This window comes from Heloderma suspectum, chromosome 3 (genome assembly GCF_057233095.1).
Source record: "Heloderma suspectum isolate Gila_16-S chromosome 3, 16-S_ref, whole genome shotgun sequence".
NCBI classification, from domain to species: domain Eukaryota; kingdom Metazoa; phylum Chordata; class Lepidosauria; order Squamata; family Helodermatidae; genus Heloderma; species Heloderma suspectum.
In genome coordinates this window covers 318,777,543-318,849,631 of record NC_139460.1, presented here as the reverse complement: position 1 = coordinate 318,849,631, position 72,089 = coordinate 318,777,543, and positions in this window count along the sequence as shown.

Genomic DNA, 72,089 nt, shown 5'->3' with positions numbered 1-72,089 from the left:
GCATTCTAGGAAGTCTAAGAAGCTGGGGGAGGGGGGAGCAGTGGAACACCATGTGAAGATCTTTCTTTTTTATAGTTAAAGCAAGAATCCCTCAGCCCCCTCATAACGTTATTAAAGTGTGACACAGATGCACCAGCCAGTTAAACTATGGAATCTGCTACCCCAAGATGCCACCACCGCAGACGTGCACTTCTGAATGCAAATGCACGTTTGGGAAACTGCAAACTTTTCCTAAGAATGGCGCTCTTGCTCAAGTTCATGTTTGGTGTTGCAAACGGGACATGTTCACATGATCTGTGAACAGGAATGAAATTCTTGTACAGCCATAGTTGGCCACTACATGAACAGAATGCTGGACAAGATGGACCCTTGGTCTGATCCATCATGGCTCTTCTTAAGTCCACCATTTCATCAACCTACCCCTCTCCTATCTTTGGGGCAACTTCTTTTGTCCATTCTGCAAATGGACAAAAAGTGAAATCAACTGAATTATTGGTATGCCCTTAATTGCTACATCATTGACAAAATCACATGGTCCACCACAGCCAATAGTATTAAATGGCAGTACTGGCAAATGAGGATAAGGACTGTGATGGCAAAGAAGACAAAGGAAATCAGCCGGCCCTGGGAAGAACAGCATCAAAACAACATGGATGCATTTGCGATGAGTGCCCAAAACAGCCAAAATGGGATGTACAAAAATAAACACAAGACGAGGTAAGCCATCTTAGCTTAACCCTAGTTGTCCCAGGGAGGGGTGGTGGTTGGGAAGAATTCTGACCAACAGGGTCTCTTGAATCACAGCTAAGGCAATATGTGTTGGTCAAGAACAGGAGTAAGATGTCGGACCAAAGAGAACTGCTGAGGAACACGGGCAGGAGGGTGTGGTTGCACTCATGTCCTACTTGTGGGCTTCCCAGAGGAAGCTGGTTGGCCACCGTGTGAACAGAATGCTGAGCCAGAGAGGACTTTGGTCTGTTTCTAGCATGGCTCTTCTTATGTTCTTCATTGCAACTGACACTTTAATGGGAAAACATGCATGGAAAGACTCATCATTCAGAAGGGGGGTCAGGGGGACACATGGTGAACAACAAGGCCAACAGACTAATAACCGTTCATGTCCCTTAGGTGATAGCAGACGCTTGCTAATACTGAGGGAAACCTCAGAGTAGATGAAAGGCAGCAAAGTTAAGCTGCCATGCTAATGCCAGTGTAAAGAAGAAGGGGCCACCAAAGAGACACTAATGGAAACTCAAATCCCCAGAACGAAAGTGGCATGTTTTGGAGTCAAAAGGGGGAGGAGAGAGGAGGGCTTGTGTGTGGTCTTTGGGACGGCAGTGCCAGGCTTGGGATATCCCAGCTGCCGACTTCTCAGACGGGCTCCTGTGAAGCAGGCTGAGGGGAGGGATGCCGCCAGCAAGCTCTGAATACGGAAAGCGGATCCTGGGGATGGGGACAGGAGGGGTGGAGGGGAGGAACCCAGTGAGCTGTGAGCCTGGGCCTTGACCCTTTCTGCTTTACAAATGCTGTTCTTTCCAGAAGTGCTGACTGCAAGCGTTGGCTTGGTAATGAATGCAGCCCCTGCTTTGCAAGGGCTCTTGCTGGCACTGACAGACCATTTCCCATCAAGCAGCAGAGAGAAAATGGGATTTCAGCTCCCCCCTGCACCCTCTTTTTTCATGGTAAATGTTTCTGATTTCACAGGCTGATGTGCTCACCTCTTGAGTTAATAGACAATAAGCAAAGCAGTGTGAGCTCCTTGTTAAGGAGACGGCAAAGGAGCTCTGGCTAAACACGCCACAGGGGGAGAGGCATGGAAAAGCACCGCACTGTGCAGCAGGAGACCCCCCCCAAGTGTCACCGCAGCATTTAGTGGGGATCAGTTAGAGAGTGTCTGCGAAGGCGGAAAGAGGGAATAAAAACCTGGCTGTCTCCCTTTCGCCGTGGAAACAGTCTGAGAAGACAGCCAAATTAGACCAGAAAAGGGCTCTTTCCGTGAGGTTCCCTTGAGAGACCTTGGATATTTTGTAATGAAATGATTTTTTTTTTTTTTTTTAACAAAGAAGAGAAACGACACTTTGGAATAATAGTTGGTGGCTGCCTTTCCTCTGCAAGCCGAGAGCAATTAGTTTTTCTGTGCCCACCCCATCTTGCACACACTTTAGTACCCTGTAAATGTGTTGGATTGCAACTCCCATCATCCCAGTGGAGGAGTTATTTAGAGTTCTGACTAGGGATGTAAAGACTGTGTAAAATCCGCTCTGTCTGTGATTTGTGGATTGTCAGGCACCTTTCGTTCTGTCATCCACCCACAGACAGATGCAAATTTTTTTTTGTCATCATGTGGAAAAATATGGAACTAATTACATAAATATTTACATCACTATTTACGTAAGTATTTACATAATTTTTCTCAGTACATAACATTTAGTGTATCACCCCCCATTCCTTTCAATGTTTCCTCAGCAGAAATTTACGTATTTTTCTACGCATTTATATGCGTAAATTTCGGGAAAGTAAAAAACATCATCCGAACGTCTTCGCATGGCCTGAGGGGGGCGCGCCACAGTGGATTCCGCAGGTCAGATTCTTAGAAATCCGAGCTCTTTTTAATCCATCTCGAATTTCTCCAGCACCCATAGTTCTGACTGGTTCTGACTGGAACCCAGAGCAGATTCACCACCCCGCTGACGTCGGAGACACCAGCCTCCACTGCATCATTCCCAGCTAGCATAGCCAGTCCAACACATCTGCAGGGCACCAGGTTGGGGAAGGTGGCTTTAGGCCTTCTTTGCACTGTTGCCTTACTTTAATACTTAACACAATGTAAGAACGCCCAGAGAGCCCAGAGAGCTTCAGCTATTGGGCGGTATAGAAATGAAATAAGTTTCTATACGCCAAGAGGGGCAAGGGTCCAGTACAGAAGTGGTTGCACAAACCTGTCCAAGCACCTTGTCAATCTCCTTGAGCTGTACCAACTGAAACTCATCCAGGAGAACAGGACAAGGCTGTGCTCTGGATACCTCACCAAATTCACCTGCTGTAAGACTCAAGGCTAAGTCCTGGCGGATGCACTGGATTTATCCTGGAGGTCCCTAGCGAATGCACTACAGTGGGCCTCAGAGGGATCTACAGTGTCCTTACGGCCAGCATGTAATGGCCCACAGATGACTCTGAAGAGCTCCACTGGGGAGCAGCTAGAAGATCCAATAGAGGCAGCAAGATTATGGGTTTTTGCCGCCTTCACTGCCCCTGAATATATTTTACCATAGGTACACACCAGCATTCAATTGCATCCACTAGGAGTTCTTCTCCATCTGTACTCAAGACGTTAGGGGTGTACAAAACCCCACTTACCTGGCTCTGCTGGGGTCCGCAGGTGGGGGGAGGTGATCCATTCCTCCCCCCCCCGGAATCCTGCCCGGCCGGCTCTGCTCCATGGCCAGTCTATGGAGCTGCTGGCCGGGCCGATCCGCAGCAGGGCCTCCACCCACGGCTGGGCTGCTGCGGACACAAATGTTTGGGGACCGCTGCCCTACGCCATTTGCGTCCCTATGCTAGCCAGTGATAGGCTACGTAAATATTTACATAGCCTATCACGGCTAAAATGGGGACACAAATGGCATAAGGCAGCGGTCCCCAACCTTTTTGGGCCCAGGGACCGGTCCCGTGGAAAACAATTTTTCCACGGACCAGGGGGGGATGGGACCGGGCCGCAGCAGGGGTGTGGGAACCCCCCTTACCTTGGGTCCATGGGGGGAGGTGATCCGCCCCCCCCGGAATCCTGGCTGGCTCCTCTCCGAGTCTGAGGAGCTTCCGGCTGGCTCCGGCCGCTGGCGGACTTCCGGCCGCTGGGGCAGAAATTGCGTCCGCACAGATGTCATTTGCGTCCCTGTTCTTCAAGTACATAGCCGATTACTTGAAGAACAGGGGCCAGAAGTCCCAGTGGCCGGAAGTCCGCCAGCAGCCAGAGCCGGCTGGCAGCTCTGCGGACTCGGAGTGGAGCTGGCCAGGGCCGGTGAGGATTCCGGGGGGGGGGGGAATTGCCTCCCCCCCTGCAGACCCAAGGTAAGGGGGGTTCCCACACCCCTGCCGTGGCCTGGTCCCTAACAGGCCACGGCCTGGTCCCAGTCCGCGGCTCAGGGATTGGGGACCCCTGGCGTAGGGGACGCCATTTGCGTCCCTGCTTTAGCCGTGATAGGCTACATAAATATATAAGTAGCCTATCTCAGGCAAGCGTAGGGACGCAAATGGCAGTCGCTATGACGGCCGCCATTTGCGGCCGCAGCAGCCCAGCAGTGGCCGGAGCTGCTGCTTCATCCGCCGCTGGAGCTGCCGCCGCCGGAGCCACCACCAGGTAGGTCCATCCCAGAGGGATTCCTCAGGGTGGCGGGGGTGAGGGAGGTCATTCCGCCCATGACTCTGGGGGGCTGGATTCTTTAGAATCCGACCTCACTGGAGTCCATGGCAGAATTCTCTGACATCCCTACAAGCCGTCTCCTATTTTGTTTCATCGCTCTCAGCTTGGGTGTATGCCACAGAGCAGTACAAGCTCCACACAGGAGAGGGCACTCAGGAGCAATTGTGTCAATGACCAAGATCATTTCTGCATTCCACAGATCAACCAGGGTTTTGACAGGAGAGCCCGCCGTATCAGCCGGAAACCTCCCCAGAGTTTTCTGGAAACCATCTGGATCCATTAGCCTCTGGGGGCAAACCATTTTAATAGGTCCCCCACCCTTGCAGAAGGGAAAACCTCAGCAGGCAATGATCTGACCATGACAAGGGGACCAATGCTAAGTCCCCCACCCTCAGACCACCATCTCCATGTCCAGTTGAGAAAACCAAGTCCAGAGAATGCCCTGCTACATGCTTCAGGCTGGTGACATGGTGGGACAGTCCCATGGTCATCATGGAGGCTATGAAATCCTAAGCCACCCCAGACAAGGTGCCCTCAGCATGAATGTTGACATCCCGCAGAACCAACAGTCTGGGGGATCTCAACAATACACCCAAGACCACCTCTGTCCGCTCAGATAGGAAGTCTGTTGAGCAGCAGGGCAGACCAACAGAATCCCCAATCTGTCCTGCTGGCCCAGAACAAGGTGCAAACACTCTAGACCAGTAGACACATGGACAAGGATCCTGCAGGGGGAGATGGAACTCCTACAGGCCGCAGCAACCCCACCCCACAGCCCTCAGGTCTTCCCTGATGCTGAACCAAGTACCCCAGTTGGCAGAGCTGGGAGAGACTAACTCCTCCCTGCTCACCCACCCAGGTCTCGATTACGCAGGCCAGATTGGCTGCATCATGCACTATTAAATCATGGATAAAGGAGGTCTTATTCTGAACCGATTTGGCATTTAAAAGCAGCATCCAGAGACCTGGGCGCAGCCTAATAGGGCAACCGCCACACCTGAGGATGGGGGGAGGGCAGGAACATGGCACAGCCATTAACTGTCTGGGCCGTGTTCCCCTCAGCTGGCTAGCCCTCCTCCCAACACCATATCTCCCTTGACCCATAACCACACTAATTGGGCCTCCCTCAGGTACCCCAACTCTACCATATATCGTCTCTCCCTGACACAAAACAAGTTCCTATGTGAAATAACAACCAACCCCCCACACATACACACACAGAAACTGCAAAACCAATTAGCCCAATGTTAGGGGGGTGGCCCTTGCGTCTCCCCTGAAGCATCTCCCCTCGAAGGGGTGACCCTGCCTTCGGCAATGCTGCCTTCAGTGGCCCTGCCCCTGGGGTGCTGCTGCCCCGTATCAGAGCTGGGCAGAGAAGAGGCTTCCCAGGGAACTTGGGCCCAGCCAGCTCAAATCAGCTGTAATTAGCCCAGGGGAGTTTTTTCCCCTCTTCAGCTCCAGCCACGGGAGTGTCTTCTCTCCGGCAGCAACACAGTCCCAGGCAGGGCCAATAAGATGGTAAATTGGCCCTCCTGCGATGTCCCGGCTGCCTTCCCCTACCTGGTCCAGGCTTTGGATGGGATTGCATGACTGAATGCTCCTTCATACAAACACTCCCCTCCCCAACAAATCCACAATGGAACCGAATGAGTTCCCCTGTCAGACAGATTCCCCAAACTTGCCGACCGGTTTTCTAACTTTCCAAAATTTTGCATAAATGTTGTCATAGAAAAATATGCAACATTTTAAAAAGAGCCAAAAATGCCAAAAAAATTAAAAAATTTTAAAAAGAGCCAAAAAATTTCCCCCATAGGCTAAAGTGTGAAAATGCACATTTGGGGGAATTTGCACATTCTCGCACGTGTGCATTTGTGCAACTGAGCATTTGCACAAATGCAAATTTGTGCAAATTCGTAAACAAAAAAAATCCGATTCTGTCAATGGGTGGACAACTGAACAAAAGGCACCTGACAATCTGCAAAACACAGATGGAAAAAATGTTACACAATCCACACATCCCTACACATAGAAAACTAGCATGTCAAGGAAAAGGCTGGAGTAGAACCCTTTCTCCTAACATCTAGTTTTTGACTTTGCTTTCAGTGTGGGGGGACGTTCAGTCATTCAACTGCCCACCTGCATGTTGAAGTGCCTGCGGCCAAGTACAATTTTATCACATGATCACCTCTCAGCATGACTTGCATCAGCTGCCTCTTCCTTTAGCAAAGAAGCAGTCAAGCACTGGCCTTGTGTGTTATAGATTGTGCCTCGCTAGGAAGAGGCAGGCCATAGGGACCAACCTCACTGAGACCCCATTGGTCTTCCACAGCCGTCTGACTGTGAAACACGAGGGGGCTTGGCCCGGATCACACAAACAAAGGTGACTTGGGCAGAGAATGCCTTTCTATACAAAACCCTTATTAATTATCCATGTAAAGATCTGCCTTTTAAAAGAAAAAAAATAAACTTCCTTGCTAACTGTCCTCTGGAGTGTTAGAAAATGAGCTCCTTTAAACCTTCGGTTTAATGCGATCCCAGTGAAACAGCATGCTTTGAATGATCCTTTATGCTTCCTTTAAAAGAACTAATGGTTTATTATTTCTACTCTTTATAAATGTTTCTCGAACTAGAGGGTGGGTGCATTTTCTGGGAAACTCTCAGGGCTGGTAACATTTTAATCAAAAGAAAACAAGAACATTTTAAGGAGCATAAAAACACAAGGAGCAGTGCTGGATCAAGGATTGGGGGGGGGGCCCTTCGGCAAGATGCCCTCGGTGCCTCCTTGCCACTGTCCTCACCGCCCATTCGCTTTCCCGCCGGGCCCAATCTGCAGAACTTCATGGAGGGAGAACACAAGGGGATTGGAGGGAGATTCAGGACAGCTAAAAGGAAGTCCTCCTTCAAACAGCGCATAGTTAAACTATGGAATTTGATGGCATGAGATGTAGTGACGGCCGCCAATTTGGATGGCTTTAAAAGGGGATTAGACAAATTCATGGAGGAGAAGGCTACCAATGGTTGCTAGTCCTCATGGCTCCAGGCTATCTCCAGGATCAAAGGCAGCATGCCTAAGTACACCAGTGGATGGGGAACGTGGGTGGGAGGATGCTATACTTGCACTCATGTCTTGCTTGTGGGGTTCCCAAGATGCAGCTGGTTGGCCACTGTGTGAACAGAATGCTGGACTCGATGGACCTTTGGGCTGATCCAGCAGGGCTCTTCTCAGGTTCTTATGGAGGACAGTGCTCCTTGTCTTTCATCTGGTCACTGTCTGCGTGCTTCGAGAGGGAGGTGAACAGGCTGTAACCGCCAGGAGGCGGAGGAGCAGCAGGACGAAGAGGCTCTGTGAGAATAGCGGTGGACCCCTGTTAGGGAATGGCCTTGGCAGGTGCCCCACCATGCTGACCCCTGATGCTGGACCTGATCATAGAAGCCTTGCTGGATCACACCAAAAGCCCATCTAATCCAGTGGAGACTGGTGGATCTGATTGTGGTGGGGCTGTAAATCCATCCTGGGTTTCAGTCAGAACCAGCCAGAACTCTAAAGCAGCTATCCAAAGTGTGAATCCTACCCCTGAAAATGGGTTCAGCACCTTGAATAGCTCCTTTAGTGTTCTGGCTGGTTCTGGCTGAAACCCAAAATGGATTTACAACCCCACTGAAATCTGAGCCACCAGACTCCACTGTTCTAATCCAACATCTTCTTCTCGAATGTGGCCAGCCAAATACTTCCAGAAAGGCGATCAGCAGGATAGGAAGGCAACAGCTCTTACCTGCTCTTGCCTCCCAGCAAGTGGTATTAAGAGGTATACTGCCTCTGAGCCTGGAAGCTCCATTTAGCTACCAGGGCTAATAGCCATTTCCTTCATGGAATTTGTTCAATCCTTTAAAAAAAAAAAAAGCCACCTAGCCTCCCAGGGGCCATTACACCACCTCTTGCAGAAACAAATCCCATAAGTTAATTGTGCACTTTGTGAAGGATAAGTCCCTTTTGCCGGTCCTGAATCTAGTTCTAGCCCATTTCATAGGTTGAACCCCAAGTTCTAGTATTACAAAAGAGAGAAAACAACAGTCTCTACACAACATTCAAGATGGTAGAAACAAGGCCAGGTTTGAGGGGGCCCTCTGAAAAGGGTCTGGGGGTGGGGGAAGCTTCTATTTTCAGGGCCCCTGGCTGCAGGATTACCTGGCAGGAGTGGCAGGCATCTCTGAGCCACTGTTTTAAATTTCCCAGAATGCCTTCAATGTCACATCACTTTGGAGCATTGTGGGAAATTTAAAATGGTCTCTCAATGACCCAGCTGCCCAATGTGGGGGACCCAGGGCAAGCATCAGTGCCGAAGGACCCTGCCAGGGTGCAGGGGCACAGGTAGCTCCCAAGGGGTGCTGGATGCTGACCCAGACCTGTGTACAAACACATCTGTTTATGTGTGAAGGTGGTACTTAAAAAAAAAAAATCCCAATGTACATGATTACCCTTACACTGAATCTCTTTTGAAATTTAAAAGCAGAGATCTTCAATATTTTGGGATTATTTGCCTATGCCACGGGAAGGAATTTGAGCTTCAGCTAGGGTCTCTACAATTTTCACTCAGAAGGTGTTGCTTCTAAATAGGCTACTTGCTCTTAGTGATCTCTGCGGGAAGCAAGGTGGAATCCATAGATGAGGAGTCCTTGTTTCCACTGAAAAATAGGATGACTGCCCCCCTTTCTCCTCTCCTAGAAATGGTACAGCAGCAGCAACAAGTTGGTCAAGCCTTTAGACGTCACCTTAGCCTTGCTGGCTTCTTAAACGTCTCAAGATGTCAGCCTTGTTGTAAGAACTTCCCTCCTTTAGAGAGGATGAAACCTCTGCCCTGCCATCTTCTGATCTAGAGTGCCACCACTGACTATGGTCAGAGGATGGTACTGCAGGTTTCCATCCAGCGGGGATCAGATGGTAACAAGGAGCCAACAGAGTGCCATCTGACTGTCCAAAGTTGCTGACTGTGTCTTCGTTCCTCCACATGCTGCTCAAGTGCAGGCTAAGCTGTACATAGACTAGGGATGGATGAATTAGTCTATTTCCAGCCCATGTCAGTTTCACATGTGCTCATTCATAAATGTGTTTCATCCCATTTCTGCATAAATCTGCAGTTAAACACACACAAACACAAATTCACATTATTTTGAGTGTATCCCCCCCATGAAATCCATATTTGCGCGCGCGTATGTGTGTGTGTGTGTGTGTGTGTGTGTGTGTATATATATATATATATATATATATATATCCTAAAATAAGCACCTTCTTCTCTAGGTAGGTGGCAAGTCTACTTATGAGTATTAGAAATATGTAAACTCACATACAGATTTAATGACATTTACAAAATGGATTCCTGTTTGCTGGAGTGGAAGTGTTAGGACAGCCAGAATGATCAATGGGAGTTGTAGTCCGGCCCATCTGCAGGACCGGGCACCAGGTTGGGGAAAGCTGTGCTAGAACATGTGGGGGGTTGAACTTAGGGATGCACGAAAGTCACTTACCTGGTCTCGCAGCTTGCTTCGCGGTGGGGGGGAGGCGCTTCGCTGCTCCCCCCGAAGTTCAGGCCAGGGGGGGAGGCTTCCCTCCTCGCCCGGCCGAAATTCAGGTAGGGCGGGAGGCTTCCCGCATCGCCCGGCCGAAATTCAGGCCGGGGAGAAGCTCCCCGTCTCCCCGGCTGCGAACTTCAAAAGAAAAAAAGAAAAAAAAAACGCCCCTGTGATAGGCTACATAATGATTAACGTAGCCTATCACGGCTAGATCTGCAAAGTCAGCCATGATAGGCTACGTTAATCGTCACGTAGCCTATCACGGGTGACTTTGGGGGAAAAAAAAAAGCGCGTACGCAAATAGCGGCCCCCATAGGGAGCCGCCATTCGCGTTCCTTATTTGGTCCCTGTAGTCTACGTAAAGATTTACGTAGACTACGGCGAAAATAAGGGCAACGCAAATAGCAACAGCGACTAAATTGCGACTTATTTAGTCGCAACAGCGACTAAATAAGGAATGCAAATGGCGGCTCCCTATGGGGGCCGCCATTAGCCATATGCGCTTCTTTTTTTTTTTTTAAGTCACCCGTGATAGGCTACGTGACGATTTACGTAGCCTATCACGGCTGACTTTGCAAATCTAGCCGTGATAGGCTACGTTAATCGTTACGTAGCCTATCACAGGGGTGTTTTTGTTTTTTTTTCCTTTTCTTGTAATGGCGGCGGCGGCAGCCGGTCGAAAGACTGGCTGCCGCCCCCGCCCCTGACGAAGACCTGCCGAACCGCCGCTGGGACCCGCTGCCGGGAGGGACATTTGTGAAAGGTAAGTCCTATCCTGGGGGGGCGGGGGGTGGGGGGGTGGAGAATTTCTCCCCGAACAACCTTCGGAGGACCGAATGCATTGGCACTCGGCCCCCCGAAGTTTCGGGGAGAAATTCTTCCCCATCCCTAGGAACTCAGTGTTGATCCCAGTCAACGATTGAGTTCATGAGCTAAAGGTTTGGAATTTAAGGTCCAGAGATCTGCAAAGTTTGAAGCAGTGGTTAAGCAAGGTAGAAACAAACACACCAGGAAAGAGATGCGTGTGCACACTAGGGATGTCAGAGAATTCTGCCATGGATCTTGGTGAGGCCGAATGCCAGTGCATTCGGCCCCCCGAAATCCATGGTGGAACGAAGCCCCCCTGCCCCCCACCCCGCGAAATGGGCCCGGAACGGAGCACCTACCTGCTGCCATCCTCCCTGTATTGCGAATGGCGGCCGCAGATGCGTCTCTTCCATATAGCCGTGATAGGCTACGTAAATACTTACATAGCCTATCACGGCTAATGCAGGGATGCCATTTGTGTCCCTGCGGAAGCCGTGATAGGCTAGGTAAGTATTTACATAGCCGATCATGGCAAAACTAAGGGAACGCATATGGCAGCGGCTACGGCAGCCGCCATTTGCGTTCCCTTTTTTTTCCGCAGTGATAGGCTACGTAAATATTTACGTAGCCTATCACGGCAAAAGAGAGGGGCGCAAATGGTGCAGTGGCCGCCATTTGTGCCCCTCTGTTTTGCCATGATAGGCTATGTAAATATTTACGTAGCCCATCACAGCGGGAAAAAAAGGGAATGCAAATGGCGGCCGCCATAGCTGCCGCCATTTGCATTCGCTGTTTTTTGTTTTTGTTTTGCCATGATAGGCTACGTAAATATTTACATAGCCTATCATGGCAAAATACAGGGATGCAAATGGCGGCTACGGTGGCCGCCATTTGCGTCCCTGTGCAGGCTGCCCAGCAGCCGGATGTCTGGCTGCCGGCGGCCCCAGCCGGCAACTCCGTGGAATCGCCATGGAGTGGAGCTGGCCGGGGAATATTTCGGGGAAAGGGACGGAGCACCTCCCCCCCACTCTCCCCCCCACCGTGAATGTCACCCTTTGAAAAGGTAAGTGACTTTCGTACATCCCTAGCGCACATGCGCACGCACACACACACACAAGTGATACACTGGCATTAAAGAAGACTGATGCATATGTTTGCGGCAACCATTTTCTCTGCAGAGGAAGACAAACGTTCATTACTTCATGCATGCAAGTGCCATGGGAGGCTGTGGCTAATTTAGCCGAGTAATTAACTGTCTCCTTCCCTACACTGCATCTAAGGAAGTTTCTGGACCATAATGCATTACCTAGGTAAATTAGCTTTATAATTAACTGCTTCATCATCAGAACTGTACCTAAAGAAGACACCAAGCTCCCTGCTTGGGAAGCAAATGCATAATACTGAAGTGCAATGAAAGCCAGATATGCCCAGGGGACAGGCACTATTAAATAAGATGCAGAAACCGGCAGCAAGGAGGATCTGAAGGGGGATAGTGATGCTGTCAAGGACTGCAGTGGGAGATGCTTTTGTGCTGCTTGTTCTGAGTAGCGATTAGAGCCACATGAGCTCTCCCAAACTTAGCAGTGTAGGAGAAATTTGTTTCAGATCATTTTTGATCAGGATGTTATGCAGTTCACACCTCCCGGACCAAACACACACACCATCTGTGGTCAAAGTCCATACACTGCTGAGCTTGCCATGTGATTTGCAGACCAAAATTTAAATTTAGAGAGCCAGGGCCTGCAGGAGAAGCCACCACCACCACCACCACCGGGGAAGAGGCGTGCTTGCTGCTGCTGGGCCTGCTGCTGCTGCCGCCGCCACCACCAGGCCTTCCCTGTGGACTCCTGCCTGGCATTTTTAAGGGGATTTTAATTGTTTTGCTTGTTTGTTTTATTTTGTTGGGGGGGATTTTGTTGTGTTTTTAGGGGTGGGTAGCCTGCCTGATAGGCGGGAGCGAGGGGGCATGTGTCCACCTGATGGAGGCAGTGGGGGGAGTGTTGGGGGCCAGAACATACTGAGGCTGGGTGGCAAGCACTGGCGGAGCTCTAGGGGCAGGCCATGCCAGGTAAGGGGAACAAGGGAGAGATGTGTAGTATCTGTCCCCTGCTCCAGGCCTGTCCAGAGCCAAAGGATGGCTGGGGGAGGCATGACCCCATCTTCTGGCCTTCGTTTGCTGCTCTGCAATGCCAGGTCTGTTACCCAGAAAACCTCCCTCATCCATGACATTATCCTGGATGAGGGCCCAGACCTGGCATGTATTACGGAGACCTGGCTGGCCGAGGCTGCTGCTCCAACCCTTGCAGCCATGTGTCCAGCCGGATTTTCGTATGCACAGCAGCCGAGGGCTGGGGATCGGGGAGGGGGAGTGGCTGTTATCTACCGAGAGTCCTTGGTCTTCACCAGACCCCCTCTCCAGGAGACCAAGGTTGCTGAGTGCATGTACTGGAGGTTGGGCCCGAAGGGCAGTCTGGGGATTCTGCTCGTGTACCGTCCACCCCGCTGCACGACTGACTCCCTGGCTGAGGTGCTTGAGGTGGTCTCTGATGTGCGTGTACAGTCCCCTAACTTACTGATGTTGGGGGACTTCAACGTACATTCGGAGGCCATCCTCACAGGAGCACCTCGGGACTTCATGGAGACCATGGCCTCCTGGGAGCTGCACCATATTCTAACTGGGCCCACCCATGTAGCCGGTCATGCACTAGACCTTGTGTTTGTTTCTGGAGAAGCAGGGAATGATCTGGAAGTCGGGGGTATATCCACCCCCCCCCCCTTGTCATGGTCAGATCACTATCTGGTGACGTTGGACTTCTCGGTTCCACAACCCCTCCGCAGGGGTGGAGGACCCATTAAAATGGTCCGCCCCAGGCGTCTTATGGATCCAAATGGATTCCTGAATGCGCTTGGGGATTCTCTGGGGCATGCCAACGGCCACTCAGTCGAGACCCTGGTGGGTGGATGGAATGCCGCAATCACTGGGGCATTAGATCGGGTGGCTCCGAAACGCCCTCTCCCCCTGAACAGGGCTCGGACTGCACCATGGTTCAATCTCCAGTTAAAAGCTCTGAAACAGGAGGTGAGACAGCTAGAGCACTGGTGGCGGAAGTCTCGCTCCAAAGACGATCAGACACGGGCTAGAGCTGTATCTTCAGCCTATCACGTGGCGGTGAAGGCAGCAAAAAAGGAATATTATGCTGCCTCCATCGCGTCTACAGAGTGCTGTCCCAGGAGGCTGTTCCAAGTGGTCTGGAGCCTGGTCGGTCCTGTGGCTCCGGAACCACTGGAGCATTCTAAGGCCTCCTGTGAGGCCTTGGCAAGGCACTTTGCAGATAAAATTGTTCAGATTAGGTGTGTTACTCTGCACACTGTGGATACAGTTAGTGAGCAAGAGGCGGCCTGTGGCAAACCGGTTTTGTGGGATCGGTTCCAGCTTCTTCCTCCTGAAGAAGTGGACAAGGTGCTTTCATTTGTAAGGCCGACCACCTGCTTACTTGATCCTTGCCCATCTTGGCTCATTATGAGCTGCAGAGAGAGACTGGGTGAGGGGATCAAGGTGGTGGTGAATGCCTCCCTTCAGGAGGGAGTGATGCCATCAGCCCTCAAGGAGGCAGTGATAAGACCACTCTTAAAGAAGCCCTCCTTGGATCCTCAAGTTCTGAACAACTTTCGCCCAGTCTCAAATCTGCCATTTTTGGACAAGGTGATTGAGCGGGTGGTGGCGGTGCAGTTGAAGGCACACTTGGAAGAAACCGATTATCTAGACCCATTTCAATTGGGCTTCAGGCCTGGGCATGGGACAGAAACGGCCTTGGTCACCTTGGTGGATGATATGAGGAGGGCTCTGGATAGGGGTGAATGCTCCTTCCTTGTTCTCCTCGACCTCTCAGCGGCTTTTGATACTGTTGACCACGGTATCCTCCTGGACCGCCTGGAGGGGTTGGGCATTGGAGACACTGTATTGCGGTGGTTCCGGTCCTTCCTCTCCGGCAGGTACCAGAGGGTAGCACTGGGAGAGGAGGTTTCAGACCCGTGGTTCCATCCTCTCCCCGATGCTATTTCACATCTATGTGAAGCCGCTGGGGGCTATCATCAGGAGGTTTGGGGTGCAGTGTCATCAATATGCGGATGACACGCAGCTCTACCTCTCATTCAAATCTTCACCAAGGTTGGCCGTAGAATCCCTGTCCAAATGTCTGGAGACGGTGAGTGGCTGGATGGGGAGGAATAAGCTGAAGCTCAACCCTGACAAGACCGAGGTACTTTTGGTGGGAGACAAGAGGAGGCTGGGGGATGTTGACCTGGTGTTCAATGGGGTACGGCTACCCTTGAAAGACCAGGTCCGAAGCCTGGTGGTCATTTTGGACTCCCAGCTGTCCATGGAGGCTCAGGTGTCAGCTGTGAGCCGGACAGCACTGTATCAACTCCATCTGATACGGCAGCTGCGCCCCTTCCTTCCCGACCACCTGCTCCCATCGGTAGTACATGCCCTGGTCTCCTCTCGTTTAGACTACTGTAATGCGCTCTACGTGGGGTTACCCTTGAAGACGGTTCGGAAGCTGCAGCTGGTACAGAACGCGGCGGCTCGCCTGATTAAAGGCAGCCGCCGGCGAGATCACATCACTCCAGTGCTGAAGGAGTTGCACTGGTTACCAGTTGTTTTCCGGGCCAAATTCAAGGTGTTGGTTTTGACCTTTAAAACCCTATATGGTTCCGGCCCAGCCTATCTTAAGGAGCGCCTCCAGCAACACCAGACAGGCCGCTTAACAAGATCAGCCTCGGATGGCCTTCTCTCTGTCCCATCAGCCAGGACAGCTAGACTGGTGGGGACGAGGGAGAGGGCCTTTTCTGTTGTGGCCCCCACTCTGTGGAACTCCCTCCCTAGGGAACTCCGTCATGCCCCCTCTTTAATGAGCTTCCGTCGTGCATTAAAAACATGGTTGTTCAGGCAGGCATTTGGGGTGAGTTAGGGTATTTTAAAAAAAAATTATGGTAGAATTTTATTGTTTTAAATTGTTTTATGGTATGTTGTACATCGCCCAGAGTGGCTGGGTGACCAGCCAGATGGGCGATTAATAAATTTAATAATAAATAATAAATAAATAAATGTGTTTGACAGGATGGGCACATTAAAAAAAGATGTGCATTTCAAAAATGCATACATTTCAAAATGAGTACATTTCAAAGAATGTGTACATTTAAAAAGTGTGCACGTTTCACAATGTGTACATTTGGAAAAATATGCATGGAAATGCATGTGGATTTCCAGTTCAGTGCAAAAACTAATCAGACCATTTAAGCCTGCAATTTTGGGCAAAATGTGCTATTTATGGCTGCCAGCTTGTGCAAAATCACAATTTCCATGAATAGCTTACCAGCGATTTTGCGCAAAATGGCGGCTCACAAAAAAGTGGGGAACTACAACCTTGCCTGTCTCAGTGTGTGCCAAGTTAGACAAGCTCAGACATACATGAGCTGGTGTCCAGGGGACCGAGCTCACAAAAACTTGCCGGCCTGAACCTCCAAACCAGATTCTTCCAACATCCCTACATGTGGGTTCCCTACATGTGGGAATTGATAAGAACACACTTTTTTAAAAGACCAAATTTTAATGTGATTTAATGTGTATGAGTGTGGAAACAAGCTTTTTGTGCAGTGTTTTACCAATGCACAAGAGAACATCGATGCATCAGAAAGGCACCACACACAAGAAGCATCTCCATGCAATCATACATACAGTCACATCAAGTCTGTTTTATTTTATTTTGCGGTGTTTTCCCAATACATGATAAAGTAGGAGAAAAGATACGTGTGAATGGAGGTACTGGAAAACTGAGACAAACAGTGTGTGCTACCATTCCCAAATTTGTTTTGGAAATTAAACTGGAATTCAGGAAGAGTGGAAATGCACAGTGAAGGGGAGCAGTTAGGGGTGGAAAGAGGTCCCTTACCTGTCGTCGAAGGACGTTCACGGTGGGGGGGAGGCGCTTCGCTGCTCCCCCCGCGAAGTTCAGGCCGGGGGGGGGAGGCTTCCCGCCTCGTCCCGGCCGAAATTCAGGCCGGGGGGGAGGCTTCCCGCCTCGCCCGGCCGCGAACGCGAAAGTTTTTTTTTTAAAAAAAGAACGCCCCCTGATAGGCTACGTGACGATTCACGTAGCCTATCACAGCTAGATCTGCAAAGTCAGCCGTGATAGGCTACGTGAATCGTCACGTAGCCTATCAGGGGGCGTTTTTTTTTTTCTTTGATTGCAACGTCGGCGGCGGCAGCCGGTCGAAAGACCGGCTGCCGCTCCCGCCCCGCTCGAACACCCGCCGAACCGCCGGCCGGACCCGCCACTGGGAGGGACATTCGGTGAAGGTAAGTCCCGTCCCGGGGGGGTGCGGGGGGCGGGGGGGGTTCGGAGGATTTCTCCCCGAAACTTGTTCGGGGGGCCGAACACGTTGGTGCTCGGCCCCCCGAAGTTTCGGGGAGAAATTCTCCGCCATCCCTAGGAGCAGTAAGTGATCAGAATGGGGAACATTCTCTCATGTGAAACTCTGAATCACTTGAAGTGCTGCCACGTATCTACAGCTGCATGTTTTCCATAGTTCCACAAAATCAAGGATGGTTGAGAATTTCTGTTTGGTCCATTTTTTTAATAAGAAATTTGCGCAAATGTCAGGAGATTTGTGGAAATCCCCTGTGTGATTGCTGCTCGATTTGCTCAAGTTCCATTTGTGGAAAGTGAACAGCAATCGCAAGTGAGAACAGGAATCAGGCACGAGATGAGTGGCAAGAACCCGAGCAATCTTGAATTTATATGCTTATGTATTTATTTCATTTCATTTCTATACCGCCCAATAGCCGAAGCTCTCTGGGCGGTTCACAAAAATTAAAACCAAAAAGCACACAGTAAAACAATATAAAATATAAAAACTTTAAAACCACAATATGATAATACAACCAGAATAAAACCTAGCAGCAATGCAGAGATTTAAAATACAGATTTAAAACAGCCAAGCTAAAAGTCCAGAAAGGCAAAATGCTAAAATGTAGAGATGGCGGAGAATTTCTCCCCGAATCTTCGGGGGGCTGAGCGCCAACGCATTTGGCCCCCCAAAATCGGAGGTGAAATTCTCCGCCACCCCCCCGCCCCCCCGGGATGGGACTTACCTTTGGCAAATGTCCCTCTCAGTGGCGGGTCCCGGCGGCGGTTCGTCGGCCTTTTGTCGGGGGCGGGGGCGGCAGCCAGTCTTCCGACCGGCTGCTGCCACTGCCATTACAAAGTGTAAAAAAAAAACAATCGTGACGTAGCCTATCACGTAATATCGTAATCCTATCACCTAATATAATCGTTATGTAGCCTATCACAGGTTTTTTTTTTTTTTTACACTTTGTTTCGCGGCCGGGGAGATGGGGTGCTTCTCCCCGGCCTGAATTTCGGCCGGGCGAGGCGGGAAGCCTCCCCCCCCCGGCCTGAATTTCGGCCGGGCGAGGCAGGACGGCTCCCCCCCTCGCCTGAACTTTGGGGGGAGAAGTGAAGCGCCTCCCCCCCACTGCGAAGCACCCCTGCGAAAAGGTAAGTGACTTTCGTACATCCCTACTAAAATGCCTGGGAAAATAAAAAGGTCCTCACCTGATGCCCGAAGGAATGCAACATAGGCGCCAGGAGAACCTCAGTAGGGAGCTCATTCCACAGCCAGGGTGCCACAGCAGAAAAGCCCCCCTCCTAGTAGCCACCCACCTCACTTTCTTTGGCAGGGGCTCACAGAGAAGGGCCTGCTTGTTCACCCATGCCTCTTCTTCTCTGTCCTTTTTTTTCTCTCTCTCCTCATAACATTCCTGTCGGTTGGGCTAGGCTGAGAGTCAGTGAATGGTCCAAGCTCACCCTGTGAGCTTCATGTCTCATTAGGGATGTGAACCTGGGACTCCGCTGCCCTCACCCACATCCATTGCTCTGACCACTACACCACACTGGATCTCTATTACCACCTCCTTGCACTGCATGTGTCAGCTAGGGATGTCGGAGGAATCTGTCCAGGGTGTGGAGCTCACTGAGCTTTCATCAGCTCAGCCCCCTGGACTTGGGCTCATTTTCCTGTGAGCTGGCCCAACTCGATCTGTACTGAGTCAGCCCAGTTCATGAATTTTCCAGGTTTTTTTTTATTTGGAGAAATAGAATTGTGCAAATTGCAGCTGCAATTTGCACAATTCTGGTGGCAATTTGCATAATTCACAGAAATTGTGGCCACATTTTGTGTAAGCCAGGCAAATTACGGCTGAAATTTGGGCAAATTATGCATTTTCTGGCTGCAATTTGAGCAGATTTCTATTTACACATTTTTTAAAACATGGGAAAAGTTCCCAGGAAGAACACACCACTGAGCTCACAAATGCAAGGCGAGTAAGGGGCGCTGTGGAAATCCGGCAAGACCCCAAAGGGTCAGATTTCTGCATCGACAGACATCCCTAATGTAAACACAGCCTCAGTTGCCTCTTCCTATATGAAACAGAACGTTTTGCATCACATCCTCAGTTATGTATTGTCATGAACGAGAGTGAGTGAGTCCCAGCTCAGCAAGGCATTCTTCGTAAAGATGATCCACCGCTGAACTCATTCTGGCCATCTGTTTAAAGAAAGCTGATGATCTCCTTCTCCTTGCTCTGTATGCCTCTATTAGTCCCTGTTCACCGTGGGCCTGACGCTGGGCTTACCTCTCCTCCAGTTCATTGGGATCCCCTTGTCTGAATGGGAATTTTCTCGTTTGACCACCTGCCCCACCACCACCGCTTCTTTCCCCCCTAGGAAAGCTGTGTGTATTCATCTTGCTCCCTCAGGCACTGTTCATCCCCATTTATAATTGACTACAACTTTAAGTTTATTAAATGAGTTTCCAACCATGGTGAGTCTAATCAGCATACCACAGTGCTGCAACTGCACGCCACATCATCCTGCTGCGCAGACTACAAGGTGAGCGGATCGCTTTTAACTTTAGCACATGTCGTGGAACAGTGGCTGAGAGACTGAGCTGCATACCAGAGTCACTGGAGCACCGCTCTCGCCTCTACCTTTGGCTCGGGATGTACGGACTGTACATCCCGATGAAATCCGCTCCGTCATTGTTTCACGGATTGTCAGGCACCTTTTGTTCCGTCATCCGCTCACAGATAGATGCGAATTGTTTTTTGTTCCATCATCTGCTCACAGATGGATGTGAATTGTTTTTTTCTTCTGTCATGTGGAAAAATACACAAATAATTACGTAAGAGGTTTCGTAATAATTTACATAATACATAATTTACCTTAGCACGTAACATTTAGCGTAGTGTCCCCCATTCCATTCAACTTCTCCTCAGCAGAAACTTCTGTCTTTTCCCATGAATAAATATGGATAAATTTCAGGAAAGTAAAACAAACATCCGAAGGTCCACAGACTCCACGCAGCCTGAGGGGGTCGCTGCACAGAGGATTCTACAGGTCGGATTCTAAGAAATCCGAGCTCATTTTAGTCCACTTCAAATTTCTACAGCATCCCTACCTTTGGCTCACTTGATACTAGGCTGAGGCAAGCTAGTATCATTCAGTCTCAGTCCCAGCCCATCTGCAATATGATCATAATATAACATCGGCCTACCTTGCTGGGTTGTTGTATGGATTGCAGGAGGGGTGTTGAACTTCTGGGTTATGGTACATGGAACAGTCTAAGCACAGGATACCTACTATCCACAATCCAGCCACAGACTTGGCCTTGCCTAACTTGGCCCAAGACAGACAAACAGACAGACATAAGGATGGAGAAATCTGTCAATTTCAATTGCTTTCAGCTTTCAGGGATGCATGAGAAATTTGTTTCAGTTTATTTTCAATCAGGATTTGCCCAGTTTGCACCTTTTGGAGTGAACACAGATTCTGACACAATCTGCAGTCAAAGTCCACACATTTCCGAGCTTGCAATGTTGTGATTCGCAGACCAAACAAAATGAGATCAACAGCATGCATACATTTGGAAAATGCACATAAAACAATGTGTACTTTTGAAAAATACACACAGATGTGCTTTAATCAATGGGAGACAAATGCATACATTTCAAAAATACACACAAATGATGTGTACATTTGGAAAAATATGCACAAAAATACACATTGATTTTCATGCAAAAAGAAAAACAAAACAAAACTTTCAATATGATACAAACTCGAGTTAGAAGGAGCTTTGAGATGGAATTTGGAGAAATTCAGCGAGATCAAGTTTTGCTGATTCACACATCCCTATTCAATTTCTCATTTATCCTAGGGATGTCGGAGAATTTCTCCACGAATCTCCAGGAGGCCGAATGCCAACGCATTTGGCCCCCTGAAATTGGTGGAGAAACGGTCCGCCACACCCCCCCCGCCACCGCCCCTGGGATGGGACTTACCTTCGGCTAATGTCCCTGGCGGTGGCGGCTCCCGGCTGCCACCGCCACCATTTCCAAGTAAAAACAACAACAACAACAACAAACATGATAGGCTACGTAAAGATTTACGTAGCCTATCACGGCTAGATTTTCAAAAAACACTGTGATAGGCTACATAAATCTTTACGTAGCCTATCACGGCTGACTTTGGAAAAAAAAAAAAAGCGTGTACGCAAATGGCGGCGCCCATGGGTGCCGCCATTTGCATTCCTTATTTTGGCCTGGGTAGTCTACATAAATATTTACATAGACTACGGCAAAAATAAGGGCAACACTATTTGCGTTGCCCTTACTTTCGCCGTAGTCTACGTAAATATTTACGTAGACTACCCAGGCCAAAATAAGGAACGCAAATGGCGGCGCCCATGGGCGCCGCCATTTGCATATGCACTTTTTTTTTTTTCAAAGTCAGCCGTGATAGGCTACGTAAAGATTTACATAGCCTATCACGGCTGACTGCAGGCCAGGGATGCAAACGGCAGCAGCTACAGCCACCGCCATTTGCGTCCTGGCAGGAGAAGAACTTTCACGGCCGGAGAGGTGGGGCGCTCCCCCCGACCAGAATTTCAGCGGGGAGGGATGGGGCGCCTTCCCCCCACCCAGAATTTCGAGGGGAGGGACGGAGCGCCTCCCCCCCACCGCGAAGCAAGCTGCGGGACCAGGTAAGTGACTTTCATCCATCCCTAATTTATCCCCATGTTATGTTCATTCTGTCCCATTTCCGTATTAGTTCGCAACTTAAAAATCAACAACCCAGCACAAACATCTGTATGCATTTGTGTACACATTTTGCCTAAAACACTTTTGGTTTTTTTTACATTTTTGTTTCATCAATACAATGCAGCTTTGTGCTTTTTTCTTTATGCATTTTTTGTAGTTGTTCAGAGAATTGCTTCACAAAATTCTGAGAAATGCAAATACCAAAGGTTAACTGTTCTGGTTCGTAGAGTGATTTGCGAAGTGCAAATTTCTTATTGAAATGCAAACTGAATTAAATTATCTTTCATCTTTAGACAGACATACCTTGAGGGATCCCTTATAGATGAGACTGGTACATTTCGAATAGAGCTGTGCACAAATGGCCTCTCAAAATTAGCCACCCTATTTGTGGGCAGAGAAATGGGGGGGGGGGATTTCACCAAATTTCTCCAGGGAGTGGAGAAATTCACCAACATTTTCTCACAGGTAGGGTTTACCATTTGCTGGGAGCCTGTAGCACAGCTTTTTTTGTTTTTCTGAAAGAATTTTGATTTTGTTGATTTCTGAGCCCCATTTTTCATCCTCCGCAATGCCCCATACCTAGGGATGTACGAAAGGGACTTACCTTGTCCCGCAGCTTTTTTCGTGGTGGGGGGGAGGCGCTTCACTTCTCCCCCCGAAGTTCATGCGAGCGGGGGGGGTCTTCCCACCTCGCCCGGCTGAAATTCAGGCCGGGGGGGAGGCTTCCCGCCTAAAAATGGTGTCACATGTGAATGGTGAGGTTTCTAAAATTACGTGTGGTGTGGAGAAGGGGGAATAGAGTTTTTCTTCCTCTCCCATCATACTAGAACTCAGTGTTAGTCAATGAAATTCAGGACAGACAAATGGAAGTACTTCTTCATGCGACATGGAATTCATAATACCAGAACCCAGGATCATCCAAGGAAGATGAATGGTAGATTTCAGGACACACAAAAAGGATGTAATTCACTGCTACAAGGTGAGGTGGCAGCTACCATCTCAGATGTCTTTAAAAGGGGCTGCTTGGAACTTCCTCCCAGAAGTCCTGTGTGGTCCTTCTATGCTCTTACTTCCTTCAGAACCCTCCTCAGAATGCCTTTTCCACAAAGACTTTAGCACAGCAGTGAGCAAAATATGGCCTTTCAGAAGTTTTGCCCTACATCTCCCATCAGCCCTAGCCAACACACCCAATGGTGAGGGCTGATGGGAGTTATAGGCCAAAACATCTGAAGGGCGACAAGTTGCCCATCTCTGCTTTAGCACAACCCCCTAGATCCCTGTAATCCAACCTGTGCTAACCCTAAGCACATGGAACTGAAATAATGCTATATTCTTCCCCTGTTTATCCATGATTCCACTTTCCCCACCACTTCCTCTATTCTTTCCCCTGTGTTGAATTCTACATTATAAGCTCCTTGGGCAGAGGCCTTTCCTAAAACCATCAAGGCCAAAAAAAGGTGGGTATACATTTTAAAATGGGTAATAAATTTTAACTACTTCTAATACAAATAATAACTAGGGATGTGCGAACTCACCCCTGTCCAGGTTCTCTGGATGACTGCCCAGCCCCTGTCCCCGCTTGCCGGTCCCCAGACAGTGCTTGAGCCCCTCCCACACTCAACGAGCAGCCTGCAGTCACCCCAGCAGCCTCATCAAGCTTGGTGGTCACCATTTTTAAAAAATAGGCAATTGCAAAAATGTGCATGCTTTTGTATGCATGAAAATGTGCATATTTGCGAATGCGCATATTCTGTGTGAAATGTGCATTGTTGTGATGGCACACATTAGTGTGTGTGCGAAAATGTACATTTTGGGGAAAATGTGCATTTTCACGCCCACACGCCCACACTCAGCAAGCAGTCTGCACTCACCCCAGCAGCCTCATCAAGCTTGGTGGTCACCATTTAAAAAAAAAAAGGCAATTGCAAAAATGTGCATATTTTTGAATGCATGAAAATGCACATATTTGTGAATGCGCATATTCTCATGTGTGAAATGTGCATTTTTATGAAGGCACACATTAGTGTGTGTGCAAAAATGTACATTTTGGGGAAAATGTGCATTTTCATGCACATGCAAATATGTGCATTCACAAAATGCAAATATGTGCATTCACAAAATGCACATTTTCACATGTGTGGAAATATGCGCATTTTTGCAATCGCTGTTTTGTTTCTCAAAAAATGGTGAACGTGAAGCTTGATGAAGCTGCTGGGGTGAGTGCGGGCCATTCACCAAGGGTGGGCAGAGGGCAAGCAGGGGCAGGGGTTGGGCGAGTGTGACTTGGGGGTGTAGGCAGGAGCAGGCCTGCTGGATTCCCAGGCTGAATCGGGTGCCTGCACCATCCGTATAAATAATAAATGTGAAAACAGTGATGGTGAGTTTACTACCTCAGCTGTTTCCAAAAGTCAGTGCTGGACAGATCTTGTTGTTGTTGTTGTTCAGTCGTTCAGTCGTGTCCGACTCTTCGTGACCCCATGGACCATAGCACGCCAGGCCTTCCTGTCCTGCGCTGTCTCCCGGAGCGTGCTCAAGTTCATATTCATTGCATCCGTGATGCTATCTAGCCATCTCATCCTCTGCCGTCCCCTTCTCCTTTTGCCTTCAGTCTTTCCCAGCATCAGGGTCTTTTCCAGGGAGTTTTCTCTTCGCATTAGGTGGCCAAAATATTGGAGCTTCAGCTTCATTATCTGTCCTTCCAATGAGCAGTCAGGGTTGATTTCCTTTAGGATGGACTGATTTGACCTCCTTGCAGTCCAGGGGACTCGTAAGAGTCTTCTCCAGCACCACAGTTCGAAAGCATCAATTCTTCGGCGCTCAGCCTTCCTTATAGTCCAGCTCTCACAGCCATACATTACTACTGGGAAAACCATAGCTTTGATTAGACGGACCTTTGTCGGCCATTTCTTCCCCTTCTATATGCCAGGAAGTGATGGGGCCAGATGACATGATCTTAGTTTTTTTAATGTTGAGTTTCAAACCAGCTTTTGCACTCTCCTCTTTCACCCTCAACAAGAGGCTCTTGAGATCCTCTTCGCTTTCTGCCATTAGGGTGGTATCGTCTGCATATCGGAGGTTGTTGATAATTCTCCCGGCAATCTTAATTCCGACCTCTGATTCATCCAACCCGGCATTTCTCATGATGTACTCTGCATATAAGTTAAATAAGCAGGGTGACAATATGCAGCCTTGTCGTACTCCTTTCCCAATTTTGAACCACTCGGTTGTTCCATTTCTGGTTCTTACTGTTGCTTCTTGACCCTCGTACAGGTTTCTCAGGAGACAGGTAAGGTGGTCTGGTACTCCCATCACTTTAAGAATTTGCCACAGTTTGTTGTGATCCACACAATCAAAGGCTTTAGCGTAGTCAATGAAGCAGAAATAGACGTTTTTCTGGAATTCTCTTGCTTTCTCCATGATGCAGCGAATGTTGGCGATTTGATCTCTAGTTCCTCTGCCTCTTCGAAACCCAGCTTGTACTTCCGGTAGTTCTCGGTTCGCATACTGCTGAAGCCTAGCTTGTAGGATTTTGAGCATCACCTTGCTGGCATGTGAAATGAGCGCAATTGTGCGGTAGTTTGAACACTCTTTGGCGTTGCCCTTCTTTGGGATTGGAATGTAAACTGACCTTTTCCAGTCTTGTGGCCACTGTTGAGTGTTCCATATTTGTTGGCATATTGAATGCAGCACTTTAACAGCATCATCTTTTAGGATTTTAAATAGCTCGGCTGGAATACTGTCATCTCCGCTAGCTTTGTTGTTACTAATGCTTCCTAAGGCCCACTTGACTTCACTCTCTAGGATGTCTGGCTCAAGTTCAGTGACCGCACTATCATGGCTATCAGGGACATTCAGATCTTTCCTGTATAGTTCTTCTGTGTATTCTTTCCACCTCTTCTTAATCTCATCTGCTTCTGTTAGGTCCCTGCCTTCTTTGTCCTTTATCATGCCCGTCTTTGCACAAAACGTTCCCTTGAGATCTCCAATTTTCTTGAAGAGATCTCTAGTCTTTCCCATTCTGTTGTTTTCCTCGATTTCTTTGCATTGTTCATTTAAGAAGGCCTTCTTGTCTCTCCTTGCTATTCTCTGGAACTCTGCATTCAGTTGGGTATATCTTCCCCTTTCTCCTTTGCTTTTCACTTCCCTTCTTTCGTGAGCTACTTGTAAAGCCTCATCAGACAGCCACTTGGCTTTCTTGCATTTCTTTTTCTTTGGGACGGATTTCGTTGCTGCCTCCTGAACAATGTTACGGACCTCCGTCCATAGTTCCTCAGGCACTCTGTCTATCAGGTCTAATCCCTGAAATCTATTCCTCACCTCCACTGTATATTCATCAGGGATATGATTTATGATATCCGGGATATCATATGGATATCATCCGGGATATTTATGATATCCGGGATATCATATGATATCAGGGATATGATGATGGACAGATCTACTGCAGAGTAAATTAATTCAGCAAGCAAAGAAGAGCTTTCCACAGTATTTAAGTGGGAAGAGGATGGGCCTAATCCGTAGGGGTGAACTCATACATCTTCAAGCATATGCCAATTTTCATCTGTGAAATGTTAGAGAGTATGCATATTTGACTTCAATGTCATGGATCCATTAATTTTCAAAGCCAGCTGACTAAGCAATGTTTGCAGGAGTCCAGGAGAGCTCCACAGGCTGGGGAAATGGAAGCCACGTTCAATCTGTTTTTCTTTTTCTTCCTTGAAAGAAACCAGTTGCATTGGTCTCGCTGTGTGAAAATGTGAGATGATACCTTTTAGTGGACCAGCCAGTTTTGACTCACACTGAAATCTTCTTTGGGTAGAACAAAGTTTAAACATAAACCCGTGAAAGATGCTCTACATTCTACATGGTGTTAATCTGGCTGATGTTCTTTAAAACAAAGGAGCAGAAAGGTTTATACAAGGGCTATGATAATTGCCTGGCTATGCTCACAGGAATCCGATTTAACAAACCTCCAGAGACAAAGAAGTGGGAGGGAATGAACTTCAGCATGTAAGGCATTTCTCTTTCTTGCCCACCCCCTCCCTAATTGTCTTCGTTTCTTTCCTCTCTCTCTCTCTCTCTCTCTCTCTCTCTCACCCCCCCCCAAAAAAAAATTCTGGTCTTACAGAAGCACGGGGAACCAGGTTTCTAATACCAGAATATTTGGGCCTGATTCACAGAAATAAAAAGCCCTGGGGTAGCCATGGCTGGTGCTGGAGATCAACACGGTCAGGGAGATACTGGGATCCAGAGAAGGGCTGGCATCATGGACAGGCATCGCTGGGCACCTGACGAGGGCCCACACCCCAGCAGGGGCCCACTGACAAAAGCCTCCTGGAGGTGCTCCTCCTCTTCACCATGGCAACCTGCTTCTTCCCCTGTCTCTCTCTCTGGCCCAGACAGCAGTGGGGGTGAGAAGGAGAAGCAGCAGATGCCACAGCCTACTTTCTCCCTGACTCCCTGCCTGTCAACCAAGCAAGTAGGTAGCGATGTTGAGGAAGAGGATGTGGAGCAACAGCTGACAATGGCGGTGAGCAGATAAGGCTCAATGAGGCAGGGGACCCCTTATGGGTGCCTTGTCCAAAGGCCCTCAAAAACCTGGAGCGGGCCCTGACCCAGAAGCATGTAAGGGATCTGCTGAGCCAGATATGTCTGCCGTGCTCACTTCATGTGGGGGTCACAGAACATCCGGAGCAGCGCAAGTCCATCTTTTGTCACATTTGATACTTGGTCTGCCATGCATGCACCTTCCATGCAGTTGCATGTGAAAGAGATGCAGCTGCTTGTTTGAGCTCATTGGACACAGTTGTAGCAGGTTGTTCCAAGAACACAGGTTCCCACTGCCGTCCCCTCCCTAGTGGTTGAGCACTCCATTCAACACATTATGTTGAATGGAGAGGTTGAGATCCATTCAACACATTATGCAGACTGAGGTGACAGAATTCTGGACCATACCACTTCAGATTGCACTTTTGGTGGTGGGGTGTCAGTACGTAAAAGATGAACAAAATCCTCCCTGGATGTAACGTTACCACATCAGTGAGGGAGATACACTATCCCTCCCTGATGTGCTGTTTTTCTGCAGTCAAAGAGGTTGTTTTGTGCATGAACACATTGTTCAATGAAGTGGCACAGCCCTGAACACCTGGGTTGGCCATATGTCCTCTTTTACAGAGGACAGTCCTCTATTTGAAGGACTGCCAGAGGACTGTCCTCTATTTAAAGGCATACCCTACTTGAAGAGGTGTCCAGTCCAAGTCTGGAATAAAGACAAAGAACCAGTGGAAGGAAAACCTAGAGGGACTTGAAGGGGCCCCTCAATAGCACCTGGACAGCGGACTGAACAGGTAGGCACACAGGTCACCTGGTCACAGTCTCCCACACTACGGTGAGATGTACTGTATTTCTATTTAAATTATAAATATGATTTCTAAATTTGTGTGTGTGTGTGTGTACACATACATGCATGCACAGATTAACATATGCACATTTTATGCAAATAGGTGTCCAGTTTTGTCCTCTTTTTCGGTGACGCATGTCCTGCTGTTGCACTCATGTCCTGGTTGTGGGTTCCCGTGGGCAGCTGGTTGTGTGAACAGAAAGCTGGACTAGATGGATCCTTGGTCTGATCCAGCAGGGCTTTTATCATGTTCTTATGTTCTTCTTTGGCAATTACCATGAATGGCAGCTTTCACATAGGACATCTTGCCTTCTTTTTGCTCTCTATGGTCTGCCCAGGACCGCTCTTGCACACAAAACATCCCGTGGATGTCCTCCTTCACCTCCACCAAGGGAAGGCCTGCTGCCTTCCTGCACAGAAGCAATTCCACACCACCTTCTGTGCAATCATCAGGGTACCATTCAGGGGCCCTTTTAGTTTAGGAAAAAGACCACTTAATATGGGAGCACCTGAAAAGGGTCATAAAATGATGAGTGATGGAGAGAGATAAATGTTACCCTCCTCCCCACATGATGCGACACCTCTGGGTCAGCCACTGAAATTCGGTTTGGAGGTTGGTTTGGGATAGACAAAAGACATAATGCTTCACACAATGTGTAATTAACATATGGAGGGTGCTGTCGCGCTCATGTCCTGCTTGTGAGTTCCTGGTCGACAGCTGGTTGGCCACTGTGTGAATAGAATACTGGACTAGACGGACCCTTGGTCTGATCCAGCAGGGTTCTTATGTTCCTAATTCACTGCCTCAAAGTGTGACAATAGCCAGTAGCCTAGATGGCTTTTGAAAAGGATACAGGGACATATCAAGGCCATGATGGGTCTTGGGGCTAGACATTAGTATTGGGCCGTCTCCTCTGCCTCCAATACTGAACTCACTCTTGACATTTGTACATACAGAGACAGTCAACAATGTACAATCATCATGCAAAACCATTTTTATTACATATTTTAGTAGAAATTATCTGGAAGCCAAAGGCTAGTATCTCTTCTATGGTAGAGAAGTCAAATACAAATACAAGCTTCTGCTTTTACAGCATATAGTAGGGTTGCTGGAGAAATCTGCTGTGGACACAAATGAGGCTGGATTCTAAAGAATCCGACCTCCGGAGTCTGCAGTGGACTGGCCGCACTCACCTCCAGGTCACCTCCATCCTCAGTTCCCATGAGGTGGCTCTCCAGCTTCCTATAAAATACAGTACTATAATGTAGCGATGTCAGAGAATTTTGCCATGAATCTCGGGGAGGCCGAATGCCAGCGCATTTGGCCCCCCGAAATCGGTGGTGAAATGGTCTGCCCCCCCCGTCCCCCCGGGACGGGACTTACCTTGGGCGAATCTTCCTGGCAGCGGCGGCTTCGGTGGCGGTTCGGCGGCGGCTGCAGCAGCCGGTCTTCCGACCGGCTGCCGCCACCGCCACCATTTCCGGTAAAAAAAAGAAAGAAAAAAAAGTGATAGGCTACGTAAAGATTTACGTACCCTATCACAGCTAGATTTTTAAAAAATACCGTGATAGGCTACATAAATGTTTACGTAGCCTATCACAGCTGAGTAAAAAAACCAAAAAAAACCCGCGCGTACGCAAATGGCGGTGCCATTTGCGTTACCCTTATTTTCGCCATATTCTACGTAAATGTTTACGTAGACTAGATGTTCCAAAATAAGGAACGCAAATGGCGGCGCCGCATGGTTTTTTGGGTTTTTTTTTTTACTCAGCCGTGATAGGCTACGTAAACATTTACGTAGCCTATCACGGCTGACTGCAGGGACGCAAACGGCGGCGGCTATGGCCGCCACCATTTGCAGACCCGGCCGGCCAGGATTCGGGGGGGGGAAGGACGGAGCACCTCCCCCCCGGCCATAATTTTTTTGGGGGGAGGAACGGAGCACCTCCCCCCCAGCCAGAATTTCAGCGGGGAGGGACGGAGCGCCTCCCTCCCCCGGCCAGAATTTCAGGGAGCAGGACGGAGCGCCTCCCCCCCACCTCGAATCACATTTCATCAAAAGGTGAGTGACTTTCGTACATCCCTACTCTAATGGCTGCTGCCATTAGCTTATCGCACAAAAGTTACAGCTGTAAATGGTGTATTGTATGTGATTTGTGGCCATAAAACGCTTAACTTTTACCTAAATACAGCCCTAAAAAGCTGCAATTTAGATAAAAGTGTTTCACGGATGCAAATGGCATAAAATATGCTATTTATGGCTGTGATTTTCCCACGATAGACTAATGGCAGCTGCCGTTAGTGTATTGCGTTTTATATAGGGATGTCAGAGAATTTCGCCACGAACCTTGGGGAGGCTGAATGCCAGCGCATTTGGCCCCCCAAAATCGGTGGCAAAACGGTCTGCCCCCCCCGCCCCCCCGGGACGGGACTTACCTTGTGCGAATGTCCCTGGCAGCGGCGGCAGCTCCGGCGGCAGCTCCGGCGGCGGTTCGGGGGCAGCGGCTGCGGTGGCCGGTCTTCCAACCGGCTGCGACTGCCGCCATTTCCAGTAAAAAAAAAGCCAAAAAAAGTGAATGTTTACGTAGCCTATCACGGCTAGATTTTTAAAAAATACCGTGATAGGCTACGTAAATGTTTACGTAGCCTATCATGGCTGATTGCAGGGACGCAAAAGGCGGCGGCTACGGCCGCCGCCATTTGCGTTCCCGGCCAGCCAGGATTCGCGGCGGGAGGGATGGGGCGCCTCCCCCCAGCCAGAATTTGGGGGGGAGGGACGGAGCACCTCCCTCCCACCGCGAATCAAATTTTGGGCAAGGTAAGTGACTTTCATACATCCCTAGTTTTATAGGAAGCCAGAGAGCTGCTCCACCAACTCTGGTGAATGTGGCAGAGCTCTGGAGGACTCCACTCGGCCTCAAGTGGCCCAAATTGTCCCACAAAGGACCCCTCCCAGACCGGACAGTGGGGAGTTCATACATCCCTAGCATATAGCACACAGGCACAGAAAACACACACTTAAGCACTCTCTCTCTCTCTCTCTCTCTCTCACACACACACACACACACACACACTCAGTAAGAGATGTAGACTGGCTCACTGCCTCATTCGAACGTAGCAGCCACACAGAACTGACACGCATGATATTTGAGTGCCTGAGGAGTGCCAACAAATGCCTCCCATTTCTCACTTGAAGACCTCGGGTCAGTCACTTCCTCTCAGTCTAACCTGCCTCACAAGATTGTTGTGCTGATAAAAATGGGGAGATCTTTAGCTCCTGGAGGAAGAGCGGAACAGAAATGTAATATGGTAAAGTCAATAATTTTATACTAAAGTAGCATAATTGTTTGCATTATGTTCATAATATGTCTCCCTAGCATGTAAAATGACCCATCTGTGCACTGCATTACTGTGTGCACTCATTTGCATGCAGCTGCAGTAGGGAGAAGATACATCGAGCACCCCACTTGAAAATTGATCTTATAGAGATCCTGAGAAAGGAGCCTGATGACTGACACCAACTCTTCTAACTCGTATTAAACATTAAAAATTTGAAGAACATCTCCTTGCTTCTCATATGTCCCACCAATATGCCTCCATCTTCTGCATGAGCATCACCCCAAATAAACTGTATTAACCACAAAACAACAGTCTTATGGCACCTTAAAGACTAACAAATTGATTTTGGCTTAAGCTTTGTTGGACTATAGCCCACTTCATTCAACGTATGGAGTATTATTTATTTATCCGAAGCCAACATGGATTTGTCAAGAACAAATCCTGCCAGACGAATCTGATCTCATTTTTTGATCAAGTAACCTCCCTTGTGGACTGTGGGAATGCTGTAGACATCATATACCTCGACTTCAGCAACGCTTTCGACAAAGCGCCCCATGATATCCTGATGAGCAAACTAGCTCAACGTGGGCTAGATGAAACAACGATCCGGTGGATCCACCGTTGGCTACAGAATCGGACTCAAAGAGTGCTTATCAATGAGACCTTCTCAAACTGGGGAGAGGTAATGAGTGGGGTACCGCAGGGCTCAGTCCTGGGCCCAGTGCTCTTCAACATTTTTATGAATGACTTGGAGGAGGAGGTGCAGGGAATGCTGATCAAATTTGCAGATGACACAAAATTGGGCGGGATAGCTAATACTTTGGAAGACAGAAACAAAATTCAAAGTGATCTTGATAGACTGGAGTGCTGGGCAGAAAACAACAGAATGACATTTAATAGGGATAAATGCCAAGTTCTGCACCTAGGAAAAAGAAACCAAAGGCACACAAGATGGGGGATACGCGGCTCAACAACACGACAAGCGAGAAGGATCTTGGAATTGTGGTCGATCACAAGCTGAATATGAGCCAACAATGTGATGTGGCTGCAAAAAAGGCAAATGCTCTTTTGGGCTGCATTCATAGAAGCATCGCTTCCAAATCCCAGGAAGTACTAGTTCCCCTCTACTCAGCACTGGTTAGGCCTCATCTGGAGTACTGTGTGCAGTTCTAGGCACCACATTTTAAGAAGGATGCAGACAAACTGGAGAGGGTTCACGGGAGGGCAACAAAGATGATCAGGGGCCTGGAAACAAAGCCCTATGAGGAGAGACTGAAAGAACTGGGCATGTTTAGCCTTGAAAAGAAAAGACTGAGGGGAGACAGGATAGCACTGTTCAAGTACTTGAAAGGTTGTCACAGAGAGGAAGGCCAGGATCTCTTCTTGATCATCCCAGAGTGCAGGGCACAGAATAAAGGGCTCAAGTTACAGGAAGCCAGATTCCGGCTGAACATCAGGAAAAACTTCCTGACTGTTAGAGCAATACGACAATGGAACCAATGACCTAGGGAGGTGGTGGGCTCTCCCACACTGGAGGCATTCAAGATGAGACTGGACAGCCACCTGTCAGGGATGATTTGACTTGGATTCCTGCATTGAGCAGGGAGTTGGACTCAATGGCCTTGTAGGCCCCTTCCAACCCTACTATTCTATTCTATGATTCTATGATTTATTTATTTAATTTCTTAATCATCCATCTGGCTGGTCACCCAGCCACTCTGGGCAATGTACAATAATACAACAATTTAAAACAACAACATTCCACATTAAAACATCGCATTTCTAAAAATACCCTAATCCGCCCCAAATGCCTGCCTGAACAACCATGTTTTTAATGCGTGGCGGAAGCTCATTAAAGAGGGGGCATGGTGGAGTTCTCTAGGGAGGGAATTCCACAGAGTGGGGGCCACAACAGAAAAGGCCCTCTCCCTCATACTCACCAGTCTAGCTGTCCTGGCTGATGGGACAGAGAGAAGGCCATCCGAGGCTGATCTTGTTAAGTGGCCTATCTGGTGTTGCTGGAGGCACTCCTTAAGACAGGCTGGGCCAGAACCATATAGGGTTTCAAAGGTCAAAACCAACTCTTTGAATTTGGCCTGGAGAACAACTGGTAACCAGTGCAACTCCTTCAGCATCGGAGTGATGTGATCACGCCAGCGGCTGCCTTAAATCAGGTGAGCTGCTGTGTTCTGCACCAGCTGCAGCTTCCGTACCATCTTCAAGGGTAACCCCACGTAAAGCGCATTACAGTAGTCTAGACAAAAGGAGACCAGGGCATGTACTACCAATGGGAGCAGATGGTCAGGAAGGAAGGGGCACAGCCTTAGTATCAGATGGAGTTGGTACAATTCTGTCCAGCTCACAGCTGACACCTGAGCCTCCATGGACAGCTGGGAGTCTAAAATGACCCCCAGGCTGTGGACTTGGTCTTTCAAGGGTAGCCGTACCCCATTCAACACCAGGTCAACATCCCCCAACCTCCTTTTGTCTCCCACCAAAAGTACCTTGGTCTTGTCAGGGTTCAGCTTCAGCTTATTCCTCCCCATCCAGCCACTCACCATCTCAGGACTGGGGATGTCCAAGAATTCTGCCACAGACTCCATTGAGGCTGGATTCTTTTGAATCCAGCCTCCAGAGTCCGTAGTGGAATGGGTTCACCTACCTCTGCCTCCCACCGGACCCAAGAGGAGCTGGATCCTCCTCGCTGGCTGGTTCTGTACAGCAAGCAATGCGGCCGCCATTGCCATGCCATATCGCTGAGCACTGACTGCAGGAAGGGATCCAGACGCAAATGGCGTCTGCTACAGCATTTGTGTCCCTGTTCATCACATGAAAAAACAGGGATGCAAATGGCATAGCAGACACCATTTGCATCCAGATCCCTTCCTGTAGTGAGTGCTCAGCGATACGGCATGGCAATGGCGGCCGTATAACTTGCTGTATGAGCCGGCCGGTGGCTCTGCGGAGTCACTGCATAGTGGAGCTGGCCAGCGAAGATTCCAGGGGGAGGAACGGATCACCTCCCCCCCTGTGGACCCCCCCCCCCGGACTGGCAGGTAGCGGATTCATACATCCCTACTCAGGACATTTGGACAGGGATTCTACAGCCAACCTTGGTGAAGATTTCAATGAGAGGTAGAGTTGTGTCTCATCCGCATATTGATGACACTGCACCCCATATTGATATCCGTATTGATATCCGCATATTGATGACACTGCTGGATGATAGCCCCCAGCAGCTTCACATAGATGTTAAATAGCATCGGGGAGAGGATGGAACCCTGTGGCACCCCACAAGTGAGCAGCCACTGGTCCGAAACCTCCTCTCCCAGTGCTACTTTCTGATACCTACCAGAGAGGAAGGACCAGAACCACCATAACACAGTGTCTCCAATGCTCAACCCCTCCAGGCAGTCCAAGAGGATACCATGGTCAACAGTATAAAAAGCCTCTGAGAGGTCGAGGAGAACAAGGAAGGAGCATTCGCCCCTATCCAAAGCTCTCCTCATATCATCCACCAAAGTGACCAAGGCCATTTCTGTCCCATGCCCAGGCCTGAAGCCCTACTGAAATGGATCTAGATAATCGGCTTCTTCTAAGCGGGCCTTCAACTGCATCGCCACCACCCGCTCAATGATCTTGCCCCAAAATGGCAGATTTGAGACTGGGCAAAAGTTGTTCAAAACTTGGGGATCCAAGGAGGGCTTTTTTAAGAGCGGTAGGGGTGTACGAAACCCCACTTACCTGGCTCCGCCGGGTTCCGCAGGTGGAGGAAGGCAATTCTTTCCTCCCCCCGGAATCCTCGACGGGAGGAGGCAATCTGTTCCTCCCCCCCGAAATCCTGCCCGGCTGGTTCCGCTCCGCAGCCAGGCTGCAGAGCCACCAGCTGGGCCAACCCGCAGTGGGGCCTCCAGCCACTGCCGGGCTGCTGAGGATGCAAATGGCGTCCTGCGTAGGGGCGCCATTTGCATCCCTACGCAAGCCCATGATAGGCTACGTAAATATTTACGTAGCCTATCACGGCTAACGCGGGAACGCAAATGGCATAGGGGACGCCATTTGCGTCCCTGCTTTAGCCGTGATAGGCTACGTAAATATATACGTAGCCTATCATGGGCCAGCGTAGGGACGCAAATGGCAGCCACTATGACGGCTGCCATTTGCGGCTGCAGCAGCCTGGCAGTGGCCGGAGCCAGTGCCGCCAGAGCCGTAGCCAGAGCCGTAGCCAGGTAGGCTCCGTTTCTCGGGGCTTTCACGGGGTGGTGGGGCAGGGGGCTCCGTTCTGCCATGGATTCCAGGGGGCTGAATTCACTGGAATTCGGACCCCCTGGGATCAGTGGCAGAATTCTATAACATCCCTAAAGAGCGGTCTTATCACTGCCTCCTTGAGGGCTGATGGCATTACTCCCTCCTGAAGGGAGGCATTCACCACCGCCCTGATCCCCTCACCCAGTCTCTCTCTGCAGCCCATAATGAGCCAAGATGGGCAAGGATCAAGTAAGCAGGTGGCTGGCTTTACAGATGAAAGCACCTTGTCCTTTTCATCAGAAGGAAGAAGCTGGAACCGATCCCACAAAACCGGTTTACCACAGGCCTCCTCTCGCTCACTAACTGTATCCACGGCGCATGGAATAGCACTCCTGATCCGATCAATTTTATCTGGAAAGTGCCTTGCCAAGGCCTCACAGGAGGCCTTAGAATGCTCCACTGGTTCCGGAGCAACTGGACCGACCAGGATCTGGACCACTTGGAACAGCCTCCTGGGACAGCACTCTGTGGACAAGATAGAGGCAGCATAATATTCTTTTTTTGCTGCCTTCACTGCCATGTGATTAGGGATGTACGAATCCCTTACCTGGCTCTGCACAGGGGAATCCGTAGGGGGGGGGAGGCGCTCCATCCCTCCCCCCGGAATCCTGCCCGGCCGGCTCCGGCCACCCGCAGCTGGACATCCAGCCTCTGGGCAGCCCTGCAGGGATGCAAATGGCGGCTGCTGTAGCCGCTGCCATTTGCGTCCCTGTATTGAGCCGTGATAGGCTACGTAAGCATTTACATAGCCTATTACAGCAGGGGGGAAAAAAACCCAGCGTACTCAAATGGCAGTAGCCGCTGCCATTTGCATATGCTGGGGTTCCCCCCCCCCCCGCCATGATAGGTATGTTAATGCTTACGTAGCCTATCATGGCAGGGGGGAAAAAACCCCAGTGTACGCAAATGGCAGTAGCCGCTGACATTTGCATATGCTGGGGTTCCCCCCCCCCCCGCCATGATAGGCTACGTAAATACTGATGTAGCCTATCACGGCCTCCGCAGGGACACAAATGGCATCCCTGCATTAGCCGTGATAGGCTACATCAGTATTTACGTAGCCTATCATGGCTAGGAAGCGGAGGAAGCGAATGGCATCCAGGACGGCTGCCATTCGCAAAGCAGCACAGACGGGAGCAGGTAAGTGCTCCGTTTCATGCGCCTTTCATGGGGTGGGGGCGGCGGGGACTTCGTGCCGCGTGCCTTTCGTGGGGTGGGGGGTGGTTGCTTCATTCCGTGATGGATTTCGGGGGGCTGCATGCACTAGTATTCGGCCTCACCGAGATCCGTCATGGAATTCTCTGACATCCCTACATGTGATAGGCTGAAGATACAGCTCTAGTCCGTGTCTTTTTGGAGCGCGACTTCCACCACCGGCACTCTAGCCATCTCACCTCCTGTTTCAGAGCTCGTAACTGGAGATTGAACCATGGCACAGTTTCAACCCTGTTCAGGGGGAGAGGGCATTTCGGAGCCACCTGATCTAATGTCCCAGTGATTGCAGCATTCCACTCACCCACCAGGGTCTCAACTGAATGGACATTTGCGTGCTCCAGAGAATCCCCAAGCATGTTCAGGAATCCATTCGGATCCATTAGATGCCTGGGGCAGACCATTTTAATGGTTCCTCCACCCCTGTGGAGGGGTTGTGTAACTGAGAAGTCCAACGTCACCAGATAGTGATCTGACCATGATAAGGGGGTGGTGGATATACCCCCGACTTCCAGATCACTCCCCGCTTCTCCAGAAACAAACACAAGGTCTAGCGCATGACCGGCTACATGGGTGGGCCCAGTTGGAATAGGGTTCAGCTCCCACGAAGCCATGGTCTCCATGAAGTCCTGAGGTGCCCCCATGAGGACGGCCTCTGAATGGACATTGAAGTCCCCCAACACCGATAAATTAGGGGACTGTACACATACATCAGAGATCGCCTCGAGCATCTTGGCCAGGGAGTCAGTTGTGCAGCGGGGTGGGCAGTACACGAGCAGGATCCCCAGACTGCCCTTCGGGCCCAACCTCCAGTACATGCACTCAGCAACCTTGGTCTCCCAGAGAGGGGATCTGGTGAAAACCAAGGACTCCTGGTAGATAACAGCCACTCCCCCTCCCCAATCGCCAGCCCTCGGTGGCTGTGCATATGAAAATCTGGATGGGTACATGGCTGCCAGAGTTGGAGCCGTGGCCTCAGCCAGCCAGGTCTCCGAAATACATGCCAGGTCTGCAACCCCATCCAGGATCATGTCATGGATGAGGGATGTTTTCTGGATAACAGACCTGGCATTGCAGAGCAGCAAATGAAGGCCAGAAGGTGGAGTCACGCCTCCCCCAGCCATCCTTTGGCTCTGGACAGGCCCGGAACAGGGGACAGATATTACACATCTCTCTCTTGTTCCCCTTATCTGGCATGGCCCGCCCTAGCGCTCCGCCAGCGCCTGCCACCCAGCCTTTGTATAGTCTGGCCCCCAACACTCCCCCCTCTGCCTCCGTCAGGTGGACACATGCCCCCTCACTCCTGCCTATCCGGCAGGCTACCCACCCCTAAAAACACAACAGAACCCCCCCTAAAACCCACCCCCCACCAACAATTAAACAAGGGTTAACAAGTGGCAGGAGTCCACAGGGAGAGCAGTGGTGGTGGTAGCAGGAAGCACTCCCTCTTCCCTGGGTGGTGGCTTCTCCTCCAGATACTGGCTCTCCCAGGCCACCTCAGCCAGCCAGCCAGCCAGCTTAGACAGGTGGAGGTAGTCAGCACAGCTGGCTCAGTACCTGGGGCCTGGTCCTGCAGGGAATGGCGGTCTGCCAGCAGAAGTCCACAGGGAGAGCAATGGTGGTGGCACCTGCAGCAGCAGCAGCAGCAGGCACTCCCTCTTCCCTGGGTGGTGGCTTCTCCTGCAGATACTGGTATTGTGGTGGGTTTCAAGTTTATATACAGTACATATGATGTGTGTGGGGGGGGGAGAATTGTAAATGGCCAGGTGCCACTAGACTCTTTGTTGTCTTTGCTGCATTCAACTAACATGGCTACCCTCTGGTATTTATTAACCCTATACATGACTACTCAGACATAAGTACTACTGTGTTCAATAGGTTTTACATCTAGGCACATGTATATAGGATTGCAGCCTTACACCACAATCCTATGCTTGTCTACTTAGAACAAAAGCCACATTGTGTTCCATAAGGCTTACTCTCCGGTATGTGTGGCACAGGATTGCAACCTAAATACTTTTCTCCCTCTCCCCCACCCCTCTTCACTTCCTTGAGGTTACTGTAAGGCACAGAAAGAACACAAGCAATAAAGACACGTGGGCTGAAATGCTAAACTGACTTACTTACTGGGGAGCTGGTGTGTTGCTGTTTTCCTGTTGCAATGGCGGGTGGGGTGTCCAGAAAGGAGAGCTGACTGGCCAGAGGGACACCTCTGCCATTACCAATAGCTGATCCAAAAAGCTCAGAGAGACCACCATTTCACTTCCCTGGCCTGCACTCAGATGCAGCTTCCTGGGTCCAAAAGCAAAACTGGGGCAGGGGGTTCAAAATAAACCAGGAAATCCCTCCTGCAGATAGGTGGAGGCCCACTGTTGATCACAGCTGTGCCTTCGCTCATTGGCTAAACACACACTGAAAGGTGGCAGTGAGTTCATTTCTCACAAAATGATTGGACAAAATGATTGTCCATTTCTCACAAAACAACCGGAATGTAGGGTTGGCGGAGAATTTCTCCCTGAAACTTCGGGGGGCCGAGCGCCAACGTGTTCGGCCCCCCGAAGAAGTTTCGGGGAGAAATTCTCTGCACTCCCCCCGCCCCCTGCACACCCCCCCCCGGGACGGGACTTACCTTTCCCAAATGTCCCTCCTGGCGGCGGGTCCCGGCGGCGGTTCGTCGGGTCCTCGTCAGGGGCGGGGGTGGCAGCCAATCTTTCGACCGGCTGCCGCAGCCGCCATTCCGATAAAACTAAAAAAAAAACACGCCCCCATGATAGGCTACGTGACGATTAACGTAGCCTATCACGGCTAGATTTGCAAAGTCAGCCGTGATAGGCTATGTAAATCGTCACCTAGCCTATCACAGGTGACTTAAAAAAAAAAAAAAGCGCGTACGGCTAATGGCGGCCCCCATAGGGAGCCGCCATTCACGTTCCTTATTTGGTCGCTGTAGTCTACATAAAGATTACGTAGACTACGGCGAAAATAAGGGCAACGCTATTTACGTAGACTACAGCGACCAAATAAGGAACGCGAATGGCGGCTCCCTATGGGGGCCGCCATTTGCGTACGCTTTTTTTTTTTAAGTCACCCGTGATAGGCTACGTGACGATTTACGTAGCCTATCACGGGTGACTTTGCAAATCTAGCCGTGATAGGCTACGTTAATCGTCACGTAGCCTATCACGGGGGCGTGTTTTTTTTTTTTTACTTTTTATTTCGCAGCCAGGCGAGGCGAGGCGCCTCCTCCCCAGCCTGAATTTCGGCCAGGCGAGGCGGGAAGCCTCCCCCCCCAGCCTGAACTTCGGGGGGAGAGCAGCGAAGCGCCTCCCCCCCACCGCGAAAAGCTGCGAGACCAGGTAAGTGACTTTCGTGCACCCCTACCGGAATGTGCCTGAAGGTTTTGCCTCACAGGTTTTGCCTCACAGTAAATAAATTTTAGTAATTCTAAATCAGAATGCATGTATATCCTTCAGAAACTTTGCAGGTTTCTTGCCGGGGGGACACCTCTAATGACCTGTGCATTTTCATACAAATTTACTGAAAAACTATTGGGGAAGGGGTGAATGGAAGGGAAAGCAAATCACTCCCTCCCCCAAACTGGAGAACTCCCCTTCCACATGAACTGCTGCACCTATCCTTCTGAAGCTTTGCTGGTTTCTTACTTAGGGACAACTCTAGGCTGTCTGTAACTTTCAGAACAATGGTCCACAAGGAACATAGGGAGATAAGTACTGTATGTCCTCTTTTGGAGACCTCAAAATGTCAAGGCCCCCCTTGCACAAAAACCCTTGTGGCTAGCATTCTGAATTTTGGCAAACGTGACCTCCTCTGATGGGGCATTGGATCCTGAATTTTTTATCCAATTGAAATGTTATTGGCAGTTCCCTTTAAAAGAAAATCAAAATATAAACCTGCACCCATTTTTCTGACATTGGGCAGGTGTAATCCCCTTCTAGGGGGGCTACTATGCCTGAAATTTTGCAGTTCTGACCAAGAGAAAAAAGTTACAGGTTTTTTTTCCTAATTTCCCATGGTAGTCAACAGGAAGCATAAAGATGCATTTTTCCAAACCTTGACTCAGGTTTGGTGCTGAGCTGAAGTGGTCTCACTACAAATTGGCCCGAGCAGAAGTGGGATGTTTTCCAAAATGCTGAATCAGGGTCTGAATTGAAGTGGAGGGGGGGGTCAGTGCACACTTCTTATGTATGCATGTATGTAATCTATAGACACATGCAAGCAGACTGCATGCACACACCACACACACACATACATATCTATATTAGACGTGCTCTTAGATGTGTGTGCATGTGTGTGTGTATGCAAATTTGTGTTATGGGCCTGTGCCCTGGATCTTTTAAGACCCTAGCAACACCCCTGGGTGAAAGGCTTCCTCTTTTTTATTATTTAAAAGCAGATAATCTGGGATAGCTACCCCCGCCCCCCAGATCATGGCCAGGGGCTGCAGCCCACTTAGCCCTGTAGTTAACCCAGCCATGAAGGGATGAGAGAAACTCAAGGAGGATAGGTCTCTCAGTGGCCATCCATGTTCGTAGGGCGTCTGACCATATACGGTCAGAGGCAGGCTGCCCCTCTGGATGCAAACTACTTACAATACGACAATGGAACCAATTCCCTAGGGAAGTGGTGGGCTCTCCCACACTGGAGGCATTCAAGACGAGGCTGGGCAGCCATCTGTCAGGGATGCTCTGACTTGGATTCCTGCATTGAGCAGGGGGTTGGACTCAATGGCCTTGTAGGCCCCTTCCAACCCTACTATTCTGTGATTCTATGACTCTATGATTTCGTTTTTTGATCAAGTAACATCCCTTGTGGACCGTGGGAATGCTGTAGACATAATATGCGACAGGAAAAACTTCCTGACTGTTAGAGCAATGTGACAATGGACCCAATGACCTAGGGAGGTGGTGGGCTCTCCCACACTGGAGGCATTCAAGATGAGGCTGGACAGCCATCTGTCAGGGATGCTCTGACTTGGATTCCTGCACCGAGCAGGGGGTTGGACTCAGTATTCTTATAGGACCCTTCCAACCCTGCTATTATATGATTCTATGATCCTATACTGGAGGGCAGGGGCCCATCCCTACTGGGAAGTGTACTAGGCCTAAGAAGGCTGTGGATGGTGCCAGCGGAGGCTGGTGGTTCTGATGTCAGTGGGGCTGTGAATTCGCTCTGGGTTTTGGTCAGAACCACCCAGAATTCTAAAGGAGCTATCCAAGGTGCTGAGCCCAGTACTACACTGTATCCCCAAGATAGGTTCAGTGCCTTGGCTAGCTCCTTCAGAGTTCTGACTGGGTGTGACTGAAACCCAAAGCGGATTTACAGCCCTACTGGCATCACAGGCACCTGCCTCCACTGGATGCTGCTGCCATACATGTGCAACAGATCTCGGTCATTGCACATTATGGGTAGCTTAGTTGCTATAATTTACCATGTATGCCCAACAGCACCCAGGGTCTCTACTGGGCCAAAATCCTTCCCAGAATGGATGGGGCCATCTCTGCCACCTCCCACCATCTCCAGTGAGAAATGCAGAACAGAGGATTGCAGGGAAGTCCGTGCCTGGAAGCAGGAAATGTCAGGGCCCTGTTGTAATCCTGATGCTATCATTGGGGTTGCTATGGGGCCTAGAGACCTCTCCCCCACTCAGAATGGATGCTCTTAAATATGGATTAAAAGCAGGTGTCCTGTTGATGACCTCCAAATTAATGCACTTTTAAAGGTCCCATTCAGAATCACGTGCAGGGCATTCATCACTCAGCAGGATGCTCGACTAGATCACCCTTGGTCTGACTCAGCAGGGCTCTTCTTGTGTCTTAAGTTCTGTCTGCCTCTCGTAAATAGCTGTTCCTCGCCTCCAACCCACGCATGGCATTTTTGATTTATAGGAACAGAGTTAATGTCAGATAAACAGACCAGTTGGAGGCAGAAAGAGGGCAGAATTAATAGATTAATAGAGTGTGGTAAAATGCCTCATAATCACCCCCAATTTTCTTGTAAAGTTGTTAAGGGTGCGTGCCTGTCTCCTGATATCTTTGCGTGAAAAATGAATCCAAATTGGTTTGGCTGAGAGCCCCTGTCATACGGACTGAAAACCGTCGGAAGGGCCATAAACCAAAGGTAACAATAATAGATTGAGATGGAGGGAGGCATCAGCCAGGAATATTACGATCGTGCGTTAGGCCTGGTTCTATCTCACGCCTCCAATTAATTACCCAGAAGAGGGAACAAACAGCACATTAATTAAATGTTCAGATGACATTAAATTGAGAGGTGTTACAGACACCCGTGAAAAAGGGATGGATGGATATATATATATATATATATATATATATGCCTAGAGAGGTTATAAGTATTGGCAGGAAATTTTCTTTTTAAAAAATGGAATTCTGCCTACACAAATCCTAGCTGAAAGCAACCCTAACCGTTAATCTTTGTAGGAGTGGAAGCTGGGAAGCAAGAAGGTTTGGCAGCAGGGAGCAAAGCAGGGGTGTCTCATCAGAAAAAAAAAATGGGGGGAGAGCACGGGAACAAGTACGTAGGAGGGAATTATTGATAATGAGAGTTGCCCAGTTGCAGTGCAGAGACTGACTTTGTTTGTTTAAACTCACGGTCACCACTGAAGCCGGGGAGAAGGCAACAGAGGGTTCTCCTCCCCCCCCCCGCCTACACACCCTCTAACTGTTCCTATTTAGCAGAGACACTCCCAGCTTTCTTGCTCCTGGGAAATCACCATGTTTTGTCCCTGTTTCAGCTTTTGGGGGATCCCTTATTAAAATGCCATTGGGGTTGTCATGCTTCGAGTGCCGGCACCCGCCGACCCACCCATTAGGGGCTTTTAAATTTCAAACGTGGGGCTGGCCGCACCTTGTCTCTGCCTATCTCCCTTGCCTATCAATGCAGGCGCATGAATGCTGAAGCTCCTCTCAGTGTGCAACCAGCTGTGGCACAGACTGCAGCTGCTAAGGTGTATTTTGAACAGCTGACAATAGATTGCAGGACAATGATGTTTTTCTGCTCTGTCTTCCTTGGGATGGACAAATCTGTCAAGGTTGATTCCTCTCAGTTTCTAATTTTTCCTACATTATGTTTGCTCCATCTCATTTCTGCATCGGTGTGTGAATTTGTTTGTTTCTTTAAGGCTGCATGAAAATGCGTACGTATTTTTGTGTGGATTTATCATAACTTACGCATTTTTGTGGGCACTTTTCTAAATATACTTTGTTTTTTGCAAGCGATATTACGTAGACTACGGCGAAAATAAGGGCAACGCTATTTGCGTTGCCCTTATTTTCGCCGTAGTCTACGTAAAGATTTACATAGACTACAGCGACCAAATAAGGAACGCGAATGGCGGCTCCCTATGGGGGCCGCCATTTGCGTACGCGCTTTTTTTTTTTAAGTCACCCGTGATAGGCTACGTGACAATTTACGTAGCCTATCACGGCTGACTTTGCAGATCTAGCCGTGATAGGCTACGTTAATCGTCACGTAGCCTATCACGGGGGCGTTTTTTTTTTTTTTACTTTTTAGTTCGCTGCCGGGCGAGGCGAGGCGCCTCCTCCCCGGCCTGAATTTCAGCCGGGCGAGGCGGAAAGCCTCCCCCCTGGCCTGAATTTCGGCTGGGCGAGGCGGGAAGCCTCCCCCCCGGGCTGAACTTCGTGGGGGGAGCAGCGAAGCGCCTCCCCCCACCGCGAAAAGCTTCGAGGACAGGTAAGGGACTTCCGTGCACCCCTAGGCTCAATGCCAGTGTATTCGGCTCCCTAAAATCCATGGTGGAACGAAGCCCCCCCACCCCGCCGCCCCACAAAATGGGTCCAGAACAGAGCACCTACCTGCTGCCGTCCACGCTGACTTGTGAATGGTGGCCGCATCTGCGGCCGCCATTTGCTTCCTCCATATAGTCGTGATAGGATATGTAAATATTTACGTAGCCTATCACGGCTTAACTAAGGGAACGCAAATGGCGGCGGCTATGGCAGCTGCCATTTGCATTCCCTTTTTTTTGCCGTTTTAGCCTACGTAAATATTTACGTAGGCTATTAAGGTGAAAAAAAAGGGAATGCAAATGGTGTAGTGGCCGCCATTTGCGTTCCCTTTCCCCCCCGCCGCCGTAATAGCCTACGTAAATATTTATGTAGCGTTGCCCTTATTTTCGCCGTAGTCTACGTAAACATTTACGTAGACTACAGCGACTAAATAAGGAACGCGAATGGCGGCTCCCTATGGGGGCCGCCATTAGCGTACGCGCTTTTTTTTTTTAAAGTCACCCGTGATAGGCTACGTGACGATTGACGTAGCCTATCACGTCTGACTTTGCAGATCTAGCCGTGATAGGCTACGTGAATCGTCACATAGCCTATCAGGGGACGTGTTTTTTTTTTCTTTTATTGCAATGGCAACGGCGGCAGCCGGTCGAAAGACCGGCTGCTGCTCCCACCCCGCTCGAACACCCGCCGAACCGCCGGCCGGACCCGCCGCCGGGAGGAACATTCGGCGAAGGTAAGTCCCGTCCCGGGGGGGGTGCGGGGGGTGGGGAGGTGCGGAGGATTTCTCCCCAAAACTTGTTCGGGGGGCCGAACACGTTGGCGCTCGGCCCCCCGAAGTTTTGGGGAGAAACTCTCCGCCATCCCTACTGAAGTGCCCCAAAGCAAAGTGGCTCATCGCCAAGGTGCCTCGGAGCACCTCGGAGCTTCGGAGCTACCAAAGCCATTCCCAGCCAGCCTGTCTCTCAGTGTATCAACTTGTGAAAGATCAGGGAGGGGCAAGAAGGAGAACAGAGGGCAGAAGGGGAGAGGAGGGGGAGGAGGAGGAGGGAGGGGGGAAATTGTGAGCCTTGGCACATGGCAACTCTAGTTGCCAAATTAGGGCTGAACTGAACCCAGCAGTCTCCAATCTCATCTGTGACAGTGGTGGAGGAGGGAGGGAAATACTGGTTATATTGGAGAGGTCAGCCTGCTTTCGTTTCATTGTGGGAGACAGTGCACTGGTTAGAGCTGAAGGTGGTAGTTAAATGTAGATTGAGAGAGCAGGCTAGACCTGTGGTGTGTGTGTATGTGTCTGTACTGCAGCTTTGTCTTTCTTCTTCCTTCCTAATTCAACTATTCCCATTCTTTCTTTTGTAGATTATTTATTTAAAAAACCAAACATTGAAAAAGTACTTAGTTTGAGTTTCCTCCTTTCCTTGCCTGGTTCTTTGTCTCTCCCCCCCCCACTCCCCCTTCTGTAATAGATTTTACCTTTTATTCTTTTCTTGATTGTTTATTTAAAATACCAAAAAATTCTAAGAAGTACTTTAGTTTTCTTTCCCTTGCCTTGTTCTTTAGCTCCCCCGCCTTCTCAATGATCAACCATTAGTTTTCTCTTGTTGTTGTTGTTGTTGTTCAGTTGTTAAGTCGTGTCTGGCTCTTCGTGACTCCATGGACCATAGCACGCCAGGCCTTCCTGTCCTCCGCTCTCTCCTGGAGTGTGCTCAAGTTCATATTCATTACATCGGTGATGCTATCTAGCCATCTCATCCTCTGCCATCCCCTTCTCCTTTTGCCTTCAGTCTTTCCCAGCATCAGGGTCTTTTCCAGAGAGTTTTCTCTTTGCATTAGGTGGCCAAAATATTTGAGCTTCAGCTTCAGTATCTGTCCTTCCAATGAGCACTCAGGGTTGCAGTCCAGAGTTTTCCCTTACTTTCTGTCTAAATTTTAGAAACACACGCACACTACTTTCCTTTCCTTGTTATTGGCTCCCCTCCACTGCCACCACCCCACCCTTCTCAATTCCTGTATTCCTTCCCTTCCCAGTTTTGATCTCTTTTCCCTAAAAATATAAATAATTTTTTAAAAACCTTTTCTCTTCTGTTAGGATTATGGACAGTCTCCCCCCTCTCCCTTTGCTTGTAGGTAGTTCAGTCTTTGCTTTTCCTCTTGTGTGTCTGTGACTGCATGCATGCATGCTTGCGTTGTGGACAAGCAAACAGTGCGTGGCAAAGAGCTACACAGCCCACATTTCCAAAAACAGTGGGCAAAGCACTACACAACACATGTTATTTAAATGTTATACTACACTGTATGGCAAAGCAAGCCCAATATGGGGCATCTTCAGGGCTGTGGCAGGGGGTGAGGTGGGCAAGGTGCTGGTGGGACCAGCAGCACCGGAAGCCATGCTGGGTCACCCCCAGTCCAGACAGTGTTTCCTGGTGAAAGGCCAGTTGCAGTGCTTGGAGGTCACTGTTTCAGGAGGCTGGAGCAGGCAGCAGCAGTAGCACTCTTGTCAAAGGAGCAGTATCCCCTTCTGTGGTGGAAGAGGGGATGTAACATCCACTGATGGATGTTACATCTAGGTAATGTATATTCCCAGGTAATGTGTGTGCTCTGTTCAGCCAAAGAGAGCCTGAGGTCATCCACTCTGAAGCTGAATAGGAAAGTAGTACTAGGGGAGAGGGGTTATTTGCACTTCAAAGAAACCTACAGCAGAGATTAGGGATAGCGACCTTCTCCTAATCACTGCTTAAACACCTAACTTCTGTGATTATCCCTTTATGACCTTTAGTTTGAGTTTCTGAGAACAGCACAATTTATCTGTGCCTAGCACAAAAATGTCTGGGACAAACTGTCTGACATTTGGCAGGTGGAATCCCCTCCATGGGGACTGAGAGGTCTCTAGATTTCACATATTTATCATGTACACTGAAAAAGTTATGGCCATTTCTATTTTCCAATACAAGTCAATGGGAAATGGTCAAATCCAAATGATATGGATATCCAAACCATGCTTCAGATCCGAAGCAAAATGGGTTGGGTGTGAGTCAGTCTGAGGGGCTGCTTTGGAAGGTCCAAAGCAGCATACGAAGTGATGGGAGGGGGTCTGTGCACAGCCCTAATGAAAATAGGTCTGTCTCTATACATCTCTGGCATTTGGGAGAGCGTTTGCCTGCTCTTGTGAGCAGGACTTCAGGCATGCCACGTAGTCAGCAGAGGAGGGGGAAGAGGAAAGGAACATGCAGGGCAAAACAGGCAGGCAAAGCCCTTGGTTGCCTTGCCTCTGAGTTCAGAGGCGAATGTGGAGGTACAAGGCGGGAATTGGCTTTGGCAGGTGTGTCATCCTCTGGATGTCCCAGTCAGTGAAATGGGTCATAGACACACCACCTGGTGTCAGGTGCCATTGGACTCAATCTTGCAGGTTAAGCACTGGTAGGGATGGGCAGGTGCCCTCCCATCCATGTTCTCCAGATGCCTGTCCAGCCCCTTCCCCTGCTCGTGGGTGCCCAGACCCTCGCTTGAGCTCCCTGCTGCTCCCTGAGCCACCCGCACTCACCTGGGCAGCCTTGTTGAGCTCCACAATTGCCATTTCTTGGAAAATGAAATGGTGATCATGAAAACGCGCATATTTGCGTATACGCAAACAGGGGCCGTAAATCGCCCATATACACAAGATTACAGGTGTCGGCTTGCCTGTAATCTTGTGTATATGGGCCATTCACGGCCCCTGTTTGCATATATGTGAATGTGTGTATTTTTGAAAGTGCACATATTTGCATATGCGCGAATATGTGCATTTTTGCAAATGTGCACATTGCATATACACAAAATGGAGCCATGAATGGCCCATATACACAAGGTTACAGGCAAGCAAATGCCTGTAATCTTGCCTGCATGGGCCATTCATGGCCCCATTTTTCACATATGCAAATATGCATTTTTTCGTGTTCGCCATTTCTTTCTGAAAAATGGCAACTGTGGAGCTCGACACCAAGGCCTGGGTGAGTGTAGGTGGCTCAGTGAGCAAGGGCAGGGGAAGCATGGGCAGGGACTCAGGAAGCAGGAAGCAGGACTCGGGATGTGCAGATGGGGGGGTGGTCTGCCAGATCCCCAGCCGGAATTGGGCATCCGCACCATCCCTAAGCACTGATTTCCTGCTTACTTCACCACAGGGGCTGTTGCTTAGGAGAAGGTAGTAGTACAAGCTCGGACAGTCACACAAAAGCCCATAATCCTCCTGGTTTTAGATATCAGGTGACACCAGAGAGCCAATCTCAAGCCAAATCCATTGAACTCTGTCATTCTTGGCCGCTTGTCCCTGAAGGAAGTCAGCACGTTCTCCCTCTGTGCATGCCGTGGTAACCCCCATTTACCATGGGTCTGCTCTACTTGCCTGCCCTAGGCCTGCCACCCAGGGACGCACAAACTAGTGTGGCGCCAAAACTTTCTCCCACTTTTTTTCAACCATTCCCATTCAATTTGATAGAGAAGAAATAGCTTTCGAAAAGAAATTCAAAGGAGGAGAAATTTCGGAGAAATTCTCATGGCTGAATTTGGGGTCCTTGTGCTTACTTTAGTTATGAGGTGGCCAAGGAGTGTGCATGAGTGTTCTGTCTGTCATTGTACAGCAATCTCTGTCATAGCCTGTAACTTCCTTGGCTTCCCACACTTCAGTTAAAGCCATCATGAGGAAGATATCATGAGGCAATTCCTCCCAGGGAGCTTTTTCAGTTCAGGAAGTGCAGGTGGCCTGGGAGGCTGCAGAGCAATGGAAAGATGTGCAACAGAGAGGGCAAACACACACAGCCCCCTCAGCCACCTCGCAGTGATTAGGTGAGCTCAAAAGTTAGGGATGGACGAAAGTCACTTACCTGATCCCGAAGCTTGCTTCGCGGTGGGGGGAGGCACTCCGTCCCTCCCCCCAAAATTCCAAAATTGCGTTCCTTATTTTGGCACGGGTTATTTTGGCGTTGCCCTTATTTTCACCGTAGTCTATGTAAATATTTACGTAGACTACCCGTGCCAAAATAAGGAACGCAAATGGTGGCGCCCATGGGCGCTGCCATTTGCGTATGCGCTTTTTTTTTCAAAGTCAGCCGTGATAGGCTACGTAAACATTTACGTAGCCTATCACAGTGTTTTTTGAAAATCTAGCCGTCATAGGCTACCTAAATGTTTACGTAGCATATCACATTTGTTGTTTCTTTGGTTTTTTTACTTGGAAATGGTGGTAGCAGCAGCCGGTCGAAAGACCGGCCGCTGCTGCCGCCGCCGAACCACCGCCGGGAGCCACCACCGCCAGGGACATTTGCTCAAGGTAAGTCCCATCCCAGGGGAGGCGGGGGGGGCGGACCATTTCTCCACCAATTTCAGGGGGTCGAATGCGTTGGCATTTGGCCTCCCGGAGGTTCGTGGCGAAATTCTCTGACATCCCTATCAAAGGTAGGGATGTCAGAGAATTTCGCCACGAATCTCCAGGAAATCTTCCCCGAAATTGGTGGTGAAACGGTCTGCCCCCCTGCCCCCCCGCGGGATGGGACTTACCTTGGGTGAATCCTCCTGGCAGCGGCGGCGGTTCGGTGGCGGCGGCGGTGACTGTGGTGGCCGGTCTTCCGACCAGCTGCCGCCGCCGCCATTTCCAGTAAAACAACAACCACCACTACAAAACGTGATAGGCTACATAAAGATTTACGTAGCCTATCACGGCTAGATTTTTAAAAAATACCATGATAGGCTACATAAATGTTTACGTAGCCTATCATGGCTGAGTAAAACAAAAACAAAAAACCGCACATATGCAAATGGTGGCACCCATGGGCGCCGCCATTTGCATTCCTCATTTTGGCACGTCTAATCTACGTAAACATTTACGTAGACTACGGCGAAAATAAGGGGAACACAAATAGCGTAGATGCTAAAAACATTTGCGTACGCGTGTTTTGTTTTTGTTTTTTTTACTCAGCCATGATAGGCTACGTAAACATTTACGTAGCCTATCACGGCTGACTGCAGGGACTGCAGGCCCAGCCGGCCAGGATTTGGGGGTGGAGGGAAGGAGCACCTCCCCCCCTGGCCAGACTTTCGGGGGGGAGGGACGGAGCGCCTCCCCCCCACCGCGAATCAAATTTTGTAAAAGGTAAAAGATTTCCGTACATCCCTACTCAAAAGTGCCACCAAAAGAAATTCAAAATTCTGCCTCCGAAAAGTGGAAGACTCAAGACAGTCGATCCTGTTGCCACCTACAGAAGCAGTGCAATAAACCAAAAACCCTGAGGAAAAAAGGAAGAAGCTGTGCTACAACCCCTGCCAATTGTGAGCCCTGTGAGACACTGCTGGAGAATTTCTCATCCTCTAGGAGAAACTTGGTGAAATTGTCCCCCCAGTTTCTCTGCCCACAGATAGGCTAGAGAATTTTGAGAGGCTGTTTGCACACAGCTCTAGCACAAATCTCAACCAGCTCTATTCCCCTTGACAGCTTTCAAAAGCAAATCCACCAAGCAGCCTCAAAGTGGAACCGGCCCAAACATTTTCACAGAATCTAAACTTTCCATTTTTGTTTTCTCGGAGAGGAAGTTTCTAGTCCTTAAGACTGCCCAGGGAAGCCTGCGAGTGTAGGGGCAATTATCAGCAACTGGGATGGTGGGAAAAGTCAGGCTTCAGTTGCCCTGTATAAAGGCTTTTCCATGACCATCAGAAGCACAATCAATCAAGAAGAACAAATGAATAGGGATGTGCGAAAGTCGCTTACCTTTTCGCAGGGGTGAATCGCAGTGGGGGGGAGGTGCTCTGCTACTGCACACTGAGAGCCAGTGTGGTGTAGTGGCTAGAGTGTTGGACTGGGAGCCCAGCGATCTGAGTTCTAGTCCCCACTCAGCCATGGAAGCTCACTGGGTGACTTTGGGCCAGTCACCGACTCTCAGCCCAACCTACCTCACAGGGTTGTTGTGAGGATAAAATGGAGAGGAGGAGGATCATGTAAGCCGCCTTGGGTTCCTTGCAACAGGAAAAAAGGCGGGATATAAATGCAATAAAATAAAAATAAATAAATAAAATACTGCGGCCGCCATTTGCATTCCCTTTTTTTGCCGTGATAGGCTACGTAAATATGTACGTAACCTATCACGGCCTCCGCAGGGATGCAAATGGCGTCCCTGCATTAGCCGTGATAGGCTACATAAGTATTTACGTAGCCTATCACAGCAAAAATGGGGAAGCGAATGGCGGCCGCGGACACGGCCGCCATGCGCAAAGCAGCGCGAATGGCATCAGGTAAGTGCTCCATTTTGCGTGCCTTTTGCAGGGTGGTGGGGCGGGGGGCTGGCTTTCGGCCTCACTGAGATCTGTGGTGGAATTCTCTGACATCCCTACAAACGAAAACAAAACAATGTGTGCACACATGCACACACAGAGACATACGCACACACACCAAGCATACAGTTTTCAGTTTAGATAAATCCCAGAGGGTTAGCTTTGTTTATCTATTACGCAAACACAGCACAGGGTCCTGTGGGTGACATGTTAAAAAAAACACTAAACATTTTACTGTGTCGGGAATGTTCATGGACTAGACTGCACCATTTTCCTTGCTGCTGACATTTGGCTGGTGGCTAGAAGAGAACTATGACTTTGCCTGGGGAATTGCTTTAAAGGAAGAGGAGAGTCTCCTCAAGAAGCAATTTGACATCGTGATTTTCCTGTGCTCAGAGCTTGTGAGATTTGGCTGACCTGAACTGATGCTCTTTTGGAACCCATGACTTGGATGCTGCGCTGTTACAGTGCCTGCCTAACCCGTCTATCTTTTTCGCGGAGGGAGACCTGAGGGCCGGATTGCACAGGAGGCTGCAGCCACATGCATCTCCAAGTCCCAGTGGCTCACCCTCAATCACAAGGAGTCCCCCGAAAGGGGAGTAGGGGGAGCTTTGCAACAGGAGGAGGGAGCGCTTTACCCTGCTTCAGCCACCCCATGTTTTCCTGAATCTTCCCCAGCCTTTCACGTGCATGGACACACAGAGAGCTGCTTTTACCCTGGTGTGGTTTCAGGCCTCTGCTTGTGAGGCCCAGAACACCAGCAGGGCCAAAGTGGAGGCTGGTGGCTCTGACTTGGGCGGGGCTGTGAATCCATTCTGGGTTTCAGTCAGAACCGGACGGAACTCTAAATGAGCTATCCAAAGTGCTTAACCCTATGGTTCAGCACCTTGGATAGCTCCTTTGAGTTCCGGCCAGTTCTGCCTGAAACCAAGAATGGATTCACAGCCCCGCCCAAATCAGAGCCACCAGCTTCTACTAGCCAAAGCAGTGGGCAGGGGGGTATATTGGGAAGCGTGTAGCTTCCCCTTCTCCTGCCCCCTCTCCTTCCCTGCAAAGGGACCCATCTCGGAGGTGCTTTGCAACAAAGACAAGCCTGTCAGGGCTTTGTTTCGAGTGGCTGACATGTAATGTGTATGTTCCCCCTACGGCTCTGCTGCTTTCGCCCATAAGAGGGAAACGGATCCGTCGAAAAGCTTCTCTGAAGTCCCCATTGCTTTGGGAAGGGGGTGTTCAACAGTTCAGAGATTGTTTCTCTACATCTGCATCGAAGGATCTACTTGGAATCTGACACTCTGTTCTTTTACCCCACGGCCCTGGAGGTTTCCAGAGAGCTATAAAAAAATTCTAAAAGGAAAGCTTCATTTAGAGGGAAAAGATGAACAGTTGAAACACTTCAACTGAGTTTCTATATGCTGCTGATGGGTCCCATGTCCTTGTCAGACGTGTGTTCTCGCTTCTGGAAGCTTCTGGAATCACTCTGACAGAGCCACGATCTCGTCCAGCGTCCAACCTCACCCAACGTAGTTTCCCATCCATCAGAACAGCACTCATGGATGTTCCAAACTTCACACTGAGGCCACTGGAAATGGCCTCTGCACAATGATGACTCACTGCCACAGCTGTGAAGACAAAAGTATGTAATAGTTGGCACTCAACATTAAGGCCACATTGGCTTTGGCGTGATATGTGGGCAACCTCAAGCCCATGGCCCAAATTTGGCACTTCAGGGCTCTCAAACCAGCCCTCTAGTTCCCAGATGGCCACACCCCCTTGTCCTGGTCCCACCCAATTTCCCCAACCACCCATCATTTGGTGGTTTCCCAGCCTTCATGCAGATTTTCCCCATTCTAAAAGGTTGAAATGCCTCTCCTAAGGCTGACGTACTGGCAGAGAGAGCTTTAATTTACAATAGGAATTAAATAGGTTGGTGTGTTTTGTATTTTTGGCCACACCCCTTCTCCTTTTGCCCCACCCACTACAGGAATGCAGGCCCTGAGAGCTTCTCCAAAGAGGTCCCCCACTCCTTGTTTATAATGAATGGCTAAGTGGCAAGAAATCAGGTAGGGGCATTCTGAAAGCAGAATCTGCCCTGCTTGATTTCTGTGATGAGAATTAGAGTGAATAATTCACTCCAATTCACCCTGCCCAGAGGCCAAGATGTACTGGGTAGGTGGGAGTAGCAATGGCGGCAGTAGCTCCTTGAATGGAAGAGGCCCAACTGGCCATCACATTCTTTCTACCTTTGTGCTGCTTTTAAAAGCAAAAGCAGATAAGGTCAGAATCTTGACACTGTGGTTGTGGCGGATTAACCAGATCTCCTAATTTTTGTACACCTGCCTGCTCCCATTGGGTAAAGCATGTTTGTGTGCATTTTAGAGATGTACGCAGCTTTGTGGGACACATTGCAAATTCAGAAAAGTACAGTTTTCCATCTGCAAATTAGATTGGGTAAATCCATTTTTTAAAACATGCTCGATGGAGCTGCTTTTTCAGCTGTCCCTAGTGCTATGTGAACAAGGCCATAGTTGCCAATACTAAAATTCCTGACCTGGAACCCAAGGAGTTCTTGGAGATCAATTAGGTACAGACTTCTATGAGCATGGAAGGCAAATTCTTGGGTGAATAGCTCTACTGCAGACTCAGAGCCACAAGTTTGGTACAGTATACATCCATTTGGCATAATCCAAATCCTACTCCTGCACCTTAAAACCCCCACCTTGCACAATAGGCATTGTAGATGAGAGGGCCCCATATGTCTTGGAAGAAGATGAGGGAATTAGCCCAGACTCATGGAGAGGCCTGATCTGTTGTGAAAGCTTTTCTGTGTATTGTAGCCCAACATTTGCTGAGTCCCCATGGACCCTGAGACCTTCAGGAACCTAATTTATACTCTTAATGTAATTTATGTGTCTTATTAAAATATGAAGGAAATTCCCAGCCAAAAACTTAATTAACTCAAGGTTAAGGATGCTCAGAGGAAGAAACAGAACGGTTAATAAAAATAAATACAAGACATTTTCCAGAAGAAGAAAATCCCCCTCATGATTTAAGTATGGAAACAATAAGTTGAGATAATGCATATAAAAGATTCAAATTTCCTTACAGGTCATACTACTTTTTTTTAATACATAAATCGAGATATCTGAAAATGAGGCATTCCAATAGCAACCTTAATCTTGATCTTCTTTTTCTCGCTATTTCAGGTACGTTAAAAGCATTGCTGAATAATCTGTATAAGAAGTATAGCATAAAGGATAACGTTATTTATTTCAAACACAGTATGATTCATACCTGCAAAATTTGCTACTTAGGAAATTATGTACTAGTATAATACAAGAAATGCTGTGGGGAGACAAGAATCAGTTACATGCTAGGGTCATTATGAAATACAAAGGAGAATTTCTGGTGTGATTCAATAGCTAATATGTTAGCATTCTGGAGTAAGAAAAAAATCCCCATGTTCAGTGCACCTTGAAGGGTGGTTTTTATAGTTTGTGCTAAGGCAGTTAATAATAGTCACTGCATTCATAGTTACGCTGCATCAATTGAACTAAGTTTTAGGCCTTTTACAGCTGACCTTCACTCAGAGGCACCACCAGGTTTGAGGTGAGCTTTGGCGGGGGGCTGACCAGCATCTCCGTGGCACCCTGCTGCCCCTCCTTTTGTCTACCACAGCTGCTGCACTGCTTCCTTTCAGCAGCAGGTTGGCAGGAAGAGGAGGAGTCAGGGGGTCATTTGGCAGCCCCCCCAGACTCCAGGGCCCTGGACCTGCATTCTGTGATCCAGCTCTGATGGTGCCACTATCTTTACTCAAAAGGCTAGGGAGCTGGTGTCGTAGAATGGCTAGGAGTGTGGGATGAGCAGTCCTTGATTCAAATTTCAACTCAGCCTCAAAGCCATGAGATGGCCTTAGGCCTGCCATGGTGCCTGTGTCCACCATCTGCAATGTGGAGATGAAGATACTGATTACCCGGTGTGGAAAAATGGATTAACCAGGGGACTATGGAGACCTGGGCTTGAATCTATGCCTGTACCTGTTGCTCACCGGATCCCTGGGCTGAGGCGATGCCCTACAGTTCACCTGTACAGGGTACACCACCAGTGAGTATGGGATCAGAACCAAGACAACCTCAAAAATAAGTAAGTGTGCCTCACCCATTAAAATGAGTCTCAGTGTCATAGTTGATAACAGTTTGGGGGGTAAACAGAAGCTTTGGGAGTGGGGTGATTTTCAGTGAATATGTGGCACAGAGGATCGGGGGGAAGACCTCCTTCTCCACCATCATAATCCTGATCTAGATGTGGGGGGGGGGATTATTGCTATTAGGAGGAAGAGAATCCTGAGCACAGGGTTAAAATATGCATGTAATATAACTTCTAGTTTGACCCACAGGCATCAGGAGGTTTGTTCAGAGTCCCTCTTTCATTAGCTGCTTATTGCCTCCATTCCCTGTCTGTTTCTTAAGCCTCGTTCTCCCCCGCACCACTTTGCCTCAGAACAATCCCCTTTCCCTTGCCGCCTTTCCTCCTGGGGATCCCTCCCATTCCTGTCTCAGCTTCCCCACAGTCCTCTTCTTCTGGCAGGGGTGGGCAACCTGTGGCCTTTCAGACGTTATGGCCTACAGCTCCCATAATCCCTCACCAATGGCTATGCAGACTAGGCTGATGGGAGTTGTAGGCCAAAAATCTGAAGGGTCAGAAGTTGCCTACCCCTGCCGTATGGCCCATGTAGGGTTTCAATCCAAGGCAAATAGACAACTTTCACTTCCTTCGCAGAAACTGAATTGCAAACTGTCTGTGATTGCATTGCTCTGTCAGAACTTGGAATATTCGAGATCATCCCATGCCATCACCCAACTGCTCAGCCAGTCAGTGCTGGAGGCATCTGAGGACAATCCAACGTAGATTTACTTTCTATATTACTGGCTCAGAGATGAGGCTGTTTATTGGAATGGAGAACATGAATGTCCGGTTGCCATTGGGGTGGGAGGAAGCATTCCTTGTTTGATCCTACAGATGAAACCAATGCATTTATATAGGTAATTAATTATGAATTATTGCATTGTACCCTGAACATATTGAGTTTTGCCTCTGTAGATTTTGATCCTAGTATGTGAAGAATGAGGTGAGTGGTCAAATATTTGTATTGATTGTCTCTCATTACGTTTCATAGTTTGCCAGCAGAGCCCAGATTCTATATTTGCATCTCACAGAAGTCCTCCACTAATCTTTTTTTTTTCTATTCCCCAAACATAATAAAATAATTACCTTAACTTCCTGCTTCCACATTTTTAATAGTTAAGGAAGGAGATATCTCCCTTTAAGCCTCCTCTCTTTCTTTCTTCCTAATACCACAGAAGCTGATTCTTTGTCAGATTTAGCTTTAAGACAACTGAGCTTTCCTGCAAATGAGAAGAGAGGACTAGCCAGCCAGATGCCACAAGAGAAATCCCTTTGTAAGTCGAGATGTTGCTTGAGCCTGAACATAGGACGTGTAACTCATCACCAGTACGTAGGGCCATTTCACACATCACACATTACACATCACACAGAGGCAAACATGGGTTTGCCACACATTATACATGCAACAGATCTGCAGTCAGTTACGGCTCCTTGATGACTTATGATTGTGATGCAGAGAAATTGGTTCAGTCTGCATTTTACTGTTAACGTACCAAATTTTGCACACTTTCAAACTAATACGTGAACCCAAAACTCCTTCCAAATTCACAGTCCTTCATTCAAAAAGGCATACAAACATGCACATCTTACTAAAACAAATATCCAAAAATGTACTACATTAGGAAAACTGCTTGCAAAAATATGTATATTTGGCAAAATTGCATACAAAAATGCACGCATTAGGAGACATGCACACAAAAATGCACATGTATTTGCATTTAAAGTTTTAAAAATATATATCTCAAAGTTCAGGACAAACTGAACTCAAGACAGGAAAATGGAGAAACTGACAGAAACTGAAATTGACAAATTCATCCATCCCTACTGTATGAATAAGGTGGATGTGACTAAAAAAAACATTGTTATTGCTAAATTTGATTTATTAACATTGTTAAAACATCTGAGGCCCATATGCAAGTATTATATAATATACCCAGGTACACAGAGGATGCAACCCAAATGACATGGTACATCATAGGATTTTTTTTTTTTTTTATTGCCTGATGTGCTGAATCAGTCCTTTTTCTGAGTACCGCTTCTTGTATTTCTGGTTTGGTGTCATATCAGTCAACTAACAGTTTGGGAAGCTGCTGTTATGGATGCAGCAAGGGCTACCAAATGAAACAGAGCTTGTGCATAATATTCACAGGTGTAGGCTCACACAATAACATGCTCCCAAGCCTCACTTAGAGTGCAATCCTATACATGTTTAAACAGAAAAAAGTCCTGGCTGGGGAAGTCCTGGCTGGCTGGGGAATGCTGGGAATTGTAGGATTTTTTTTCTGTCTACACAGGCATAGGATTGTGCCTTTAATGTGATTGTAGAAGCTCAGCTGCGTGCAGTTTTTTTCAAAGGCTGAACTTGCAATAGACAGAAACACCGAACCCAACTTTTAAAACCAAATTAAGGAAAGGGTGCAATGGGAGAGGAATCTCGGAGTTCCATTAATCAAGAGCAATGTCCTGGTGCAGCCAAAGAGAGTTAGAGATTTATCTCCCAACTGCCTGACTTGGCTCTTCTCCCTGAATATTTGGCGGCGGGGGCGGCTGAGAAACAGCGGCTGGTGGAAACCCAGGACATGCTCAGAATGTTCTTTAGAGTCTGTCAGAAAGGGAAACGTGTTCTCCATTTTCTTTTGGTTGCATGCAGAAGGCACCTGGAGGTTCATGAAGACAATGTGTTAAAGATATCTGTAGTGTACAGGCCGGTTTCCAAATGATACTTGGCATTCCTGAAAAGGGCCTCCCTATGAATGCAACAGCCCTATAGCAGACAGCAAGGGCACATCTCTAGAGCAGGGGTGGGCAATTTGTGGCCAGCCAGATGTTTTTGGACTGCAAGTACCATCATCCCCACACCATTGACTATGCTGGCTAGGGCTGATGGGAGTTACAGTCCAATGACATCTGGAGGGCCACCAGTTGCCCACCCCTGATTTAGAAGTCCTGCCACTGACCCGCCAGATCTCTGAGGGGCATTACTTCCTTCCAGGCACAAGCCCAGCAACATCCAGGGAGACATTTTGATGTGGTGAGGCTATCCTGAGTTGGCCTTTTCTTGGCATGAGAGGTGGAGGAGCATTCAAGGCAAAACACCATGAACTCCCTTGGCCAGCAGGAGGGATGGAGGAATCCATCAATTTCGCTTTCTGTCAGTTTCTCATTTTTCCAGTCTTAAATTCAGTTAATCTCAGACTGAGAATTTCTCCAGTCCTAAATTCATTGCATTCGGGACTTTGAGGATTTCTTTTTAAAAGTTTGCACGGAAATTACAATTTATTGTGCACATTTTCCCCAATATATGCATTTTTCTATGCATTTTTGCCTAATATGCACATTGTTTTGCAAATAACTTTCCTAGCTTTTAACATTAGATATAGATTTCTGAATGTAGCTTTTGACTGGAGAACTCCATTGCAACATTCGGAGAAGGGCGAATTTCAAAAGATAGCTGAGTTTAGGTCTGCATGGTGGTTTGAAAGTGCAGAATTAGGTATGTTCGCATTAAAATGCAAACTGAACACATTTTTCCCCCATCCCTAGTTGGCATTATCAGGTCTCTGCCAAGGTCCACACCCCAACAGGGGCCCGCTCCTGACCCCCAGAGTGCCCTAGCCCTATTCCCCACTCTTGCTGTCACTCTTGCTGTCACTCTTGCTGTCAACCAGCCCTCTCCAGGTGTGTGAGCAATGACAAAAACCAGGAGAAGGACCAGCAGCCTTCACTCACCTTGCCCTGCCCTGCCCTGCCCTGCCCTCTCCTTCTGGGCAATGGCATGGAGTGGGCTCAATGGTAAAGAGGTCCCAGTGAGGGCAACATGCCCAAGTGACCACCAAATCTGACACTGCCCCTGCACCCCCTTAAACAGGTACCTGGCCATAGCTTCAGAACTCATAAATATGGGACAGCCCTGTCTATGCTTCCTTTGTAGGAGAGGCTAGATACAGATGTGACTGAAAGATAAATACATTCATTAATTGAATAATTGAATTGAATCATCACCCACTGTGGTCTCCCTTGGGAGAAAGACAGTTCCCGAAGGCCATCAGAAATCTTTGTTTTTGTGTATGCCAGTGAGGGAAGGCAGGCATAAAAGGATATGCTCCCTCCTTCTCTCCTATGGCTGTTGCCACCAGCCTGATCAATGGGGCCTTTAAGAGGATTGGTTCTTTGGCGAGGGGAGGAGAATTCAAATTGGCTCAGCAAAATAAGCAGAGCTGTTTGGGCTGGTGAAAATAGCTTGGTTTATTCCTGACAGAATTTGATGTGAGCGCAGAGGAGCTCACCCACCTCTACTAAAAAGAGCTGGATGAATTGACCCTTAAGACTCAGTACTGCTGATGCCTGACATTTTTAGGAGAGCTTCTAGGAAAGAGATGCATCACAAATAGGACTGCATTGTTTAATCAATGAATAGGTTAGATTCATTTATTTAAAAAGTTTTGATAGGCGAAGAAGGTGCCACAGTTAATCAGGCAGCTGACTGTTGTTGTGTTTAAAAAGGGAATGTTGTTGTTGTTTTTAAATATAAGTATGTATAAAAACTGCAGGTGGCAATCATCATCTTAAAAGAGACATGCCACCTTCCCTCTGACGTGGAAGGAAATGTGTCTCTTCAAATGATGTCTGCTAAAAGCAAAGCAAGTCTTTTTTGCTTTGGAAGGGTTGTTTTTATTAATATGCAAATGTAATGGATTGATTAATCAATGAATCAACCAAACGTCATACGATTAATTGGCTAAGGTTTCTTCAGTTAGGTGAAAACCTAATCAAGAGATAAACAAACGTGATTGCTTTCCAATCAGAGTCCTTCCACTCCTGATGCTTCTGATGGCCTCCTCTTTGTCAGAGCTTTCTCGACAGTGAACCCGGCTTTGGGACAAACTCTCTTTAAAACTATTGTCACTCTCCATCCTAAGAGAGTTGAAAGCCATTTGAGACAGGCAGCGCTTTGTGTATGCACTTTCCCCCTACTGCCACTTCTGGTCAAACAGGTTGTGCCAGTTTTTAAAGCAATGTGAAAGCCTGCAACACCTGTTTGGCCATGGGGAAAAATTGGGAGGAACATGCACACCCCAAGCAAGGTTCCTCTTTCGAACTCTCTTCAGGTTTCTGAAAAAGCTGTTGCCGGTCTCCAGCCTGCGTTCCCCACATGCTCCGTACACAGCATGGGGCAAAAGAAATATTTAAGGAAATGCTGAACAGAGTCAGTGCAAGCATGTGGGAAGAGACGCGAATGAGCACAGGATTTGATGGGACTCCTACAGACCCACACACGCACACGTGCGCACACCAGCTGTTAGTAGATGAACTTCCCACCTCTCTCCAGATGGATCGTGCGCTCCCGTCCCCCTCTGATTTACAGCCCCGACCGATTCCCTTTCCTTCCTGAGTTTTGGCTTTATTGATAGCTTATGTAAGAACAGCCAGCAGAATCTGCAGCTCCTGCCATCTCCCAAACCTTTGGCTTCTCCTTGGATTCCCCATCTGGACAAGCTCCGCACAATCTCATCCTCATCTCCTCATGCCCTTGGAAGCAGCTGCAGGACTCCTTGGCCAGACCGCTCTGGAAGTCGCAAAGCGGAGAGGAGGAGGGAGCCTCACTGATCCAGTGTGGTCTCTTAATTGGACCTACCAAGATCCATCTGTTGGCGGGAGCCAATGCCAGGGCATTTGTGCCACCTCTCCATCCATCTTATTGGTGTGCTGTAGACCACTGACATTGGTCACATTTACATTGGTTGGACAGTATGGCGCGCAGTCCTAGCTGCCTCTACTGGCTGATTGTTCTTGATCACAGGAGAGAGGGAGTGCAAGCTTCCTCCATAGCTCAGTGGTAGAGCACCTGCTTTGCATGCCGAAGGTCCCAGGTTCAATCCCCAGGATCTCCAGGTAGGGCTGGAAGAAACTACTAGGGGTGGACGAAAGTCACTTACCTTTTCTCACAGCTTGTTCGCGGTGGGGGGGAGCGCTTCGCTGCTCCCCCCGCGAAGTTCAGGCCGGGGGGGGAGGCTTCCCGCCTCGCCCGGCGGAAATTCAGGCTGGGGGGGGAGGCTTCCCGCCTCGCCCGGCCGAAATTCAGGCCGGGGAGGAGGCTTCCCGCCTCGCCCGGCCGCGAACACGAAAGTAAAAAAAAAAAAAAAAAGTCCCCTGATAGGCTACGTGATGATTCACGTAGCCTATCACGGCTAGATCTGGAAAGTCAGCCGTGATAGGCTACGTGAATCGTCACGTAGCCTATCACGGGTGACTTAAAAAAAAAAAGCGCGTACGCGAATGGCGGCCCCCATAGGGAGCCGCCATTCGCGTTCCTTATTTAGTTGCTGTAGTCTACGTAAATGTTTACGTAGACTACGGTGAAAATAAGGGCAACGCAAATAGCGTTGCCCTTATTTTCGCCGTAGTCTACGTAAACATTTCCGTAGACTACAGCGACCAAATAAGGAACGCGAATGGCGGCTCCCTATGGGGGCCACCATTATCCGTACACACTTTTTTTTTTTTAAGTCACCCGTGATAGGCTACGTGACGATTCACGTAGCCTATCACGGCTGACTTTGCAAATCTAGCCGTGATAGGCTACGTTAATCGTCACGTAGCCTATCAGGGGACGGTTTGTTTTTTTTTCTTTCAATGCAATGGCGGGGGCGGCAGCCGGTCGAAAGACCGGCTGCCGCTCCCGCCCCGCTCGAACACCGGACGAACCGCCAGCCGGACCCGCCGCCGGGAGGGACATTCAGGGAAGGTAAGTCCCGTCCCGGGGGGGTGCGGGGTGCGGAGGATTTCTCCCCGAAACTTGTTCGGGGGGCCGAACACGTTGGCGCTCGGCCCCCCGAAGTTTCGGGGAGAAATTCTCCGCCATCCCTAGAAACTACTGCCTGAAACTGTGGAGAGCCGCTGCCAGTCAATGTCAACAATGCTGGGTTAGATGGACCAAGGGTCTGACTCAATATAAGGCAGCTTCCGATGTTCTTCTTACTCAGTCTTTCTGCAGCTTTTGATACCATCGACAATGGCATCCTTTTAGATCAGCTTTGTGGGATGGGTATCAGGGGCGCGGCGCTTCAGTGGCACTGTTCCTACTAGGGATTTACGAAAGTGACTTACCTTTTCGCGGATTCTGTTCATGGTGGGGGGGAGGCATTCCGTCCCTCCCGCCGGAATCCTTGATGTGGGGGGAGACGATCCGGTCCTCCCCCCCCCCCAGAATCCTCGACAGCTGGCTGTGCTCCGCGGAGGCTCCGCAGAGCAGCCAGCAAGGCCCAGGCCAGGGCCGCCTGCAGCCAGATATCCGGCCGCCGAGCGCTCTGGGTAACAAACAAACAAACAAAAAATGTGTATGCAAATGGTGGCGGCTATGGCCGCCGCCATTTGCATTCCTTATTTTTCGCCGTCTTAGTCTATGTCAATATTGACCTAGACTAAGACAAAGAAAAGAAAGGGGAACGCAAATAGCATAGTGGGCGCTATTTGAGTTCCCCTTTCTTTTCTTCATTTTAGTCTACGTAAATATTGACATAGACTAACACAGCGTAGCCGCCGCCATTTGCATACACTTAAAAAAAAAACAGACATGATAAAGACTTACGTAGCCTATCTCATCTATGGGGGGGAGAGACACAGACAGCAAATGGCAGTGGCGGCAGCCATTCGGAAGACCAGCCGCCGCCGCCATCGCCGAAGCCGCCGCTGGAGCCGCCGCCGTCTGGAACATCGGCCCCAGGTAAGTCTCATCCCAGGGGGGATCGGCGGGGGACGGGTGGGTGGCAGGCCATTCCGCGATGGATTTTGGGGGGCTGAATGCACTGGCATGCGGAATTCTCTGACATCTCTAGTTCTTACTAGGGATGGCAGAGAATTCCGCCATGGATCTTGGTGAGGCTGAATGCCAGTGCATTCAGCCCCCCGAACTCTGTGGCGGAATGGCCTGCCACCCCCCCGCCCCCCTGTGGATCCCCCCCAGGACGAGACTTACCTGGGGCGGATCTTCCAGGCGGTGGTGGCTCCAGTCTTCTGACCGGAATGGCTGCCGCCGCCACCATTTCCAGTGTTAAAAAAAAAAAAGACATGATAGGCTGCGTAAAGATTTACGTAGCCTATCATGGCTAGGTTAAAAAAACAACAACAACGTGATAGGCTACGTAAATCTTTACGTAGCCTATCACGTCTGACTTAAAAAAAAAACACGCGCGTATGCAAATGGCGGCGGCTACGGCCGCCACCATTTGCGTTCCTTATTTTGGCCCGTCTTAGTCTACGTAAATATTTACGTAGACTAAGATGGCGAAAATAAGGGGGAACGCAAATAGCATCCGCTACACTATTTGCGTTCCCCTTATTTTTGCCGTCTAGTCTACGTAAATATTTACGTAGACTAAGATGGGCCAAAATAAGGAACGCAAATGGCGGCGGCCGTAGCCGCCGCCATTTGTGTACACGTGTTTTGTTTTCTTTTTAAAAGTCAGACATGATAGGCTACATAAAGATTTATGTAGCCTATCACGGCTGACTACAGGGATGCAAACGGTGGTGGCTACGGCCGCCACCTTTTGCGTCCCTGCTAGCCAGCGGCCGGATGTCCGGCTGCTGGCGGAGTCCGGCGGCAGCTCCGCGGAATCCCCGTGGAGCGGAGCCGGCCGGCAAGTATTCTGGGGGGAGGGACGGAGGGCTTCCCCCCCCAGCGAAACCCAGCAGAGCCAGGTAAGGCCAATTTCGTACATCCCTAACTTCCTACCCACTTCGGAGAGTGGTTGCTGCACCTCACCCCCTGGCACTCCTGCTATTGGCTGCCACAGGGCACTATTTTATCCCCAGTGCTGTTCAGTATCTATATGAAGCCATTGGGATTTGTTATCCAAGGATTTGGAGCAAAGCATCATGAGGATGTGGATGACACCCAGCTCTGTTTCTCTGTTAACATCTGGCCATGCAGGTTCTGGACCAGTGCTTGGATGCAGTGGTGGTCTGGATGAGGGCCATAGAATCATAGACTAGTAGGGTTGGAAGGGGCCTACAAGGCCATCGAGTCCAACCCCCTGCTCAATGCAGGAATCCAGGTCAGAGCATCCCTGACAGATGGCTGTCCAGCCTCGTCTTGAATGACTCCAATGTGGGAGAGCCCACCACCTCCCTGGGTAATTGGTTCCATTGTCGTATTGCTCTAACAGTCAGGAAGTTTTTCCTGATGTTCAGTCGGAATCTGGCTTCCTGTAACATGAGCCCATTATTCCGTGTCCTGCACTCTGGGATGATCGAGAAGAGATACTGTTGCTAGATTTTATTGTGGTTGTATTGTTATATTGTGGTTTTAATGTTCTATATGTTTTAAATTGTTTTATTGTGTGTTTGGTTTTAATTTTTTTGAACCGCCCAGAGAGCTTCGGCTATTGGGCGGTATAGAAATAAATAAATAAATAAATAAATAAATAAATACTGGCCTTCCTCTCTGTGACAGCTTTTCAAGTACTTGAAGAGCGCTATCCTGTCACCCCTCAGTCTTCTCTTCTCAAGGCTAAACATGCCCAGTTCTTTCAGTCTCTGCTCAAAGGGCTTTGTTTCCAGTCCCCTGATCATCTTCGTTGCCCGCCTCTGAACCCTCTCCAGTTTGTCTGTATCCTTCTTAAAGTGTGGCACCCAGAACTGGACACAGTACTCCAGATTAGGGATGGCGGAGAATTTCTCCCTGAAACTTCGGGGGGCCGAGCGCCAACATGTTTGGCCCCCCGAATAAGTTTCGGGGAGAAATTCTCCGCACCCCCCTGCCCCCCGCACCCCCCCCCCGGGACGGGACTTACCTTTGCCGAATGTCCCTCCCGGCGGCAGGTCCAGCTGGCGGTTCGGCGGGTCTTCGTCAGGGGCGGGGGCGGCAGCCTATCTTCCGACCCGCTGCCGCCGCCGCCATTGCAATAAAAGAAAAGAAAAACAAAAACGCCCCCGTGGTAGGCTACGGGACGATTAACGTAGCCTATCACAGCTAGATTTGCATAGTCAGCCGTGATAGGCTACGTAAATCGTCACTTAGCCTATCACAGGTGACTTAAAAAAAAAAAAAAGCGCGTACGGATAATGGTGGCCCCCATAGGGAGCCGCCATTCGTGTTCCTTATTTGGTCGCTGTAGTCTACGTAAATGTTTACGTAGACTACGGCGAAAATAAGGGCAACGCTATTTCGGCCGGGCAAGGCGGGAAGCCTCCCCCCCAGCCTGAATTTCAGCCGGGCGAGGCGGGAAGCCTCCCCCCCCCGGCCTGAACATCGCAGGGGGAGCAATGAAGCGCCTCCCCCCCACCGCGGGAAATCTTCGAGGACAGGTAAGTGACTTTCGTCCACCCCTACTCCAGATGAGGCCTAACCAGTGCTGAGTAGAGGGGAACTCGTACTTTCTGGGATTTGGAAGCTATGCGTCTTATAATGCAGCCCAAAAAGCATTGGCCTTTTTTGCAGCCACATCACATTGTTGGCTCATATTCAGCTTGTGATCGACAACAATTCCAAGATCCTTCTTGCTTGTAGTGTTGTTGAGCCATGAATCCCCCATCTTGTAACTGTGCATTTGGTTTCTTTTTCCTAGGTGCAGAACTTGGCATTTATCCTTATTAAATGTCATTTTGTTGTTTGAGGAATGGAATTTGAATCTTGGCAAGATGGAAGCACTGTGGGTGGGTGGATCAGGAGTCATTTGTGCAAACTTACAGGAGTAAATCCCCTTCATGGATCACTGCCTTGTTGTGGCGAAGGGGCTTGCATAACTCAGTGAAGCCATAAGCTATGCCGTGCAGGGCCACCCAAGACGGACAGGTCATGGCAGAGAGTTCTGACAAAATGTGGTCCACTGGAGAAGGAAATGGCAACCCACTCCAGTATTCTTGCCAAGAAAACCCCATGGAATGTATCACAAGGCTAAAAGAGATGACGCCGGAAGATGAGCCCCTCAGGTCGGAAGGTGTCCAATATACTACTGGGGAAGAGCAGAGGGTCTTTCCAAGTAGCGCCAGAAAGAGTGAAGCGGCTGGGCCAAAGCTGAAAGGACACTCAGCTGTGGATGTGTCTGGTGGTGAAAAGAAAATCCGATGCTGTAAAGAACAATATTGTTTAGGAACCTGGAATGTAAGATCAATGAATCAAGGTAAGCTAGAGGTGGTCAAACATGAGATGGCAAGATTGAACATTGACATCTTGGGAATCAGCGAACTAAAATGGATAGGCATGGGCGAATTTAATTCAGGTGACCATCATATCTACTACTGTGGGCAAGAATCCCTTAGAAGAAATGGAGTAGCACTATAGTCAACAAAAGGGTGGGAAAAGCAGTACTGGGGTACAATCTTAAAAACGATAGAATGATCTCAGTACGAATCCAAGGCAAACCATTCAACATCACAGTAATTCAAGTCTATGCCCCAACCGCTGATGCCGAAGAAGCTGAAGTTGATCGGTTCTATTAAGACCTACAACAGCTTCTAGAACTAACACCAAAAAAAAGATGTCCTCTTCATCATAGGGGATTGGAATGCTAAAGTAGGAAGTCAAGAAATCACCGGTATAACAGGCAGGCATGGCCTTGGTGTTCAAAATGAAGCAGGACAAAAGCTAATCGAGTTTTGCCAAGAGAACACGCTGATCATAGCAAACACTCTTTTCCAACAGCACAAGAGGCGACTCTACACATGGACATCACCAGATGGTCAATATCGAAATCAGATTGATTATGTCCTTTGCAGTCAAAGATGGAGAAGCTCTATACAGTCAATAAAAACAAGATCTGGAGCTGACTGTGGCTCAGACCATGAGCTTCTTGTTGCAAAAATTCAGCTTAAATTGAAGAACGTAGGGAAAACCACTAAACCATTCAGGTATGACCTAAATCATATCCCTTATGAATATACAGTGGAGGTGAGGAATAGATTTCAGGGATTAGACCTGATAGACAGAGTGCCTGAAGAACTATGGACGGAGGTCCGTAACATTGTTCAGGAGGCAGCAATGAAATCCATCCCAAAGAAAAAGAAATGCAAGAAAGCCAAGTGGCTGTCTGAGGAGGCTTTACAAGTAGCTGAGGAAAGAAGGGAAGCAAAAAGCAAGGGAGAAAGGGGAAGATATATCCAACTGAATGGAGAGTTCCAGAGAATAGCAAGGAGAGACAAGAAGGCCTTCTTAAATGAACAGTGCAAAGAAATCAAGGAAAACAACAGAATGGGAAAGACTAGAGATCTCTTCAAGAAAATCGGAGATCTCAAGGGAACGTTTTGTGCAAAGACAGGGATGATAAAGGACAAAGAAGGCAGGGACCTAACAGAAGCAGATGAGATTAAGAAGAGGTGGCAAGAATACACAGAAGAACTATACAGGAAAGATCTGAATGTCCCTGATAGCCATGATAGTGCGGTCATTGAACTTGAGCCGGACATCCTAGAGAGTGAAGTCAAGTGGGCCTTAGGAAGCATTAGTAACAACAAAGCTAGCGGAGATGACAGTCTTCCAGCTGAGCTATTTCAAATCCTAAAAGATGATGCTGTTAAAGTGCTGCATTCAATATGCCAACAAATTTGGAACACTCAACAATGGCCGCAAGACTGGAAAAGGTCAGTTTACATTCCAATTCCAAAGAAGGGCAACGCCAAAGAGTGTTCAAACTACCACACAATTGCGCTCATTTCACATGCCAGCAAGGTGATGCTCAAAATCCTACAAGCTAGGCTTCAGCAATATGCGAACCGAGAACTACCGGAAGTACAAGCGGGGTTTCGAAGAGGCAGAGGAACTAGAGATCAAATCACCAACATTCGCTGGATCATGGAGAAAGCAAGAGAATTCCAGAAAAACGTCTATTTCTGCTTCATTGACTACGTTAAAGCCTTTGATTGTGTGGATCACAACAAACTGTGGCAAATTCTTAAAGTGATGGGAGTACCAGACCACCTTACCTGTCTCCTGAGAAACCTGTACGAGGGTCAAGAAGCAACAGTAAGAACCAGACATGGAACAACCGAGTGGTTCAAAATTGGGAAAGGAGTACGACAAGGCTGCATATTGTCACCCTGCTTATTTAACTTATATGCAGAGTACATCATGAGAAACGCCGGGTTGGATGAATCACAGGTCGGAATTAAGATTGCCGGGAGAATTATCAACAACCTCCGATATGCAGACGATACCACCCTAATGGCAGAAAACGAAGAGGATCTCAAGAGCCTCTTGTTGCGGGTGAAAGAGGAGAGTGCAAAAGCTGGTTTGAATTTGAAACTCAACATTAAAAAAGCTAAGATCATGGCATCTGGCCCCATCACTTCCTGGCATATAGAAGGGGAAGAAATGGAAGCAGTGACAGATTTTACTTTCTTGGGCTCCAAGATCACCGCAACGGTGACTGTAGCCATGAAATTAAAAGACACTTGCTCCTTGGGAGGAAAGCTATGGCAAACCTAGACAGCATAGTAAGAAGCAGAGACATCACCCTGCCGACAAAGGTCCGTCTAATCAAAGCTATGGTTTTCCCAGTAGTAATGTATGGCTGTGAGAGCTGGACTATAAGGAAGGCTGAGCGCCAAAGAATTGATGCTTTCGAACTGTGGTGCTGGAGAAGACTCTTACGAGTCCCCTGGACTGCAAGGAGGTCAAATCAGTCAATCCTAAAGGAAATCAACCCTGAGTGCTCACTTGGAAGGACAGATACTGAAGCTGAAGCTCCAATATTTTGGCCACCTAATGCGAAGAGAAAAGTCACTGGAAAAGACCCTGATGCTGGGAAAGACTGAAGGCAAAAGGAGGAGGGGACGGCAGAGGTTGAGATGGCTAGATAGCATCAGCGATGCAATGAATATGAACTTGAGCACACTCCGGGAGAGAGCACAGGACGGGAAGGCCTGGCGTGCTATGGTCCATGGGGTCACGAAGAGTCGGACACGACTGAATGACTGAACAACAACAACAGGAGTAAATGGTCTAATTAGATCTGTGGGAAAATCTAATGGGGGGGTTGGGGGGAAAGCCCAGCCAGCTGCCATTTCGCGCAAAATGGCAGCTGCTGGAGTGTGAAGAAGGAGAGCATGAGGGGCTGAGAGGCAGCATGGGCAGGAGTCTTGCTGCGGCACACCAACCCCCCGTTCTCTCCTTGCAAGGAGAGAACGAGAGGTTGGTGGGCGGTGACAGGGACACTGGCAGCCACCATTTTACACAAAATGGCAGCAAGGCCTTTCCTCAAATCCCCACTTTGCACAAATGGCAGACATAAATATGGCCATTCAAACATTACTGGCTTAAATGGTCTAATTATGCCATTCACGCCAGTACTTTTTTTTATAAATGGCTTATTTACAGCTTCCATTTGCACACAATGGGGATTTGCAGAAAGGCCTAGCCTTCATTTTGAACAAAATGGTAGCCACTAAGATGCTGTGTGCTGCTCACCAGGCGCCCGTGGACCATACAGCGGCTCGCCCCACACACCGAACACGGTTGGGTGGCCAGCAGTGGTTCGGCAAGTGGCATGCGAGGTTGCGGCAGGTAAGTTCAACTGTCCCTGCTTCTGGATCAAACACAGACTCAGACACAATCTGCAGTCAGAGTCCATAGATTTCCAAGCTTGCTCTGTGATTCACAGACCAAAAAATCAACTGTTCGACATGTGAAAAATCCACATGAATAAATGTTTACTTTTGAAAAATGCACAAAAATACATTTTAATCAATGTATATATTTCAAAGATATATAAGAATTCAAAGAATGTATATATTTCAAAGATATTCACAACTGATCTATACATTTGAAAAAATATGCATGGATTTTGAGGCAAAAAGAAAAAATGACGCTCGCAATTTAATATGGATGCGAGTCGGAACAAACTTGGAGATGGATTTTGGAGAACCTCAGTGGGCCCAAAATTTGCTAATTCGCACATCCCTAAGTATGCCGTTTTATTGTTGATTATCCATTTCATTATTCTGTAGTTTTATGGCGCAATCCTATGGCTGCTAGTCAGTGGCTAGACGGCCATAGGATAGGTCAGTTCCCGGGAACCAACCTTGGAGCCTGCACTCTGAGGTGAGTTCCCTGAGAACCGACCTCCACTCCCTCCCGCGCTGCCTCATAGGCAGCACAGATTGGCTCCACGCTCTGTGCTCGTAAGAGGAGCACAGAGCAGCAAAAATAGAGAGTTCCTGGGGGCGGGGCAGGGCAGGGAGGGTGGACATGCCTTTCCGCCACTTCCTATACATCGTCCGGCATAGCCCCCCCATATTCCGACTTCCTGCGTCTAGACAGCCGATTTTGGCTGTCTAGCCATGAATGCAGGGCGGCTGAAGCATGGAGGGGAAGATTCACTCCACGCTGCTCCTGCCCTGCATTGGACAGGCAGTCGCCTCAGCACAGAGTGAATCTTCCCCTCCATGCATCAGCCGCCCTGCATTTGTGGCTAAAAAGCCGCAATATATATATATATATATATATATAGAGAGAGAGAGAGAGAGAGAGAGAGAGTTGTTGTTGTTCAATCATTCAGTCATGTTCAACTCTTTGTGACCCCATGGACCATAGCACGCCAGGCCTTCCTGCCCTCCGCTATCTCCCCGAGTATGCTCAAGTTCATATTCGTTGCATCGGTGATGCTATCTAGCCATCTCAT